Raw genomic sequence first — 72,089 nt, 5'->3', positions numbered from 1 at the left:
AGAATCTTTTCCTTCTTCAACTCTAATTTTTGAAAGATTTCGATAAGAATGTCGTTGAATAGTTTCAGTATTTCTTGTAGTAGCTTGAACCTCGTTGATGAGGTTCTGGTGGCGAACAACAGAAGGACGCAAGAGAGTGAACCTTGTTGGTCGATTTTTACCATGAGTATGACGACGTCGAGCGAGATTTAGATCAACAGCATCGAGAATGATCATTACATAATCACTTTCTATATTTATAGGACTTCTTATATTACGTGGCTGTTGCTCCATAACTCCTCTTAGAATTTTTTTTTTCACTGAAAATATAATAAAGAAATAGAAAATAAGATAAGAAGAACAAGTAATGAAATTTATTGATTTATGATAAGAAAAAGTAGAAACCTTGTGAAGTTTAGGTTTAGGGCACAAGAAAGAAACAGAACAAGGGTGGCGCAAGAACCTAAGTGCAAGAAGCAACACGGCAACCTTAGAGTGTTATTTGAGTGAATTTATCGGACAACCTAATTATCGAACAAACCTTGAGAGAGAGAGAGAGAGAGAGAGAGAGAGAGAGAGAGAGAGAGCCTTAGAGTTATTGAAAAATAAGCAAGAAAGTAAGACAGAGAGCGTGACAGAACGACCTAATTTATAGCTAGGTTATGAGGTTGCTTCTAGGTTATTGCTCTAACGGTAAAACATGAGTCGGTGTGCTTCATCCCAACGATAATAATAATATTTTGCCTTTATTATTTTTATGATTTATTAATTTTAGGATAAATATTAAGGTTTTTATAAATAGTTTGTATTTATTGAAAAAAAGTAATTATTAGAAGTTTGAGAAATCAATTGACACAATTTTAAAATATACATTATTTTCATCTTTGATGTCTTAACATGTGTCCTAAATAAATAATATTAGTCATCGTGAGCTTAGCTCAGTTGGCATGGACAATGCATATAAAATATGCAAGGTCCAAAGAATTATAATATATAGTATATATCTATACTATATATTATATATTATTAGGGTGGTGATTTCAATGATAAAATTAGTGTCATTCAAAGAATATAAAAGTACAAAATATTTATCTATCTATACTATATATTATATATTATTAGGGTGGTGATTTCAATGATAAAATTAGTGTCATTCAAAGATAAGTATAATTTCTTAAAATATAAAAGTACAAAATATTTATCTATCTATACTATATATAAAGTGAATACCTTGTTTTGGGATAACTTTTTCAATATATTATTAGGTACTCCCTCTATCTCAAAAAAATAGTCTCAAAAAAATAGTCGTTTAAGGGTGCACGTTTGTAAAGAAAAAGATTAATTGTGTTGATTTCAATGATAAAATTAGTGTCATTCAAAGATAAGTATAATTTCTTAAAATATAAAAGTACAAAATATTTATCTATCTATACTATATGTAAAGTGAATACCTTGTTTTGGGATAACTTTTTCACTATCAATTATACCCTTAGACAAAAAGAAAAAGATTAATTGTGTTGATTTCAATGATAAAATTAGTGTCATTCAAAGATAAGTATAATTTCTTAAAATATAAAAGTACAAAATATTTATCTATCTATACTATATATAAAGTGAATACCTTGTTTTGGGATAACTTTTTCACTATCAATTATACCCTTAGACAAATTTGCCTATAAGAATTCTATATTGTTAGTGTCATTCATAAAGATGAGAATTTATAAATTTATATTTATTTTATTTTCCGTGTCATTAAAAAAGATGAGTATAGTTTGTTAGAATATGAAAGAGTGAAATGTCTATACACATACTTTATTGAAAATTAAAATAATTTTAATCAAAATATAAATTTTACAAAAATTAATATTTGTAATTTATATGTATTAATGTAATAAAAAGAGTAGACAGACGGATACGGAGTGCCCGTCTGAACGCTAATTAATATAACATTTACTAGGTCATAATCTTTTATATTCATTTGTTACTATAATATTTTGTTCCCCTTTTTATAATTTTTTTATGATAAAATAATTAAGGATTAAATAAGTTTTTCGCACTTAAATAATTACTAATTTTGTTATTTGATCCCATGAAAAATGTGACATGTTTTCGTCACTACAAGATTTTCTTGATCGCAAAGTTAGTCTTGTTTTTTTTTTAAAAAAAACAAATTTAGTCTTGTTAAGTCCATATGTATTTTTGTATTATTTTTTTTCAATCATGTTAAAAACATTGTAAAAACTAAAAAGTTCCTCTGATAGAAAATGAGCTCGAAATTAGTTTTATATTTTAAGGAACATGTTTATAGCATTTTATTAGATAGTAATTTGAAAATATATGGTGGTTGTAACGCCCTAGGACGACGAGTGCTACGGAGTGATCGCGACATGCACAAGGCATGACCTTCTGAAAAGTTTTCCAGAAAGCGTGCGAGTGAGGCCAAAACACACTAAAAAGACTTGTGTTGGTTTGTTGGATCAATCGGCAATACTTAATGATAGGCCTTCAATAAGACAGTTTATGCAAAGAAGTATAATAGGAAGTGTTAACGTATTTTCTAAGCTCGTAGTAACCTTGCACACAGTTCTCTTTTGAACGTGGTATGGGTTCGGGTACACGGTACCACTTCGATAGGTTTGTGAAAATGGAGAGGACAGTCGTCAATAAGAGCAACGTATGACGAAGAAAGACAAGCAGCGTCCTCATCCACTGCATACTGGTTAGCAAGGTTGTCAAAATCGGAACTTTACTTCAGGTCGAAAGGGAATAGCAAAATCGGGAATCGTAAAATCGCAATCAAAATCGATGGACTTTACCAAAAAATAATAATACTAAATATATGTTATAAATGATATATAGTCATAAATGACTTAGTTTATAAGAAATCGTAAAATCGCAACCAAAATCGATGGATTTTGCCTATTTTAGGATTCTACTATGGATTTAGGTCGTTGAAAGTGAAGAAAATCTCAAAATCCTGAATTTTAGGATTTAAGTAGGGATTTTGACAACAATGCTGGTTAGTACTGTTATTTAGTGACTATCACTGTTCTTTTTTTACGCAGTCTTGAATTCCAGTTTTGTGCGTACCAATAAACAAATCTACCGTGAATTGGTTTGCGGTTCTCTCCCTTTGTAGAGAATTATGGGACTATGGCTAGTGGCTACGCATGCATTATTAGGAACTATAGGTTTCATGTTCTAAATCATCTAGGTATTCAAGTTGGATCTGTACATCATTGAGAATTATTATTTTTGGCAGGCTGAATTCAAGTAGAGAACTTATTTCATGGTTTAATACATGAGTTTGTTGAACGATTTCACAGTCTTGTCGGTCTATCAGCTACCGAAATCAATTCATTTTGTTTACAAGTAAAACTTTTCTCATTTGATTGTGTTCGCAACTCAACTAGTTAATGGACTGAGTATCTATTTAGAGTGACTAGGATCCACAAGAGTAAAAGTTTTGACAGATCAGAAATTGTTTTGAGAGTTATTTCCCTCTTTCCCTTCATAAGTCAGTTGGTATGGTGTTTTACTTTAATTATGTTATTAAAAGTCGATTTTATTTGCAAATTCATGCCATTAAATGCTTTTTACTTTCCATAAGTCGTAATAGAACTGAAGAATGTAATAGAGAAGCAATATCAGAAGATGCTGCCAATAAATCCAGTAAGTTTTGACATCTGTGACAATTTCTTTATAATTTCTTGCGCATGCTATGATCTGAAAGTGTCTGTATTCTACAGGTGACATCTGTGGCAGCTGTGTGCAGCATCTGTTTGCCTACGAAGCACTTCAGGCAATTATATGTCGTTCTTAAAAGGCAAATTATGTAAATCACAAATTGTTGGAACATTGGTGTGAAGATGGAAAGAAATTGGAAGGTTGGAAGATTAAACACAAGTAATTAAACTTTGATCTAGTGTTGTGTGAATTGAAAAAATAGAGTGTGAGGTCCCACAAAAAATAGAACACACATTAGTAGTGTTTAAATAGTGGTATTTAATTTTAAATACCTGATAATGATGAAAATAATTATTATTATTATTATTTATTCATGATATCACTTTCCATAATTTTAGATTATGTTTGTTGTGATAAGATTGAGAATCCAACTGAATTTCCAATCGTTCCTTCATTAGTTTGATTCAGCTAATCTTGTGCAAGGTATGATTTAGTGTGGTAAATGAATTTCAGTTTTTGCCATACCATGACACCAAGCACCAAACATTATACAACTTAAGTTGTTATGTCATTCATTTTTTATATATCAAACACACTCTTATCACATTTTTATTTTTTACGAAAAAATATTTTCATTAACGTAAACATATTAACTTTTATTATTTTTTGACATATTTAAATATTTTATAATATTATAAAATATAACATAAATAGGCTGACATATATAGTTATATTCTCTAAATTTTATATGTTGAATTGAAAATAAGTTACTGATATTAAATACGTTAAAATTTAAATATTTAAATAGACTAATCTTCATAGAAGTTATGCTTCGAGCTTTGCCTACTACTCCCTCCGTCCCAAATTAAATAACATTTTGGTCATTTTACACGTATTAAGAAATGTAATTAATTAGCTTTCTCATTCACATGGTAACTAACACTTCATTCTGCCATTCTTATTATTGATTAAGAAATCTAAACTATATTTTAAATCTAGGATAAAAATAAGGTGAACAGTCTGGTACATGAAGGTTTGTAACACCTTTTTTTTTTTAACCAAAAAGGTGGGAGCTAAAGGTTCTCACCAACTGGAGAATGCATTAATAAGGAAAAAATCAAAAATGGAGGGGACCAAAACTCCATTACATATTGGAAAATCTAAAATTAGGCCAACCTTTCATGTACCAGACTAACAACATTTAAGGAACCCTTCATTCACATGGTAACTAACACTTCTTCTGCCATTCTTATTATTCATTCACATTTTATTCATATTGTAGTTTAGATTTATATTTGTGATTACATAAGATTATTATATCATTTTGCTTTTCGATCTTAATATTTGGCTAGACCTTTTTGCATGTTTAATCGCAATTCTCAAAACAGCTGATTGTGTCACAATTGTTTTTTTGTTTGTTTGTTTATTTTTTTTTCTTTGTTTGCTATGAATGCATCAATCTTTTCATTAAGGGTTTTGTATTTTCATACTTGATACATTTAATGTAGTTTTCTTTTTGAGTAATGTAGGTTGTTTTTAATATGATTAAGTGCTTGTTTGAACTGGCTTATTTGAGCATATATACTTGGGAGAATTTATGAAAACAGCTTATGACAATTTTCAAAAGCTTTTTTAAGCTTATTTTCATATGTTCCCTTATATGGCTTATAAATAAACCTTATAGCATATACAAAAATATAATTTAACTTTATTTTTTTTTCTTTGCTATAGTAATAGCTTATGTAAGCTTAAACATAAGTCCTTGTGCTTTAAGCTGAAAATAAGTTGTGTATCCAAACAAACTTAAGTTTTGTTTTTGAGTTATATAGTTTGTGTTTTTTTCTTTCTTTCGAAGCAAACTTTGATTGCTCCATCTGCTCCGTTGAGACACAAGAATTAGGATATGGAGGAAGACAACAAGAAACCAAAACAATGGCGTGCTCCGAATCAGATGAAGAGCAGGACCGATTAAGCAATCTCACAGACGAATTGATTATTCATATTCTGTCTTTCCTAAAAACAAAAGAGTCTTACCAAACAAGTGTTCTATCTACAAGATGGGAGTCAATCTGCACCAAGATCCCGAACCTTGACTTTGAATTATCAAAGATTACAGACCCTATTTCGTCCAAAGCAATCCAATATGTATATGCAGCTCTCCTAAGACGCACCAAAAACTTAAGAAAACTAAGTCTCTATAGTGACAATGGTTGCACCCCATATGATATGCACTTGTGGGTTTCAAAAGCATTAGACCTCAAGGTTGAGGAACTTGAATTGGATTGTAGGTCCATCGAGAAATTATTGGTCCTCTCAAGAGTGATACACAACCTTGTAATTCCAGATGCTTAGAAATGCGAAGAGTGGCTAGATCAAGATTTGACAAGTTTGTAAATTCATATTTTCTTGGAGAAAATGAAGCATCAACAATATGAAGAACTTCAAGTGACGGGGCATTATCACCTCTTCTTCATCTTGAATATGATATGCACTCTTGAGAGGACTTTATAATGTTAAATCATAGACTATCAGTTCTGAAATTATTCATGTAAGTTTCATAATTTTTTTTTTCCTTTTTTTAATGATAAGTTCCATATTTAGTTACTCATATGCAATATTTTTTTTTGTTATGCAGTTTCTAAGCATGGAGGATAATCTTGACAATCTACATCTTCTTACTTTTCACAATTTATCAACTTTATGGGTTGAAATATCTGAAAATTGTTGTTGGAATGTTCTCGTTAGCATACTACAGAATGCTCCAAAACTTAGGGATATTGCCATCGAGGTGTGTATGAATATTCTTAACTACATTTGCACAATTTTTAAAAAAATGGTAAAATATATTAATAAGCTTAAAATCTATCACAAGACGTGCAAAGATTGAGCAAAAGATATTTGGAATTTGCAAATAAAACCGATAAACAAATAAACCTATATTTAACCTATACTTGTAGCAGTAATTAAAATTAATTTAGCCGTCATATAGACTATCTATGATCTTAAAGTGAATAGATGTTTGCATGCATGCTAGTTCTAATGAAATGTTATAGTAAATGGTTCAGTTATTATCAGTTATTTATGATAAGATGCATTCAATAATATCCATGTTTTTGTTAGCGTTTTTTTTTTTTTTGCCCATGTAGACAATACAAGAAGCAATCATGTGTCGTATATCAGTTGAGAAGTTCTAACCATAATATTTGGTATCATTTACATGCAGAAAAAATTTGAAACCAAAGAGGTTGAAAACATAGACTGGGTGGGGCCATCCGAAACTCCGACGTGTCTTTTAAACAATCTCATTACATTTGAATTTACAAGAATTCAAAACGTGCAAACTGAATTGGACTTTACACCATATATTATAAATCGCTCAAGTAATTTGAAGAAGGTAAAGATTTCACTCCAAATTGAAACAAACCAGTAGAAAGAAGCTTACTCGAGGGATCAAACAAATCTTCCGTCAGAGATTGGGTATGAAGTTTACACACTTTCTTTTCTTACTTGAATTTATATACTTTTTCTAAACGAGAAATGTTGGTATGTTAATATTTGTTAGTATGATGTTGTCGGATGGTAATAGAACTTCCACCCTCCCATATTGCTCTAGACATTAACTCTCTGGCCATCAACGCAATTTAATATCAAGTGAAATTGATAAAACTACATTCATGAGTCAACGGTTAATGTACACCCACTAAATTTGATGAGAGTTACAACTAAAAACAGTTAAATGTACCTTAATTTGCATGTTGTTAAAATACCCCTTTTAACAAATAAGTGACTTAAGTCAACCGTTTCCGTAGACATTTGTTAGAATACTCCACTCAATTTTAAAGAGTAAGTTAGCAAGTGATAAATAAAAATTTGTTAAATACACTTGTCTAAAAAAATTAAGTTATAAATTAGCAACTTACACGTGTTTGATTTCGACAAAAGCCGATTTTCACTATTTAAAGTCATTTGAAATTAAAGGATAGTTTTGTTAAATTACATGATTTTCTTTTTAAAAATTGCACAACTGTTTCTCAACGTGGATACATGTTTGTTGGTTGAGAAAGCTTTAGGTTAATCACACAAGCCTCTTTCTTCCAGCAACAATTATAAAACCAATACCCACTGTACCATAACTATGCATATCACCCTCTGATGCTTGAAACAACGGGAATAGTGTTTTTAGAAATTAATAAATATTATATAGAAATATGTCATATTTATTTTTATAATATTACGGTTTATTATTCAATATTTGTTACAGGATATTATTTCAATATGAAAATCATTTGATGTCTTCAAGGATTCAACGAAGACTACTCCAGGTCCATCTATCAAAACTTATACAATAAAATTGGTTTGTTGCAATGAACATGTTTTTTGTGCTTTATTAGTGTGTGTTTGGTTCAACTTTGGATAGAATTGATTTTGTCTGAATATATTTTGAGAGAATTGATTTATATTTGGATACAATAACATAGAATTGATTAAACAGAATGAATGTTGTTCGGATAGTTTTGATCAAAATTACTTTTGAATGTATAATTACTAAAATAGACATGGCTAAATAAAAAAAAACATAGTTAAATGTATGTGCAGATCAATACTAAATGTCACTACCAAAAAAAGATAAATACTAAATGTAGATTTATTATTTAATGTAAATAAATAATTTTTTCTATATATTAATTTAAAAAAAATAAATACGATCATTAAACGAATTTTTTTGACCAAATATTTGTTCGATGTATTTTATATTTTTTGATAAAATATATTAAGTTAAATAATAATAGAGATTTTTATTGAAAGAAAATAATAATAGAGATGGTTGGCAAAAATGATAAAATGTAGCGTAAAAGAAAAAAAATACAACAAATCTAAACGGAAAAACTGTAAAGAAAAATCCAAAATTTGGTAACTCATGTTCATAAATATTTTATTGGGTTAATTTGGTTCGCTATTTATTTTGATAAATTTGATTCCTCAAATTAAATACAAACAAAAAAAAAACGGAAAATTGATAAAGGACAATAAAGGAAAATAATGGGTTGTAATAATCTAAATATAAAATTTAATGAAGAATTGATTCTAGTTAACTCAAAAGCTAGGAATTGTAGCTTCATTCAGAATTGCTTTTGGTTGCTTTTGGAGGATAGAATCAATTCTAAAAAGCCAAACCAAACATAAATGAAAACTCAATTTTCACTTTTGGATGATACCATGGATATTTTTTTTATTTGAACTTATTTATTTAGAATACCCTAATTGCTTATTCGTTACATATTTAGAGTCTGGATTGGCAGTGCCTTATTTTTAGCTTATTTAATTAATTAATGGAAAATGCTACTTTTCAAGAAAAAAAGCTTCAAGAATTTTTTTTAAAACTCGTATGATTAGAGTTTTTTTTTTAAGAGATAATTTCAGTAGAGTTGTTTGGTATTTCTCTTATAATTCGATAGTAATTTGTTAAGAGATTATTACATTTTTTGAAATGCTACTCAAAGTAGTGTTTGAACTAACTTATGGCGTATCGTATTTTGTATCACCTTTACCGTCATTATCTTAATTGAAAGTTAAATATTGATATTTGTACTCAGTGTCATTAGGTCACGAGAACAGAAGATTACGAGAGGTCAATATGATAATATTTTGAAAACATGTAATTATTTTTAAAATATCAACTTTAATGTTGTGTTTTTCTCCAATATTTTATATTTTATTTTAGACTTAATTACAGTTTTGGCCTCTTAAGTATCAGAAAGTTGCGATTTTAGCCCCCTAAAAATAATAATAACAATCGAGCCTCCTATGTTTAGCCCCTATATATAAATTAACGAGATTAGAAGAGATGAGATTAAATTGTTTTCTTATATGTGTGTGTTTTTTTGTTGGTTGTTGAGGTTCAAACCTTGGACGTTTGTATATATTATGAATTGTCCATACCAATTGAGTTAAGCTCATAATGACTTTCTTATGTGTGTGTGGCAATAGAGACTAGAATGAAGGTTATTTATGAAACTTTAGAAGATTATGGTTTTTTTTTTTATTATGGATAGGTGACTATATACAAAGTTGTTCATGATGTGTGTTAGAAATGATAAAGCACACTTGAATAAATTTGGAAAAACGATATTTGTTCAATCATTTGGGATAATTTTATGATAATGTAGTTGTTACAATATAGTTGTACAAATATCATTACCCGTAAATTTGATTTGGCTTGTGGGTACATCAAACCTACAATTATTCTTGAGATTTAATGCATAGTTTTGTGACAGTTTTGTTTTCTTTTGAGTTTTAATATATAGTTTGTATTTTGAATTTTAATATGTAATTTAAATTTAATTTTATATTATATTATCCCGGTCGTATCGTATCTTGAATTTTGAAATTTTCCTGTATCGACATATCGGTGCCGTATTGTATCAAATATCCGAACTTCATAGGGGTACATCAAAGCTACAATCATTCTTGAGATTAAAGATGCAAAATCCTTTATAATTTAGGTATATTATTCTCATGTATACATGACCATTGCGTTGCAATACTCAAACTCAATTTGCAATTATCGGTGGATATAAAATGCATGTGCAATGACCTTTATCACACTTAGGATCAGCACCACCCCATATAATACAATCACAACAATGCATACAGGCTGCCTCACTGTCGCATGAGGTTGGACAATTCACGTGACATTTTGGTATAATCTTACCATTTCTTAGTCCTTCTACATATTCCATGCACATAACTACACACAAACAATACATGAACGTAAGAACATGTAAAATTTATATTTGATGGGAAATTTGAAGGATGTGGTAAAAAAACCACAACAAGATGTATAGAAAATCTGTTCAAACCTGATGCGATGATAAACACGGCAACCGATAATGTGAGCTTGAGAGAAGAATCTCTTGCAGTCTCCATCTTAGTTATAAGACACATGTTCTCCTACCAAATCTTTATATAGGCAAATTGCCGACCACCGACTTTTTATTTTATATTTTAAATTATTTAGTTAAAAAAGAATATTTTTTTAAGGAAGTAATATTAATATGCTTTTTTTGTTTTTTATTACTTAATGCATTATAGAGGAATATAATATAATATAATTGACTATATTTTAAATCTAGGATAAAAAATAAGGGGAACACTCTTGTAGGCATGGCAATGGGGCGGGGTGGGGACGGGTTTTACCTTCCCCGTCCCCATACCCGATTTGAATATACTTACCCGTTACCCTACCCATACCTGTTACCCTACCCATACCCATACTTACCCGCCTCATCCCCGTCCCCGCATTGAATATTTTTTTTAATAAAAAATAGAAGTTTTTTTTCATCTCCAAACGCAACGTTGTAATACATTATCCAACAATACACTCACTTTAACATTTGTTAGACAGATTAATTCAGTTGATCCTTTAAATATCATTGGTAGTTTTTATTAAAATGACAATTATCAAATAAAATAACATGACATATCATCATAAAGTAATTTTTTACATTTGGGACGGGTTTGGGTATGGGTTCGGGGTGGGTACCTATATACCCGTTACCCGTCCCAGACCCGTGTTTTGAAATCGGGGAAAACTCATACCCATACCCAAACCCAGTCAAAACGGGGAAAACCCGTCAAATTGGGTTTGGTTCAGGCGGGTAACCGCGGGTATGGGTTTTGTTGCCATGCCTACACTCTTGTACATGACGGTTTGTAACTCCTTTTTTTTTTTTTAACCAAAAAGGTGGGAGCTAAAGGTGCTCACCAACCAGAGAAGGCATTAATAAGGAAAACAAAAACAAAAATGGAGGGGTCCAAACCAAAACTCCATTGCATATTGGAAAATCTAAAATTATGTCAACCCAATTTGTTTTTAACTATATTTTCTCTAATCATAGGAGGAATATCAGACCCCAACGATATAAGAGAATCTAAGCCAAGACCTACATTAGCTAGAGTATCTACAACTTGATTCCCTTCTCTATAGATTTGAGTGACAAAGAAGTTCGTCCCTCTGAGTAAAACCTTAAATGTTGGCCCATCTGTTCCTTAGTCTCCAAGGAATCTGAGAAGAATTTGTAATAGCTTTGACCACCATGATTGAATCAGTTTCTAACCATAACTATTTCCAATTCAAATCATAGGCAATCTCAACAACTCTTATGGCTCCACAGAGTTCAGCATAATAAGAAGTTGCAAAGTCCAGAGGTTCTGCAAAGCAGGCTAAGAAATCAGCTTCATGATTTCTAAAAACCCCTCCACAAGAAGCCATACATGGGATTCCATTTTATGCCCCATCAATGTTGCATTTTGTCCAGTTGATCATGGGAGGTTTCTAGAATATTTCTTTGATATCTGGAGCTTTGGGGTAATTGATTTTAACTCTATAAGATCTCAGAATAGAGAAATCAGTGACAGAGTTGTAGGAGAGCAAGGCAGTGTGATTACCTGACATGGAGGCATTAGCTATTATTATTGAGATAACAGACTTCCAAGGGATCACCATATCATGATACCTGGATTGATTTCGCACAAACCATATGGTGTTGATTAGGTTGATCATATCAGACTTAATCATCACTTTACATTGAGGGGACCAATGTAAATCACAAATTTTCGGGTAAAGATCATCTCCATTTGTAATTTGTTCCATTTGTTGCAATTTGGAGAGAGATAGACACAAAAAAATTAATGATGGTGGGATCCACTTAGTTAGGACCCACCACTTATTTTTTTTGTGTCTATCTCTCTCCAAATTGCAACAAATGGAACAAATTACAAATGGAGAGGATCTTAACCCCAAATTTTCCATATATCATCAATTTGAGTGAACTTAAAGGCTTTGTTAATTGTATTAGTAAACCAGTACCAAAGCTTTCTTGCATAGGGTAGGTCAAAAAATAAATGAAAAGAAGTCTCTGCATGATTCAAGCAAAGACTGCACATGGAAGCAGGGGCGGACCTGGCCTCACGATACCACTGGGGCACAATTTTGTGGTCAAATAACTAAATTTCATTCAACTCACAAAGCAATATATCATTCAACTCAATTTCAATTTCAGTAGCCAAAACCTAATGATATTGTATAAAAGCTAAAATCAATTTCAATTTCAGTATAGTAACCAAAATTAAGCCATTATTTCAATTGGAAATTTCAGCACAGACAACTAATCATAATAAGCAAAATGAAGAAGAGAAGCTCACACACGATTTCAATTAAAAAGGGAAAAGAGAGATGAGAGCAGGGGACGAAAACTAACGTTAAACAGAGATGGTGGTGGTGCTGATCTGAGAGAGGAGACTGACAGCGGTTGGTCTTGGTTGGTGGAAGCCCAAATCCTGATCCCCAAGCCGCACCAAACACAAAACTGCCAGCCCAAAAAACCAGCTGATCAACGGATCAAAACGGCACCTATAGCTGCTGATCCCCAAATCCTGTTACTAAACCAGAACAAAACAACATGCAGCACCAGCTAGAAACCTCTCCACACAAACATGAATCCCATCCCTCCCTCAGTAGCTAAAACCGGGCAAAAAAGCAGAAAAAAGGACCTGACTATCCAGCAGATGCAGACAGAATTCTGCTAGCAGCAGCAAAAACCCCAATCAGCTTGCTTGTGACTGAAAAAATCAGCTTGGTTTGGTGTGGCACTTGCCACACCAGGACCTGTTCAGGTCCGCCCCTGCATGGAAGGTGAAGTGAAAGAAATAGTCATAAGAATAGGGGGTTTGAATTGTGACCTTTTAAAAATTATTCCTGAAACTTAAATAAGTTTATATACTCAAGAAAGTTCTTGGTAAGAGTTAAACAAATAAAATATTTATGTTGTTAATTAATAAATAAAAGGACCAGAGAAATCTGGATTGTATATTTAAAATAAAGTAAATAAAAAGACCAGAGAATTCTGGAATATATGACTAAAATAAATAAAGTATTAACAGGACCAGAATACTCTGGATTTATAGCTGAAGTAAATAAAGCGATAAATGGACCAGAAAGTTCTGGATATATAGCTGAAATAAATAAAGCGATAATGTGACCAGAGAACTCTGGAGATCTTAAGAATAAAGTAGTGATAAATAAATGGGACCAGAAAGTTGTGGATAAGTATTAATTAGTAGCTAAATATTAATTTTAGTTAAGGGACCAGAGAACTCTAGAAAATTAATATGGTTAGTTAGAAGTGATAGTGTGTGAAATGTGTTAAACAAAAATTAAGAGATGAGAGAAGAAAGATCACACAAGATATTTATCCTAATTCACCAAAACCGGCTACTTTCAGTCCCCACACTTCGTGTGAGATTATCCAATATAGTATCCAGCTATTAGAAACTTCTGAATAGCACTATAAGTTGTTGATCACACCAAATCAGTCTGATTACACTCTGTATCGTCAACCTCAGCAGGCTTCTACAATTCTTGATCACACAAGAAAGGTTGGAACAACTCTATCTCAAACTATTATGAAGGTGAGAAAAACACAAGAAGGGGGGTTGAATTGTGTTTTGAAAAATTCTTCGTTTCTCCTAAAAACTGAACACACTGATCAGAAGCTAAGTGAGACAGCTTCTGAAGTGATGATCAGAATCTAAATGCAGCGGAATAAAACAGAGAGAGAGAAGAAGAACGACACAAAGCAATTATACTGGTTCCTTCCACAATCCGGAAGTAGTCCAGTCCCCCTTGCACTTCCAAGGAGATTTCACTAAGAGTAATATCTGATTACAATTGCTCAAGCACACAAGCAAGAGACTTCCTTTGCTCAAGCACACAAGCTAGAGACTTCCTTTGCTCAAGAACACAATCAAGAGACTTCCTGCTCAAGCACAACTGCAAGAGACTTCCTAACTAAACAAAATTACACAGAAAATTGTTTAAGGTTGAACACTTGATATACAATCAGAGGTGCTCACAATACAAATCAGATACAGACTCAATGGACTTAAGAATTTCTAAGATATGACTTTGAGACACAGAAATTCTAAGTGAATGCAGAACAATTTCAGCAGAGGTTTGGCACTTGTAAAAATGTTATGAGTCTTTCGTTCAGCGTTCTTGCATTACCAAAACTCTAAGTCTTCACTCCTTTATATAGAGGTGTGAAAGAGACGTTGTGAAATTGCCAGCACACCAAAGAGTCGTTGTTGAAGCTTGATCTTTCACCAATGATCTTTTGCCTGATTTGGTTGTTGTCCTATGAAGAACCAATTTGAAATCCATTCCTTATCCAAAGGAACATATATGCAGGCGAGACCTTATTCTGGAGCTGTTTTCTTGTCTTGTAGCGTGGACACAAAACAGAGTAGTGGAGAACGTGGTTGTACAATTCGTACAAATTACAATGTCAACGCTTTCGTCCAAATTGCAAGCACATGCCTTCAAACACCTTTGAAATGACCGTTGCAATGTTCCACTGTTTTTTTGCTGTGTTTTCGAAACCAATAGACAGCTTTTGCAATGTAGATTCTTCAATCTTTGAATGTTTTGCAAATCCAGTTGATCTTCAGCTTCTGGTGAAATGGCTTCTGATGAGGCAGCTTCTGATGATGCAGCTTCTGCAGCTTCTGATGGTGCAGCTTCTTCAGCTTCTGATGATGTGGCTTCTGGACCTCTTGTCTTCAGAAACACTATTCTTCAGGAGCAGCTTTTCTTCAGGAGCGCTATTTCTTCAGGAGCAGCTTGACTTCAGGAGCGCTTTGCCTTCAGAATCATCTAAGCTTCATTTTCTTTTGCTCTTTATTTGTTCATTCAGAACCAATTAATGATGTAACTTTTTTAACTGTGGTCCTGTACACTTGAACAAATATTAGCTAGTCCAATTTACAATTTTTAATACCTTGTTATGATCAAAACTTTCTAAGGTTCATTGTTAAACACATTTTGTTCCAACAATCTCCCCCTTTTTGATGATGACAAACAATAGTATTTAAAAATTGATCAATTGTTGTTAATCTAATTAACAAGTTGACCTTGGGGTTCTGAGGTTTGTAAGCTCAGAGTCTGAGGTTTGTAAGCTCTAACTCCCCCTGAGTCTGATAGTCTTCAAGGTGAGGTTTGTAAGCTCCCCCTAAGTTCTATCCAGGTTAATTAAATTCATTTTTCGCACAATAATATCAGAGCTATAAAAAATTGAAAGAATTGACTTATAGATAAGAAGAACGGTTCAATTAATTGTTATTTGAAATTTGATACTCCCCCTTTTTGATACACCGATAAAAAGGATAGAAATTTTCAAAATTTTCAAACTTCAATTAATGGGGCTCAGAGCCTTTAAATACTATCACATATACTCCCCCTTTTGTCATTAGCAAAAAGACATAAACAAAAAGAAGAGATGAGAAAAACATAAGATTAAAGGTTCAGAGCATAATTCAAATAAATTTAAAAGCATTTAACCATCTTCAAAGATTAAATAAACAGGCATAGCAAGCATTATAATATCAGAAGGTATGAACAGTTAAAGATTTTCAGAAGCAGGAAGAATTCAGAAGCATATAATATCAGAAGCAAAAAGAACTAATTCAGAAGCAGAAATGAACAAAGAATATCAAAAGCCTAAAAAGACAGAAAAATAAGCTAAAAGTGTGCAACTATGGGTTTGGCTTATTTCTCTAGAATCTTCTTCAGAAGCTCTTGAACATCAGCATACTTCTTGTCCATAACTTTTCTGTAGTTGTCTTCTCTGATCTTGGCTTCTTGCATGTCAGCTTCCAACTGTGATATCTTCAGCTTCTGCTCTATTAGCTCTGTTTCAAGCATGTCATTTTCTTCTTTGAGCACCTTGTTCTCCTGAGCTAGAGCCAGGTTTGGTGCATCAATCTTCTCTAGGATCTCAGAAGGAATGATCAGATTCAGCTCCTTAGGCAGGAATTCATCAGGTTCTCTGCCTCTGATACTGAGTGGATTCTTCACCCAAGTACCAAGAACTTCTACATCTCCAGCATTCTCTTCAATGCCATTCAACCAATCTTCCAGCTTCTGCTTGGCTTGCTCTTGAGCCTCAATACAGGAATCATGCAGAGCTGAAATCAGGTTGATGACCCTTTCCTTGATCATTCTCCATTGCTTCTGATAGCTTATTGTATGACCCAGATCATTTCTACTTGCTATCAGTCTGAGAACTTCAGAAGCAATATCTTCCCACACATCTTTTAGTACTTGAGAATCCAGGTAAATGGTGGGAGGTGAAGGTTGTTTAGAGGGTTTTGGAGGGGCTAGGGGAACAATTGGTAGGTTTGATGATGATTGGTCATTTGTAGTTGATGATTGGCTGGTTGATGGTTAGTCAGGAGTGGGGTCAACTACCATATCAGAGGCATGATCATATTGATCATCCTCAGAGTCTGTGTCCATATCACATACACCAGTATGGTGGATGATCTTGATGACTTGAACTGGTGAAGAAGATATGGAAGCAGAGGTTAGCTCAGGAACAATGTGTTCAGGAGCGGTAGTTTCAGGTTCAGGTTCAGAAATGGGTTTAGTAACTGGTTGTTCAGGAACAGAATGTTCAGGAATGGTCTTTTGAGGAGAGACTTGTTCAGGAACAGATAGTTCAGGAACAATTGGGGGTGATGAAGTTGTAGGGGGTGAAGAGGCTTTTTCTGGTGAAGGTTTTTGTTGTGGGGGGTCTTCTGAAACAACTTTATCAGAAGCAGCTGCTTCTGGAGTTGTCTCAGAGGCTTTCTCTGAGGTTGTCTCAACATTTTCTGGTACAATCATGTTGAGGGGTTGAATGTTAAGAGGTTGAGGGTTAAGGCGAAAGATATTATTGATGACTCTATCTCTCTGCACAGCCAATTCAGTCAACTTCTCATTGATTATATGACCAACTGGTTCATAAGTGTTTGACTGAGATGGCTTTGTGTTAGTATTGGTTGATGTTGACTGGCGTTTTACTGGTTTTCTAACAAGTTGAGCTATGGGTATATCATCATCAGAATCTGAAGATGATGATGAGGATTTTGAAGAAGGTGAAGGAGAGTCACTGGATATCTCATGTACTATGGGTTCTGAGTGTGTGAAAATATTACCTGTAGTAGAAGGTTCTGAACAATCAGCTGTCTTCATTTGATCATCTTCAGCAGTGTCAGGAATTTTAAGAAGTTGTGATGCTTCTGTCATTACCCTCTCTTGAAGTTCAGAAGCAATCTCCATAGCTTTTCCAATAGCTTCTGAAACAATAGTAGGAGCTTCACTCTTCTTAGAAACATGAGGAAAGTCCTTGGTCCTCCTTAATGTTGGCTTCCTCTTCTTCTTTGGTACTGTAGGTTGATCAAGAGTAATGCCAACATCCATGATCAATCTAGAATCCATGTCTTCAATAGCTTCTTCAATTGAAGGTACTGATGAACCACCAATCTTGAGCTTGTCAGCAGCAACTTTTGCCTTCTTAGCAGATTTTTCAACCTCTAGGTATTGCTCTGCAGTCATCTTCCTTTTTGACTTTCTGCCTCTGGCTCGTGGCAGAGCACCACCATACATTTCTTCTGGAATATCTTCCAATCTGATTCTCTCATTGGTTGCCTCAAAATGTTCCTTGATATAGTACATCTGCACTTCAAGGGGATCCTTCTTGCAGATGGGTGGAAAGTCCTTCATAAGATCAGACTTAACAAGTGATTCACTCAAATATGTATGAAGCTTGGTGACAGCAGGGATCAACTTCATATTCTTGAGGGTTTGTGCATTAATGAACTTTCCAGTTTTAGTATCAAGCAGCTCATCTGTGAAGGCTTCAGCACTGCTTAGCTTGTCCAAGACTCCTCCTTGATAGAATATTTCTGACAAGAGTCTTCCATAAGGTACCCAGGTTCTATTCTGCAGCTGACTCTGTTTCAGACACTCTATCAAGTATTTGAACATATATTTTGGCACGTTCACTTTCTCCTTCTTAATGAAGTGCTGAAGAAAGACCTTCTGTGCCAAATTGGGTTTCTCACTTCCACCACATGGAAGTAAGTCCTCATTCTGAATCTTCAGAAGCAGCTTCTTATCCATGCTTAGATCAGCATACTTTCCTGCTTGCGTTGAGTTATACAGGGCCAAGTTTACTTTCTCTTTCCAGAAGCGTTCTTCAGCTGTACTTGAGAGATCAATTCCAGAGTATTTTCCAGAGGCCTCTCTACAGAGTACAGCTTCTATCTGCCATTCCGCAATTCTTACTGGAATACCACAAATACTTGACCTGATTTCAATACCTGCAAATGGCTCAAGTCCCATTTCTTCTCTGGTCTTCCCTTCCAGTTCGGGATAAATCAACACCATTTGACTTTCTTCAGTTATAGACGCAGCTTTGTCATAAACCTTAGCCCTCACCCAGAAGTGTCTTACCAATGCTTCGTATGTTGGTCCATTCAACATCTTGAAATAATGCATAAGTTCCTGCTTTACATAGTAGCTTCTGATCCAACACTCATGGAAGGCGAGTGATTCAAAATCCACCGGATTTTCTATTTGAACCTGTAGTTCCCATTCTTTCAATTTCATGCTTCTTCCTTTGTAGTCATATTCAGGGACCATCCGTGAAGTAGACACTGAAACTTCTCGTTGCGAGCTTGATGATGCCATTTGATGATGATTGAAGAAGATTTAGAGAATTTAGGGTTCTAAGGTTTTTGCGCTTACTTCGCAAGAGGTTTGAGAGCAAAATGTGTTTGTTGTGAGTGAGTAGTGTGTGAATTGACAAAGTGTTAAAAGTAAAACGATTGCAATTCAAAAGAGACAAACAAACATAACATTAATGACAAAATTGGGGGCGCGTGAAAAGTACTTTCAAAGCTATTAAATCATCATTGCCCTTTTAGTTATACACCAACACATACAGGCCACGTAAGAAGTTCACAGAGTAACTACCAAGTTAGTGGGCCAGAGGTTACTTTTAAAAAGTAACTCCCAACGTTTCCACTAATTCAACTATTCAGAAGCAATAAATCCAGCTTCTGGACTTCAGATGCTGACGTCATCATCAGAAGCGAGTTTTCCTCAGAACCTCAATAAAGAGCTTCTGATGAACTACTGCTTCTGAACTAACTTCAGAACCTAAAATCCTATTCAGGAGCAAGCAAACATCTAATCAGACACGTAGTGCATGTTCAAATTTTTCTTTATAAAATCAAATCGTTCAACAGTTAAAGGCTTAGTAAATATATCAGCCCATTGATTTTCAGTATCAATGAATTGTATATCTAAAATTCCTTTTTGAACATAATCTCTGATAAAATGGTGTTTGATTTCAATGTGCTTAGCTCTTGAATGCAAAATTGGATTTTTAGACAAACAAATAGCAGCAGTATTATCACAATAAATGGGAATACTGTTAGCAGTTATCTGATAATCTTCCAACTGATGTTTCATCCAAAGTAGTTGTGTACAACAACTTGCAGCTGAAATGTATTCTGCTTCTGCTGTAGACATAGCAATAGTTGTTTGTCTTTTGCTAGCCCAGGATATAAGATTATCACCCAGAAATTGACAATTGCCACTGGTTGACTTTCTTTCAATCCTATCACCAGCATAATCAGCATCACAGAATCCAATTAGCTTATAATCTAAGGATTTCCTATAAAGGAGTCCAAGATTAGTTGTTCCTTTCAAATACCTGAAGATTCTCTTGACAGCAGTCATATGAGATTCTCTAGGATCTGATTGGAATCTTGCACACAAGCATACACTGAATAAAATATCTGGTCTAGATGCAGTAAGGTATAACAAAGAACCAATCATACCTCTATACAGCTTCTGATCTACTTTAGCTCCTTCATCTTCTTTGCTCAAGGTGCACGTAGGGTGCATTGGAGTGTTCATCACTTTACAATCTTCAAGTTTGAACTTCTTCAGAAGCTCATTTGTGTACTTTGATTGATGAACATAGACTCCATCTTTGCATTGATTGATTTGAATGCCAAGGAAGAACTTCAGCTCTCCCATCATGCTCATTTCAAATTCATCCTGCATTAACTCAGAAAATTCCTTGCAAAGAGATGCATTAGTAGAACCAAATATTATATCATCAACATATATTTGCACAACAAGAATATCTTTCCCAAGGGTCCTTCTGAAGAGTGTAGTATCAACCTGTCCTCTTTTAAAATCATTCTTGATTAAGAAATTACTTAGTCTATCATACCAAGCTCTGGGAGCTTGTTTCAAGCCATATAGTGATTTCTTCAGTTTAAAAACATGGTCAGGATATTTAATATCCTCAAATCCAGGAGGTTGCTTGACATACACTTCTTCTTCTATGACACCATTTAGAAATGCACTCTTGACATCCATTTGATATAATATTATGCCATGATTAACTGCATAGGAAAGAAGTAACCTGATTGCTTCCAATCTAGCAACTGGAGCAAACGTTTCAGTGTAATCAATGCCTTCTTGTTGACTATACCCTTGTGCAACAAGCCTGGCTTTGTTTCTTGTTACTTCACCTTGCTCATTCAGCTTGTTTCTGAATACCCATTTTGTTCCAATAATGTTCTTGTGCTGAGGTTTGGGTACCAGATCCCACACATCATTTCTTTGAAATTGATTCAACTCTTCTTGCATAGCTAGGATCCATCCATCATCTGAAAGTGCTTCATCAACTGTTGTAGGTTCAATCATTGAGATTAGTCCAATCATTGACTCTACTTGTCTGAAATGTGATCTTGTTCTTCTTGGACTATCTTTGTTTCCAATGATTAGCTCCTTAGGATGTGAAGACTTGTGTTTGAATGTGTTTCTGGGAGGATCTTCTTGATGTGAGCCATCTTGTGCTTCATCAGAAGCAGTTTCATCTTGTGCTTCTGATGTGGGTTCAACTTCTGGACTATCTTCAGATTCAGCTATCTGATCAGGTTCTGGAGTAACTTCAGGAACCTGTATCTCTGCAAAACTTTCATCTTGCTTTGAAGTTTTATCTTCAAGCTCCTTGTCATCAAATTTAACGTGCATAGATTCTTCAACACAGAGTGTTTCTGAATTATACACTCTGTATGCCTTTGACCTTTCAGAGTAACCTAAGAAGATTCCTCTTTGGGCCTTGGCATCAAATTTCTTTAGGTAGAGCTTGTTGATCAGAATGTAACATGTACATCCAAATTGATGAAAGTAAGAGATATTGGGTTTTCTTCCTTTAAAGAGTTCATATGCTGTTTTCTCCAAAATAGGTCTGATAAAGATCCTGTTTTGAACATAGCATGCCGTATTCACCGCTTCTGCCCAAAAATGTTTTGGTAAATTGTTTTCATGAATCATGGTTCTGGCCATTTCTTGTAAATTTCTATTCTTTCTCTCTACAACCCCATTTTGTTGCGGTGTTCTAGGAGAAGAGAATTCATGGAAAATTCCATGTTTTTCACAAAAAGCTTCAAATGGCTCATTTTCAAATTCTCCACCATGATCACTTCTGACTTTCAAAATTTTTGATTCTTTTTCAGATTGAATTTGAGTGCAGAAGCTACTGAATACATCACACGCAACATCTTTACTCTTTATGAATTTTACCCAAGTCCATCTGCTGTAATCATCAACAATGACTAATCCATATTTACTTCCATATAAGGATGCAGTACTCACTGGTCCAAATAAATCAATATGGAGTAATTCTAAAGGTCTTGAGGTTGAAACAATGTCTTTGGTTTTAAAAGATGATTTCACAATTTTCCCTCTCTGACATGCACCACAGAGTGCATCTGAATGATAGTCAATGTCTGGTAGCCCTTTCACAAGTTGTAATTTACTAAGCTAAGAGATTAACCTCCAGTTAGCATGTCCCAACCTTCTGTGCCACATCCATTTCTTATCATTCACTGATAGTAGGCAAATCACCTTCTGATCAGCCAGTTCAGAAAAATTGATTTTATAGACATTGTCAACTCTCTTTCCTCTGAACACAATGGATTTGTCTTCCTTGTTGATTACTGTACAGTTGGGTTTTTCAAAAAGCACATCATAACCATTATCACAAAATTGACTAATGCTCAAAAGGTTATGTTCAAGACCATCTACCAACCATACATTATTAATTGAGGTAGAGGAATTACCAATAGTTCATGTACCTATGATCTTGCCTGACTGGTTGCCTCCAAATTTCACATTTCCTCCCTCTTTCATTGTTAGGCTGAGGAACATGGACTTGTCTCCTGTCATGTGTCTTGAGCAACCGCTGTCTAGGTACTATGATCTTTGCTTTGGCACTGCTCTTAGACATACCTGCATCATTGACATTTTTAGATTTAGGTACCCATTGTTCTATGGGTCCTGGAAGGTTAGTACTTAAGGCTTTACTCTTCACTTCTTGTACCTTGTGCTGTAAGTTGGGTTGCTTCTGATTAACCATCACCTTAGGTTTTGGTACTTCAGAAGCAGTAACTGTCTTCTTCTGAAACTTAGACTTCAGAACCCCAGATTTTGGTTTCACCAGACTCTGAGGAATAGGTTCTGATCTTTTCAGGATCCTAACCTTTGAAGTCTTGGAATCAGATTTGGTCATAGCCTTTGACTTAGAGTTCTTTGGCTTTGAAGTGATCTTAGCCTTAGAACTAGAAGCTTCAGGTTCTGATTGAACAACGGTTTCCAACTCAGCCCCTTCTGGTACAAAGAAGGTTTTCAGACCTTCCTTGATGCATTCACAACAAGATTTTAGATTGGTTTTCTCAAGTTTCACTTCTGGAAAACCAATTCCTCTGCCATTGTTCTTGTAAATGCTATAAATCATAGAAGCTACTCTGCTTCTGTCAATGCCAGATATAATAAAATCTTCAAGAGTAATTTCATGGTTACTTAAAGGTTTTTCATTACACTTTTCTTGTAGCTTCTGACATAAGAACCTGAGCTGATCTTCATATGTTTTACACATGAAGTCAAAGCCCCTAAGTCCTTGTTCAGAAGCTTTCAGATCCAATAGAGTTGATTTTTGCTGTTGTACCAACTCAGCATATTTTTCTTTTAAATCCTTCAACTCATTGGTTCTTACTTCAAAATGTGTAAGAAGTTCTTTAAGTGACTCAACAAGTTCATCTCTGGGAATTTTGGAATATACCTCATTTTCATCTTCTGAGTTTGAATCTGATCCAGCTTCTGAAGTTGCTGTTGCTACTAACCCAACAGCTACCTTTGCATCTTCATCAGCTTCCTCTTTATCAGATCCAGATTCACTACCCAAATCATCCCAGGTTGCCATTAAACTCTGCTTAATCTGCTTCTTGAATTTGCTTGGTTTGAATGTAGACCTCTTTGACTTGTCCTTTGACTTTTCTCTTTGAAGATCAGGGCATTCAGCAATGAAGTGTCCCGACTTCTTACAGTTGAAGCATCCCTTCTGATCTTCTTTCTTTGAGCTTCTGGAGTTACCCCTTCTGGAGAGAAACTTTCTGTTCTTCTTGGCCAGATATTGAAGTCTGTTTGAGAGCATGGCCATTTCAGCAGCATCTGGTTCAGAATCTGAACTTGACTGTTCTTCCTCTTCAGATTCAACCACTTTGAGAGCTTTTGATGACTTGCCTTTGAATGGAAGAGCTATTGATTTACTCTTCTTAGTAGACTCATGTTCATTAAGACTTAACTCATGAACTTTGAGAGAACTAACAAGATCTTCTACACTTAAAGTGTTTAAATCTTTAGCTTCCTCAATGGCAGTCACTTTTGGTCTCCATCTGGCAGGTAAGCTTCTGAGTATCTTGCTTACATGATCAGAAGCAACATAGCTCTTCTTTAGAATCTGTAGCCCAGAAACTAAGGTTTGAAACCTTGAGTACATCTCCTCAATAGTTTCATCATCCTTCATCTTGAATAACTCATACTCATGTACAAGCAGGAGAGCCTTTGCTTCTTTGACCTTCTTGCTCCCTTCATAATTTGAACAGAGAGAAGCAAACATAGCTTTAGCAGTGGATTTGTCACTCATCTTCATGTATTCTGCTTTGGGTATGGCAGTGACAAGGGCTCCTCTGATAATATGATGCTTCTTGTAGAGTTTCCTCAGTTCTGGAGTATGTTTCTTTCTATCCACAGCAGCTCCTTCTTCATCAAGGACTAAATCACCAACACCATCTTCCAGAATATCCCATAATTCTTCATCTAGGCTCATGATGTAACTGTAAAAGTTGGTCTTCCACCAAGAGAACTCTTCAGCATCTCCATTGAATTTTGGAATCTTTCCAACACTGGATTTCTTACTATCACTATAATCATGTGAGACATGTTTATAGCTAGTATCACCAGAACCAGTAGGAGGAGGAGTAGACATGTTTTTCTCATATCTTTGACTGTTGCACGGTTAAGTGTTACACAACAGACCCAGGCTCTAGATACCAATTGAAGGTGAGAAAAACACAAGAAGGGGGGTTGAATTGTGTTTTGAAAAATTCTTCGTTTCTCCTAAAAATTGAACACACTGATCAGAAGCTAAGTGAGACAGCTTCTGAAGTGATGATCAGAATCTAAATGCAGCGGAATAAAACAGAGAAAGAGAAGAAGAACGACACAAAGCAATTATACTGGTTCCTTCCACAATCCGGAAGTAGTCCAGTCCCCCTTGCACTTCCAAGGAGATTTCACTAAGAGTAATATCTGATTACAATTGCTCAAGCACACAAGCAAGAGACTTCCTTTGCTCAAGCACACAAGCTAGAGACTTCCTTTGCTCAAGAACACAATCAAGAGACTTCCTGCTCAAGCACAACTGCAAGAGACTTCCTAACTAAACAAAATTACACAGAAAATTGTTTAAGGTTGAACACTTGATATACAATCAGAGGTGCTCACAATACAAATCAGATACAGACTCAATGGACTTAAGAATTTCTAAGATATGACTTTGAGACACAGAAATTCTAAGTGAATGCAGAACAATTTCAGCAGAGGTTTGGCACTTGTAAAAATGTTATGAGTCTTTCGTTCAGCGTTCTTGCATTACCAAAACTCTAAGTCTTCACTCCTTTATATAGAGGTGTGAAAGAGACGTTGTGAAATTGCCAGCACACCAAAGAGTCGTTGTTGAAGCTTGATCTTTCACCAATGATCTTTTGCCTGATTTGGTTGTTGTCCTATGAAGAACCAATTTGAAATCCATTCCTTATCCAAAGGAACATATATGCAGGCGAGACCGTATTCTGGAGATGTTTTCTTGTCTTGTAGCGTGGACACAAAACAGAGTAGTGGAGAACGTGGTTGTACAATTCGTACAAAGTACAATGTCAACGCTTTCGTCCAAATTGCAAGCACATGCCTTCAAACACCTTTGAAATGACCGTTGCAATGTTCCACTGTTTTTCTGCTGTGTTTTCGAAACCAATAGACAGCTTTTGCAATGTAGATTCTTCAATCTTTGAATGTTTTGCAAATCCAGTTGATCTTCAGCTTCTGGTGAAATGGCTTCTGATGAGGCAGCTTCTGATGATGCAGCTTCTGCAGCTTCTGATGGTGCATTTTCTTCAGCTTCTGATGATGTGGCTTCTGGACCTCTTTTCTGCAGAAGCACTATTCTTCAGGAGCAGCTTTTCTTCAGGAGCGCTATTTCTTCAGGAGCAGCTTGACTTCAGGAGCGCTTTGCCTTCAGAATCATCTAAGCTTCATTTTCTTTTGCTCTTTATTTGCTCATTCAGAACCAATTAATGATGTAACTTTTTTAACTGTGGTCCTGTACACTTGAACAAATATTAGCTAGTCCAATTTACAATTTTTAATACCTTGTTATCATCAAAACTTTCTAAGGTTCATTGTTAAACACATTTTGTTCCAACATATTAAGCCCAATAGACTTGAGGCCTAGTTACACTTTTGTATGGTGGTTGGTGTTGGTAGAAAATGGAATCTCAACCAAAAGAGATTTTAAATGGTATCTCAAACAAAAGAGATATTACAAAAACAAACTCAAGAGAATAAGAGACAAATAAATATAGTGAGAGATTATTGAGTTTGCTTTGTTGTTGTTGAAGAGCTTTTGAATGTTGTGAAAAATATTCACTTTGAGAGAGAGATTTAATTCTTTGTATTAAAAGCTCTTGCAAATAACATAGAGATGTTCCTCTATTTATAGATGGCTGATGTCTTGAAGCTCACAGAAGAATACAGTTGTATAGCATCTTTTATTTGAAGCATGTGTGTGTGTTTTGTTGCTTGGTACGCAAGGAAGCTTCAAATTGTGAGTTATTTCAAGTGAAGAATGTTCTGAATAACATTCTTTTCTTTCCAAGCCTTTTGAGACAACAACACGTGATGTTGTAATCCAGCTGTAATATGGTTGTAAATGGATGGGACATTATGATGTCATTCTTATCTCTTTGTAGTTTCACTAGAATGTTATCAAGAACATTTTTTCTTTGTAAAACAATTTTTTTTCTTTCTTTAAGACATGTGCTTCTTCATTTTTTCTTTAAATGCAAAGCCTTACCTTATGTAATCATATGATATTCCTTCTATTTATGTCATGTATCAAAGGTATCTTCTTTTGGTGAGACATAAGAGAATAAAATTTATTCTTGATCTTAATTATGGAGATCTTTAGCATTGCTCAAAAGTCCATATTTATCCTTTTCTTTGTTCATTGTTTTGATGAAGATGTTTATGTTAACTTTGCAAGGTCAGAACGTTCTCAAGAACATTCTCACTGAAACATTCTCACAAAAAACGTTAGTAGATAACAAGATAATAATCATAATATGTATGTTATCTTTAGAACATCAAACGAGGATGTTCTCTTCACTTTGTATGACCAGAATAATCTTCGTAGGAACATGAGAAACTTTTCTCGAAGTAAAAATTCCTTTGATTGATGATTATATTCTTCCAAATCATATGTTGAATGGTGATGGAAGATTCTTCGACCATCCTAAGTGTTTTATGATAGAATCTTCATGCATATGATCATGAATTTTCTTCTTTGATATTTCTCCAATCAATATCATAAATGAATGACTTAATAAATAATTCACAGTACTTATTTCTCTTCATTGTCACGTTAATTTATCCTTATGTTTTAATTAATAATCAAAAATCATAAAAAAAAATATTTTCACAATAAACCTTGATTTTCAATCAAGTGATCGTTCTTTTTATTTTCTTTCTTAATCAAATTTCAAATCAATTTAAATTCTACTTTGAGTCCTTTTTCTTTCAATATTAAAAACACAAACAAATTCTTACTTTGCCACTTGGCTTTTTATTTTAAAACTTTTTCAAAACTAATAAAAAAACACAAAACCAATCAAACGGTAATTTCTACCCCGAACTACGAGGTTTTGATCCCTCACGGGTACGTAGGCAAATGACCATATCCTTCCAAATCAATAAAAAATGTAAACAAAAACAATCCTCTTCTTCTCTTAATCACTACTCTTTCTTTAAACTCCATTTTCAAAATCAAGTAAGTTTAAACACAAAAGGTTAAATAAAATCAAGAGGTTCTCGTAGAGTACTACGAACATAAAGGTGCTAATACCTTCTAACCCCCGAACCCTAATTTTCAAAAATGTGGTAATTAGAACTTTTTTCCACTTTCTTTAAAAAATAAAAAGTTCAGTCGTGAATAAAAATAGTTAGTCTATGCTAATCAAATAGCTTGACCTCCGAAAAATGACGCGACAACAATCACTCAACAACATTATTCATGTCTAAATAATGTCATGATTTCAATCATTATTTATGTCTAAATATCTTCATGAGTTCAATCATATAGTTTAATCGACGATTTCTCAATCTATTAAACAATCCAATAGTATTAAGTTCTTAATTACAAAGTGATTATCAAAACTTAAACCCAATGTCTAGAATAAAAACTTTGATAGGTTATTATTCTAACCCTAGCTCCAAAAGTATTTTTCATTAACATTTCAAATCTTAAATAAGCATTAAACACAAGATTAATAACATTATTGAATAAATAAGCTAGAACCTTATATTAAATGATCAAAGATAACATAATAGCTTGTTTGAATACCTCAAAACCCACAAGGATAGATATAGCTACATATGTCTATGAAAGATTTGCAAAAGATGGAAGAAAGATGAAAATTTCATGCTAAGATTCACGATGTCTCAACAAATCTTGGGAAGAATCTACTCCTAACACCCTTGCTTTGTGTTTCTCTCACTAGAAATCTTCACCTCACAAGTCGGTTTTGTAGGGCTGTGTTAGGCCCAACCACAATTTCTAAGATGTGATCTCTAAAGGAAAATCGATTACCAAAAACAGGCAGCGGAATAAAAATTTCTATTTCTTTTCCTTGCATCATTATGAATTTGACATGATCAGTGATTAGAATGTTACCTCTCGAAGTGCAGAAAGGAATCTCGATCATAGAAAAGCAAAAAGCAAAGCCTCTACTCATCCACATGAACGGTGCTCCTCTGGTTCCCAGTGTTAGCCAAGCAATCAGAGATTCAGAGAATTAGGGTTTTCAAAACGTGTAACCTCTGACTTCAGCACAAGGGTTCTATTTAAAGAACTGCAAGTGTGTTTTGCAAGTCAGAATTCACTATTGGGCTTTCGTAAGCCCATTAGCTCGTTTAACTTTCTTCTAACTAATTAGCGTTATTTGGTAAACACACCCATCATATAAGTTTTACTTATATTTCTCTTTTGACCATTCTTTTGCGTGTGACCCTATAGGTTCTAGTTACGTTATCAATAATATTAAATATAATATTTAATATTATAAACAATGAGCGGAATCTAGCAACACATCATTGCTACCCAAGTGACAAGAATGTCAAGTGATCTGGCGAAACCTTTTCCATGATAATATTCTTGTGTAAAATTAGTCATTTGTCCTTATATCTATATTGATCACAGACATAGATTTTGTCACCCTTGTATAGATCAATATTTATATTTCTTGATCCCGAAATATACTGAATAACGAATCAACTCAATATCTCATATTGACTTAATTCGGCATGGTCATGCAATTTTACAGTCATATTTTGTCAAGAGACCTCAAGATTTATCTCCTGTTATGAAGGAGGGACAAATCTCATCTAGGACACTCATGTCCCTCAGCATGATTGCTTAAATGCCCATTAACGAAGTTATGGTTATCCTGTTACAGACAATGTTTGAATTGCAATAAAACACTTGAATCCACATCTAGGGATCATAATGGTTTCAAGTCGAAGAGTGGTATACACCATTATTATTGTGAGAATATCTTATGACATTTTTAATAGAAAGGTGAGAGTTTTTCTTGCAAAAAAAAAAATATATATATTTATGATGAACATTATTTGTGTGAATCACATCAGGACATGAATCATGGAGTCGGAGAACAATAAAGCAATATTCATATATCATTTGATTTTATACATTTTAATTATAATTCTTGATTGCATAAATTAAAGATTAGGGGTTTTATAGCTATATCAATATCGACCTAATTTACATTTGAGTATTATTTGTTTTGGTTTGAAAATAAGTTTGATTTTTGCTTAAAAGCACTTCATCTTTGTATTTGTTGGTTCGTCTATATTCATTTGTCGTTGTATCATGACAGGTACACTATGAAGAATTTAGCTTATTTGACATTGTGCATTGTGATTTAATTTCTTGTGACGTGAATAACCATTCTTCCCGCCCTAACTCTTGTTCGATAGAGTTCGACAGCTCCAACTAATTGTTTTGTGGGTTTTCAGCTTCAACCAACTGTAACCAAAACATTGCAGAGATGGAATTGTGCTTGTTCTGATAACTTGGATTTCTCTCCTCGGACAATGACAAATCTTCCTTGCTGAAAGAATTTAAGCTGTAATGCTTCATTATCAGCCACATGAGTTCCCAAGTGGCTTCTACTCCTAGTATTAAGTCTGTCCTAGGTAGGTGTAAATCATGTCTTTGCACTGATGCTTCCAGATTTTAAATGAGTCTCTCAGTATTTAATGTTTGAACATATGAGCAGGTTCAATTGGTTGTTTAAGAATCGAGCAATTCTCAGTTGTAGGAAATTGTCTGAACTCCATCCATCAACTTGAATCTGTACTGAAGTAGAGCACCGCGCCACTAGATTTCTGCTATGCAGCCAGATCCAAGGCTCAAGAAAGAGCATTCCATGACTAAAGTTTCTATCTCCTGATCTAAGTGCACTGCTGCAATTGTGCGCCTAATCTCTCAATATCTATTTTTTTATTTTTTTTAACTGGTAACATCCAATGTTAGATCCACAACGGGAATGGACCAATGGTGATCTCCCTGCATGAGGTGAGTGCAAACGTTGATTATCCGGCCTTTAAAAGATGTCTAATTTCATGTTTTTTCCATCATCTTATCAAGACTGGTACCTAGACTCTCTCTTTTAATCTCTTTATCTTATGTCATTAATATCTTTTTCTTAACCTATATATTGTGTGGCTATGAAAAGAAGGAAGAAGAAGATGGTTTAAGGATTAAAGGAGATAGAAAATGACTTCACGTATTCCATGGTTGCTGGGCTTTACCTTTGTACACCAAGACCTTGTGATCCCTACGACATATGTATGAACAACCACATTTGAAACTGTCCATATGTTGCTGCTTCTCCGTGAAATGATATATCAGAAAGGTGATGATGGACTTGATTTTCTTTAGCCCTTTTTTCGAAAATCAAAGTTTCTAGTTTTTAAAGATATTGATGTGTAAATTGCTCGTCTTGCAATGTTCTTCCTTTGATGTTTAAGGAACTATTTCCTGTTGACAGTGTCGTAAGTTTTCAGAAATCTTATGATGCTGATTCTGGTTATGTCATTTACATTTAAGGTCTGAAATGATGGAAAAACGAGGAAATGGAAGCATTAATAAGCACATTGTAGGTATTGGTTATTGCCATGCTAACATTGCTTGTGAATTCGGTTCTGCTCTTTGTTGGGGTTGGATACTACATTAATAAGAAGTTACCAGAATCTCCGAGGGGAGAATTTCTAGTAAAATTTAACTGGTACGACAATATGTAATCGGTATAAAGATATTGAAGTTTTTACCTCATAACTTCTGTGTGAAGCTTGTTCAAGGAGATTTTGGCGTGGTTTTACATAATCACCATTTGTAGCTCCAACAAAGAACTACACTCTTGACGATTTTCTATCAATTAATGTATAACTTCTAGTCGATTGATTTGGTTAAAATGAAATCTAGTTGATAGTTTTTTCTACCATATTTAACATTAACGTGTTAATAATATAAGGTGATCCAATTAATTTGAACATATATGATATATATTGAAATGTTGCGGCTTAACTGATCAAAATAATGCCTAAATATTATGGGACAATTTGGAGAAGTGTTTTAAATGCAATACATTGCATATAGGAACATATAATGGACAAAATAGAAAGATATTAAAGAAATAGAATTTTTATATTCACCAACAAATACATGAAACAAAAATTGAAACATGTAAAGAAACTACATAAACTAAGTCACATATTAGGAACAATTTGACGACACAAAGGGCAAGTGTTTGATCTACCAAACCATTTCATGATACATTCTTCGTGGTACAAATGCGAACACGGCAACCGAGTTGCTTGCGTTCCAACCAAAAGCTCCGCCAAACAAATGGAACACATCATAGCTTCAGACTCCTTTCCTTCTTCAACTCTAATTTTTGAAAGATACCGATCAGAATTTCGTTGGATAGTTTCAGTATTTCTTGTAGTAGCTTGAATCTCGTTGATAAGGTTATGGTGGCGAACAACAGAAGGACGCGAGAGAGTGAACCTTGTCGATCGATTTGTACCATGAGTATGACGACGACGAGCAAGATTTAGATCAACAGCATCGAGAATCATTACATAATCACTTTCTACATTTATAGCACTTCTTATATTACGTGGTTGTTGCTCCATTACTCCACTTAGAATTTCTATTTTTCACTGAAAATATAATAAAGAAATAGAAAATAAGATAAGAAGAACAAGTAATGAAATTTATTGATTTATGATAAGAAAAAGTAGAAACCTTGTGAAGTTTAGGTTTAGGGCACAAGAAAGAAACAGAACAAGGGTGGCGCAAGAACCTCACTACCTCAGTGCAAGAAGCAATAAGGCAACCTTAAAGTGTTATTTGAGTGAATTTATCGGAAAACCTAATTATCGAACAAACCTTAATAAAGAAGCAAGAATATGAGAGAGAGAGAGAGAGAGAGAGAGAGAGAGAGAGAGAGATACGTAGATAGCAAAGGAACAGGACAATCTAATTCATAGATAGATTTTGAGGTTGCTTTTTTTGTTTAGTGCAATAGAGAGAAAGAGAACAAGGGTGGCGCAAGAACCTTTGAGTTATCGAAGAATAAGTAAGAATGTAAGACAGAGAGAGTGTAACAGATTAACCTAATTTATAGCTAGGTTTTGATGTTGCTTCTAGGTTATTGCTCTAACGGTAAAACATGAGTTGGTGAATTTTATCCAACGGTAAGTAATATTTTGCATTTATTATCTTTATGATTTATTAATTTTAGGGATAAATATTAAGGTTTTTATAAATAGTGTGTATTTATTGAAAAAAAGTAATTATTAGAAGTTTGAGAAATCAATTGAGACAATTTTAAAAAATACATTATTTTCATCTTTGATGTCTTAACATGTGTCCTAAATAAATATTATTAGGTACTCCCTCCGTCTCAAAACAATAGTCGTTTAAGGTACGTGTACGTTTGTTAAGAAAAAGATTAATTGTGTTGATTTCAATAATAAAATTAGTGTCTTAAAATATAAAAATACAAAATATTTATCTATCTATACTATATATAAAGTGAATGCATTGTTTTGAGATTACTTTTTCACTACCAATTATACCCTTAGACAAATTTTTCTATAAGAATGCTATGTTGTTAGTGTCATTCAAAAAGATGAGAATTTAATTTATATTTATTTTATTTTTTGTGTCATTAAAAAAGATGAGTATAGTTTGTTAGAATATAAAAGTGTGAAATGTCTATACACATACTTTATTGAAAATTAAAATAATTTTAATGAAAATCTAAATTTTACAAAAATTAATATTTGTAATTTATATGTATTAGTGTAATAAAAAGAGTAGACAGACGGATACGGAGGGTCCGTCCGATCGCTAATTATTAAAACATTTACTAGGTCATAATATTTTATATTCATTTGTTAATATAATATTTTGTTCCCCTTTTTATAATTTTTTATGATAAAATAATTAAGGAATAAATAAGTTTTTCGTACTTAAAAAATTACTAATTTTGTTATTTGATCCCATGAAAAATGTGACATGTTTTCATCACTACAAAATTTTCTTGATTGCAAAGTTAGTCTTGTTTTTTTTTTAAAGAACAAATTTAGTCTTGTTAAGTCCATATGTATTTTTGTATTATATTTTTTCAATCATGTTAAAAACATTGTAAAAACTAAAAAGTTCCTCCATAGAAAATGAGCTCGAAATTAGTTTTATTTTTTTAAGGAACATGTTTATAGCATTTTATTAGATATTAATTTGAAAATATACGGTGGTTGTAACGACCAAGGACGACGAGGGCCAGGGAGTGATTGCGACGTGCACAAGGCATGGCCTTCTGAAAAGTTTTCCATAAAGCGTGCGAGTGAGGCCAAAACACACTAAAAAGACTGGAGTTGGTTTGTTGGATCAATCGAAAATACTTAATGATAGGGATACCTTCAATAAGACAGTTTATGCAAAGAAATATAATAGGAAGTGTTAAGTTAAGTATTTGCTAAGCTCATAGTAACCTAATATGCAGTTCTCTTTTGAACGTTGTACGGGTTCGGGTACATGGTACCATTTCGATAGGTTTGTGAAAATGGAGAAGAAAGTGGTCAATAATAGCAACGTATGATGGAGAAAGACAAGCAGCGTTCTCATCCACTGCATACTGGTTAGTACTGTTATTTACTGGCTATTACCGGTTTTTTTTCTGCGATCTTGAATTCCAGTTCTGTTGGGTGATCTGGCATTCCAGTTATCCGAATTGCACTAGAATTTGTGCTGGCCAATACACAAATGTATCGTGAATTGGTTAGCGGTTCTCTCCCTTTGTAGAAAATTATGTGACTATGGCTACGCATTATTAGGAACTATAAATTTCATGTTCTAAATCATCTAGGGATTCAAGTTGGATCTGTACATCATTGAGAATTATTATTTTTGGCAGGCTGAATTCAAGTAGAGAACTTATTTCATGGTTTAATACATGAGTTTGTTGAACGATTTCACATTCTTATCAGTCTATCAGCTACCGAAATCAATTCATTTTATTTACAAGTAAATCTTTTCTCATTTGATTGTGTTCGCAACTCAACTAGTTAATGGACTGAGTATCTATTTAGAGTGACTAGGATCCACAAGAGTAAAAGTTTTGACAGATCAGAAATTGTTTTGAGAGTTATTTCCCTCTTTCCCTTCATAAGTCAGTTGGTATGGTGTTTTACTTTAATTATGCCATTAAATGCTTTTTACTTTCTCTAGGTCATAACAGAACTGAAGAATGCAATAGAGAAGCAATATCAGACGATGCTGCCAATAAATCCAGTAAGTTTTGACAACTGTGACAATCTCTTTATAATTTCTTGCACATGCTTTTCTAAGAGTAATTAAGCACCACAATTTTCTTTTTCTATAGGAGCTAGCAATGATCATTGCTGATTTCGTATTCTGCAGATAACATCTTTTGTGCAGCTAGCGCGGATTTTGTTAAATTATGAGTTAGTACAGGGTTCTCTGCATAAATCAGAATTCGTTTTTGGGCATATGGTTTGAAAGTGTTTAGTGTTACGCAGGTGACATCTTTTATGGCAGCGCTGTGTGCAGCATCTGTGTTTGCCTACGAAGCACGTTAGGCAATTATGTCATTTAAATAAGTCCCTGCACTCTCAAGAATTAACGATCGAATCTGTCTTAATGTTCTTAAAAGGAAAAGTGTAAATCACAAATGTCTAAAACCTAATACTATGACAAATACAGAAAGAGGACAGAAATAGAGCCTTCTTATCATTCAACACACTTCAAATGGTTCTCACAGTACAACATATAAAGCTAAGAGACATAATAGAGTTGCGTAAAAATAGGAATTGCAGTAACATAAAAAATAACAAGCAGTGGCTATAGTTATCTAGAATATTTCTTAAGATAACACACATAATCATCCATCCATGCTGGTTTCTTGGATGGACGCTTGCCTAAAGTTGTTCTTTGTTTTCGTTTCTTGGATGGACGCTTGCCTAGAGTTGGTCTCTCTTTACGTTTCTTGGATCGACACTTGCCTAGAGTTGATATTTCTTCTCCTTTCTTGGATAGTTGTTTGCCTATAGTTAGGTTTTCTTCGTCATTCGTATTGGTTCCCTCAACATGTACCATTAGGCCTTCATTAAGTGGGTCGGTGTCAAAAATATGGTGGTCATCATGAGCATAAACAGACAAGCCATCATGAGTAGTTACTCTAGGTTGCATGCAATTTGTTTCGAACATTCTTGAAGGATTTTGATTGCTGAAAAAGATGGGAGTGAAACCAAAAGCATCCATTATATCAAGAGCATCAAGAATTATTTCATTGACACCACCATCGTAATGAATACGATTCCAAGGTACAAGTCTGACTTCCAAAGGTATTAATCTTCCTTGTTGCGGCTGCATTGTTTTGTTGCACTGAAAATGATAATAGAGAAATAGAATGAATGAATTAAAAGGCATGTGAAGAAGAAAATAGGCAATCTTACCAAAAAAGTACAAACCCTAAAAGATGTGACTCCGATGAATCAAAAAGTGACTCCGATGAATCAGAACTGAAAGAAAGATGTGAACGAAGAAGACAAAGAACAATTCAACAACCTTATTATGGGAAGCAAAGAACAAGCAAGAATGTAATGGAAGCAGTAGAAAGGAATGAGTAACGATTGTTTGGAACACGTTCCAAATTTATAGCTGCGTTTAGGTTATTGGTTTTAGGGTTTGGTTCTAACGGTGACAAAAAAAAAAAAAAAGACAAAACAACCTGAATTCGCGCGACCTAGCGGGTGGATATAACAATATTTTGTGCATTTTTAATTTCTCTACTAAAAAGTCAGTATGGAACAGAAATGCACAAGACAATATAACCTAGGACAAAATTCTATGGTATTGAACAATTTTTTGTCTAAATACGATTTTTGGTAGATAAAAGTTTATTTTGATATTTTAACAATTTGTACTTAGACAAAAAATTGTGTTGTGATTTAAGGAGGACAAGAATTTCAGTTTTTAGACCAAGTTTGTCCTGTCATTGAAATATTACTAAAGTTATTACTCCCTCCGTCCCGGTTTAATTGACCTACTTTGGTTTTTCACACAAATTAAGAAAAGTGTATAAATAAAGGGGAAAGTGGAATATATTGTATTGGGAATGATAAAAGTAGTATTATTTAGTGTTATATTGTATTGAGAATGATGAAAGTTGTATTGAAAATTGAAATGAGTCAGTTATTTTGGGACACTTTTTTTTAGAAAATAGGTCGGTTATTCCGGGACGGAGGGAGTATATCCTTCCTTTTTTAGCATATATCAAACACACTTTTAAACATTTTCATTTACGTAAACATATTAACTTTTATTAATTTTTGACATATTTAAATATGTTATTATATTAGATTTGTTTTAGTTACACCCCTAAATCATCCGGTTACACCCAAATTCCATTAATATTTTATTATTATACCGAAATAGCCCTTAGCCTCATGCGTGTGAATTGTAACCTTAGTTAGTGTATGTATACGTGAAATCAATTGACGTGTGAATATGTAAATTGAATTAACGTGTGAATATGTAAATTGAATTAACGTGAAATCAAAATCTGCAATTAACAATTTCTTTTAAGAAAACATCACCTAAATTGAGTTTATGTTCATCTATATGCATCGGAAAAATGTGTACTGGATGATTGTGAAAATTATATTGGGTAGGAAACGAAGCAAAAATGTGTACTAGATGATTTTGTTTAGACATCGTAATCCTCTAATTTGCACACAATTTCTTTCTTTCATAACTTCTCCCAAATTCTACAAATGTTATGTCATTGAATTCGTCAAATTAAAAACACCCCTACTTATCATGATGATCACAGGATGCGATAGAGACCTAAACGACGCAAAGGGTTACCAAGTTACAGATCTATTTCCATGGCGCTTGTGGAGATAAGAGAAGACTACTGATAATATTTTATTTTATTTTAATTCAAAACTGGTTAGGGGTACTTTTGTCAATTTGGGGTGTAACTAAAAATAGTTGGGGTGTAACTAGAAACAATCATTATATTATCTATACAAATAAAATAACATGTTTTAGCTCTTTTGGGCTGGTTTTTTTTGTTTTCAAAATTACCCGCAACTTTTAATACAAATAACAACACATTTAACGAATATATAAGAGTAAATTCAAATATTGAAATAAGTGTAACAAACATGATATGTGTATATACATGTTTATTTTTTTTCCTTTATCATTTAAAAAGTGTAACTTGATGATTATATTTATACTTACTTTTTCATTATCCTAATTATACACTTAAACAACTTTTTTTGTAATAAAGATTGTTTGGTTTGTCGAAACGGGTATCGTTTGTTGAACACACTTTTGTCACTAAACCCGAAATCTTCTCTCTTTTTGGTCTCACCCTCTTCAATTAGGGATTACTTCTCTTTATATATTGACTATTATTTTTCCCACCCTATGAGTTTCTCACACGCTCTATTTTTTCTCAATATACCCTTTATTCAGATTATATGTTGAAATGATTTTATAACCCGAACAGGATTTCGGCTTATAATCTGAACGCTTTCATTTCCCAGATTTACAGAAAAACATTGATTTACATAAGAGCATTGACATATAATATTAAGAAACATAATTAAAAATGAGCAAAAATTGAAACAAAAATGTAAAGAGATAAAAATGAATAAAACTCTCATTTTATTAATAGATCATATCTTTCGTAGTACATTTACATTAACATTAAAGCTTATTACACAAAATTATTAAAAACCTAATGTTAAACAAGTGGTACAAGAAGATAGATGGGGAATGAGAGGACGGTGAAAGGGGAAGCAGGTTGGGGTAAGGTTTGTAATTTCCTCTCTAGTGCGAAAGACTTTATTGGTCAACCTTACACATAGACAGATCAACCTTGAACCCAAACAAATCATGCAAATTTGCAGAGTGGCACCATGTTCGTTAGCATTTCATACAACCCCTAAATTACTTGAGTAACTTTTTTGTATGAAACACCAACAGTGGAAGCACATTGTAGAAGAAAATCAAAGGAGAGATGTGAGATGATAGAATGAGGATTTGTGAATGATTAATTGGCGGGTATTTATAGGGGAGGTTTTTCTCCTTCCAATTGTACCCTTAAGCAAATTGACTATAAGAATTTTATTTTCATGGTGTCATTCAAAAAGATAAGAATTTATATTTTATTTGTTGTATTTTTTGAAAGATATTATATTTGCTTTATTGTTGGCATCAATGAAAAAAATTAGTATAATTTGTTACAATATGAAAGTGCAAAACATCCATTTTCTATACCTATAATTTAATCAAAATTTTATATAAACTATTGTTCGTAATTTATACGCATTAGAACAATATAATGAAAATTGATGTGTATTTTGTTTAAATGTTTATGCTACTTAAAACATCAAATGAAACATTTAGCGGATAATATTAATTAATATATGTATTTTGATGAGCTATTTATTCTAAATATAAAATAAATTTTGATAAATATAAAAAGTCAAAATAAAATTTACATGGGAGTGACACACATACATAAAACCAAAATAAATATATGATATTATTTAAATTGAGTTATTATTAAATATTTAAATTTATTAAAAAAATATGTTCAAATAAGATTAGAAAATTTTAGAATATAATAGATAGTTTGTTGAGATATTTGTGCTGCAAAAAATTTGAAAGTAAATAAAATGTTGAGTGGATAAGATTAAACTAATATATGAAGTTTGTTAATTTGTAAAAAAAAAAAATATGAAGTAAGTTGAAATATTTATGTCAAAAAAAATATTGGGAATAATTATGAATAAAATATTTATGTCAAATATAAAAATTAATAAAAGTATTGAGAATAAACATGGACTTAACATGTGGCATAAAAACCTTGAATTGCAAATTCATCCGTACCATCCTCCCCGTACTTTCTCTTCGTCAAGGCAAGGATGTCGAGTAAAACATGGCTGCTTTGATATGTTTGTTACCAGAAATTATGAGGCAATTTAATTTAATTTAATAAAAATCCAAAAGGAATGTCAACGAATGAATTGGGAAAGTGAGGGACGAGTTATGGGGTGGATGCAAATACATATTATAGCTTTAAATCTTTGCCGTTAAATTCAATTTGATGGTTATGATTAATAGTCCTCATTTCTCACAGTAGAATAAATTGTTTTCATATACTTATGTCATAACAAATTGTTTTTTTTTATTTGTTAAATGACCATTAGACCCATAAACTTTTGAAGATTATGAGTGTAACCGAAGTTATTTATGAAATTTTGCTCGAGATTGATTTTCTTATATTAAATTTTATTATGGATAGGTGACCATATACAAAGTTGTCCATGATGTGTGTTAGAAATGATAAAGCACACTTAAATAAATTTGGAGAAACGATATTTGTTCAATCATTTGAGATAATTAATTTTGTGATAATTATATCTCTCATACTCTATTGTTTTTGTCTAATAAGAAAAAAGAAAAAAAATTATTACCAAAGTTATTAGAAAATGATTTTACAAATATCATTACCCATAAATTTGATTTGATTTGTGAGTACATCAAAGCTACAATCATTCTTGAGATTAAAGATGCAAATCCTTTATTATTTAGGTATATTGTTCTCATGTATATAACTCGCGTTACAATACTCAAACTCAACTTGCAATTGTGGGTGGATATATGATGCATGTGCATTGATTTTCATCACAAGTAGGACTAGCACCCCCTAGAATACAATCACAACAATTCATACATGCTGCCTCACTGTCGCATGAGGTTGGACAATTCACGTCACATTGTGGTACAATCTTACCATTTCTTCGTCCTTCTACATATTCCATGCACATAACTACACACAAACAATACATGAACGTAAGAACAATATTTTGTGTGACATGTAAAATTTAGATTTGATGGGAAATTTGATGGATGTAGTAAAAAAAATAACAACATGACATGTATAAAAAATTTGCTCAAACCTGATGCAATGATTAATACCAATAATGTGACCTTGAGAGCAGAATGTCTTGCAGTCTTCATCTTAGTTATAATAACACACATGTTCTCCAACCAAATCTTTATATAGGCAAATTGTCTGACGACTAACTTTTTTATTTTATATTTTTAATTATTTAGTCAAAAAATAATATATTTTTTAGGGGAATATTTTTAAAAAGGTATATTTAATTTATAGAAACAGTTATATTAAAATTAATTTATACATCAATTAATTATACATTAGTGTCATTATCAAAAATAAAAAAAATTAATTAAGAATTAAACAATTAGAAATTATTAAAAATTTAAATTTAATATTAAGGGGATATGATCAAATTAAATATGTAATTTGAAGAGATACTTATGCAAAGTAGAAAGAAGGAAATTGAGAAATTGAAAAAATAATTATATATTTATGGAAAAAAAATGAGAAATTAATTAAAAAAACTAAATGAAATAATTAGTTGATAGGATCAAAGTAATAAATTTTGTTTTTTGAGTTATTTATTTTATGTATAAAAATATATGTTTTTTTTTTTTTTAACAAAGAAAAATATATGTTTTGAAAAATAGAAAAACAATATTAAGAATAAACGTAAAAGTGGGTAAACTTGAGAGGCTACAATCGAGCAGTTAAAAATTGTGGGGCCAAAATCAAACAATTTTGAAACTTGAAGGGAAGAAGAACTGTATTTAAGCCTAAAAATTATCATGTGCAAAGTAATATATTAAAAAAAAAAAAAATTAACCAAAATGAATGAGCCCAGTTTATAAGGAGTTTACTTAACCTCAAGATTATGAGTTCAACCCTTAGGTGAATCCCAGTAGACCTACTCACCAAAAAAATTTGTATAAAGAAAATAATATTTAGTATTTTTCATTTTTTTTGCTCGTATTAAATATCATAAATTGTATTTTTTTTTTCACTTTAATTGGGTTTTGATTTGGTCATTTCATTATTTTTAGATTTTTCCTTTCCTTTTATTTTACTAATAATAATGTGTGGTGTAAATGATTATTTGATAGATGTGATGTCAATATAGGCCACATATTTTATATTGAGGAAAAATAAATAAATGTATATTCATTGTGTGAGTGTGAGTTTAAGATGATATTTGTCACTCTATTATAGACCAAAATAAATAGAGCATGTTTGTCAACAAATAGTTGCAGCAACACACCAAATCATATACAATACAATACATCTATACCTAACAACTCAAAGACTATGAACATTGATTTTTCGTCCTCGTAACAAAAAGTAGCATATTTGCATCTTATAAAAATTTCCCGACACTGAGTTTTAGTCCTTTATATATTTAATTCTGCTTAATTATCCTTAAGCTCTTAAAGCTTTGCATGGAATTTTTCAATCATATTCAGAATAATATAAAAAGTTAACTTAAAAAAATTAGAATTTTATAACATGGAATGCATTAAACAAGAATTTTCAACATGCTTTAGTATCGTACAAGTTGTGGATACGATAACTCTAATTACATATTTTTTATGCCACTATAAAAGCAACTCATCAAAAACAATCTAGGAAAGTAAATTCATTGCATCAAAGGATTGAACAATTCGTCTTTAAATTCGTTAACCACTTGAGTTCAAACACGATTATATGCGCTTAAGAGTTAACTAGGATAATACATAACCATCTATTCTTGCAGATAGCCTCCCGGAGTTGTGAACCACGCTCAGAATTGAGATCATGGCAGGGGTTGTTGGTGGTGCATTTCTTTCGTCTGTCTTTCAAGTGATTCGAGAGAGGTTGGCTTCTCAAGCTTTCAGAGACTACTTCCATGAAAGGCTGGTGAAAAAACTTGAAATGACAATGGATTCTATCAATGAAGTACTGGATGATGCAGATATAAAGGAGTACCAACATCGAAACGTGAAGAATTGGCTTGATGATCTCAAACATGATGTATACGAATTAGAGCAACTATTCGATGTGATTGCTACTGATGCACGACCAAAGGGCAAGATGCGACGCTTTCTTTCGCTTTTTATTAAGCGAATATTTGAAGATAGGATTGAAGCATTGATACAGAACCTAGAGTTTCTTGCTGATCAAAAGGAAAGATTGGGACTTAACAAATTCACTAGTGGTGATTGTGAAATTGGAGTCTTGAAATTGTTAAGAGAATTTAGAGCTGCATCGAAAAGTTGTAATGTCATATTTGTTAGTAATGAAGGTAGAGTCACCCCGCGGATACTACCAACTGCACCTTTGGTGGATGAATCTGCGATATATGGTAGAGAGAACGAAAAGGAGAAAATAATTGAATTTTTACGTTCAGACAGTCATGGTGACAACCTTGTACGCATAATCAGTATAATAGGTGTGATTGGGATGGGTAAGACAACCCTTGCCCGGCTTGTTTACAATGACCACAAGATACATGAGCAATTTGAACTTAAAGCTTGGGTCTATGTTTCAAAATCTTTTGATCTTGTTCATCTCACCCGAGCAATTCTCAGGGAATTTCATTTTCAGAAGCGTATAGTGAAGACTTGGAAATACTCCAACGACAATTGCAACAGAGACTAGCTGGAAAGAAGTACTTGCTTGTTTTAGACGATATCTGTAACGGGAATGTGGAATGTTGGAAGAAGCTACTACTTCCGTTTAGCCATGGATCTTCTGGAAGTAAGATTATTGTGACAACGCATGACAAGGAAGTAGCATCAATCATAGGATCCACTCAGCTACTTCGTTTAAATCAATTGGAAGAGAGTGACTCTTGGAGTTTATTTGTGCATCATGCTTTTGTGGGCAAGAATATATTTGAATATCCAAATCTTGAGTTGATCGGCAAGAAAATTGTAGAAAAGTGTGGGGGGTTACCTTTAGCTCTAGAAACATTGGGCCAATTCTTGCAAAACAAATTCTGTGAAACTGAATGGATTAAAATATTGGAGACTGATATGTGGCGTTTATCAGACGGGGACAACATTAACCCCGTACTTAGATTGAGTTACCTTAACTTCCCTTCTAATCTGAAGCGTTGTTTTGCTTTTTGTTCTATGTTTCCGAAGGGCTATGAGTTTGAGAAGAGTGAGTTAATCAAGCTTTGGATGGCTGAAGGCTTGCTAAAGTATCGGGGAAGAGACAAAAGTGAAGAAGAGTTGGGTAATGAATTCTTCAATTATCTAGTGTCAATATCGTTTTTCCAACAATCAGTAACTATGCCATTATGGGATTGGTAAGTACTACTTCATCATGAATGATCTTGTCAATGATTTAGCAAAATCAGTGTCAGGAGAGTTCCGCTTACGAATAGAGGGTGGTAATGTGCAAGAAATCCCTAAACGGATGCGTCGCATTTGGTGCTGCCTTGATTTGGAAGATGGTGATAGAAAACTAGATCATATTCTTAAAATTAAGGGACTACACAGTCTGATGGTAGAAGCGCAGGGCTGTGGTGACCAACGCTTTAAGATAAGCCCAAGTGTACAGAAAAATTTGTTTTCAAGACTAAAATATTTGCAGGTGTTGTCCCTCTCTGGTTGCAATCTCGTAGAGCTAGACGACGAGATAAGAAATTTAAAGCTTCTGCGCTATCTAGACCTTTCTCACACTGAGATTGCAAGCTTACCCAATTCCATTTGTATGCTGTATAATTTGCAAACACTCTTATTGGAACAATGTTTCAAATTGGCTGAGCTCCCTTCAGATTTTTGCAAACTCATCAATTTACGTCATCTTAATCTGAAAGGCACTCATATTAAGAAGATGCCACCGAATATAAGTAGGTTAAAAAATCTTGAGATGCTGACTGATTTTGTTGTGGGAAAGCAGCGTGGATTTGACATTAAACAGTTGGCGGAACTCAATCATCTTCAAGGAAGGCTTCAAATTTCAGGGTTGGATAATGTTATTGATCCCGCTGATGCTGCGGCAGCAAATTTGGAAGAAAAAGAACATTTAGAAGAATTAAGCATGTCATATGATGAATGGAGAGAAATGGATGGATCAGTAACTGAAACACATCTCTCTGTCTTAGAGGCTCTTCAACCAAATAGAAACCTCGTGAGGCTAACCATCAAAGACTACCGAGGCAGGAGCTTTCCAAATTGGCTTGGGGATTGTAATTTAGTATCTCTAGAATTGTTAGGATGTAAACTTTGTTCCCAGTTACCACCACTTGGGCAGTTCCACTCTCTCAAGAAGCTTTCCATTTCAGGCTGCGATGGAATAGAGATTATAGGTACAATGATTTCTGGCTATAATTCATCAAATGTTCCATTTAGATCCCTTGAAACTTTGCGATTTGAGCACATGTCAGAATGGAAGGAATGGTTATGTCTTGAATGTTTCCCTTTGCTTCAAGAGCTTTGTATAAAACATTGTCCGAAGTTGAAAAGTTCCCTGCCTCAACACCTTCCTTCTTTGCAAAAATTGGAAATTATTGATTGCCAAGAATTGCAGGCTTCAATTCCCAAGGCTGATAATATCAGTGACCTAGAACTAAAGAGATGTGATGGCATTTTAATAAATGAATTGCCATCTAGCTTGAAAAGGGTCATCCTTTGTGGATCTCGGGTCATTGAATCCACCCTAGAGAAAATTCTATTTAACAGTGTCTTTCTTGAAAAGTTGGAAGTTGAAGACTTCTTTGGTCCAAATCTACAATGGTCCTCTTCGGATATGTGTAGCTGTAATTCTCTTCGCACTCTAACTATAACAGGTTGGCACTCTTCCTCCTTGCCTTTTGCACTGCACGTGTTCACCAATCTTCATTCTCTCATGTTGTACGATAGTCCATGGCTAGAATCTTTTTCCGGGAGGCAGTGGCCTTCCAATCTATGCAACCTCCGAATAGAAAGATGTCCTAAATTGATCGCTTCGAGAGAGGAATGGGGTTTGTTCCAACTCAATTATCTGAAACAATTCAGCGTTTGTGATGATTTTGAAATCTTGGAGTCTTTTCCGGAGGAGAGTCTGCTGCCATCAACTATTAAATCTCTTGAGTTAACAAATTGTTCCAACCTAAGAATAATAAACTACAAGGGTCTTCTCCACCTCACTTCACTTGAATCTCTATATATTGAAGACTGCCCTTGTCTCGACAGCTTGCCAGAAGAGGGCCTACCCAGCTCCCTTTCTACTTTGTCCATTCATGATTGTCCATTAATTAAGCAGCAGTACCAAAAGGAGGAAGGAGAGCGTTGGCATACAATTAGTCACATTCCCGATGTGACAATTTCCTGATTGGCGGCTGAGATGAGATGGGATGTTATTGTAGCGAGGTGCACCACATTCACTAATCTGTTTATACTTGTCAAATAGTATAATTAATGCATAAGATACTATGTTTCATGTTGAACAGTGCACGGTATTTGTTGCAATGGTTTTTCTGACCGCTTACATGTGACCAGAAACCATGCTCTTTTGTTGCCATCCATTCTCATTTGTGACCAGATGAATGGCACGACCACTGCTCTCACACACAACCAGCAGTATGTGGCTGTTTATTCCACTTCCACAAAGCTCATGCCTGGTCCAACTTTAGGCCCCACATTATTGTCTGTTTTCAATATGTGCTAGCCCAATGCCCAGAAAACATGAGACTGGAGAAAAGAGGCGGGAGAATAACTTGTGTCTACCAATTATAAGGTGAGGATATGGCCTTTAACTGTGATTTTTCGTTTTACTTTTTCATTGTTAGAAAGAAATGGTCGAAATTATTATAAGAAAGAAAAGAATTGAATCTCATGCCACTTTGTTATCAGTGAAATTTTGTGTTTTCTAATCATAGTTGGACCATGATAAAATCAAATTCCTTGTCGCTGTTAATATTCTGCACCGGCATATTAAAAATAAACTATACTTCTCATTTTGGCTCTCTATAGACATAGCATCAAATAGAAACAGTGGCTGCCTACAAGAATTTTCTCATTTTTCTTCGATGCATGCATCTTATATGCCAAATAGATCACATCATCATCATTGTCATCATAAGTTTTGCATAGCATACAACTTCATTTTCAATTTTTACTTATTCCACCTATTGATATAAAAGTGTTTTAATTGTTGAGATTTTTTCTCTTGCATGGACATTCAGATTTGTCATTGTTCATAAGTGAATTAGTTTCCTTCAAAAGAGAAGCAATTAATAGAAGTATATCTGAACGAGGATGTTTTCTGAAAACAATGATATTTTTTAGAAACTGATAGCTTTATGTATAAAAGTAGGACCATAAATAGGCAACAGAAATAGTAACAAGTAACATAATTGTTTAAAGAAACCAGAGAGTACTAACAGTGTCATAGAGCTAACAGAACACTCTATGTCTAGCAAGTTTGAACATTAACAGCATGCTGTTACATCTGATATGATTTTGTAGACAGCAATGTCTTGACAGAAATTAGATAGATTTTTTTTAACTGAAAACAGTATGGACAATATATTCGATATAAATAGCAAGTATGAGTACTCCTTGTATGCACCTTTTAATTAACCAATTCCAAACACGGCGTCTTCTTCAACTAGCATGCAATATATTTATGAAACTAAGAAGGATATGTTCTTTCACTTCTTTTAAACACTTCGAAAATCCAGAAAACAAAAACATAAATTCTTCTAATTGTGACTTTCATATTCCAGCATGTATATCAAGAATCATCTCCTAAATTTCCAGGCCAATACAGAAAACAGTAGTCTATCACTCCAGCAGACAAGCAAACAATCATTTTCTCCTAAATTTATGACTATATCGCTGCAATAGATTAGTTTCTTCTATCCCCCCATTGTAACTCAAAGGTACCTTCACAAATCCAGTCATTTCAAGCCTTTCCTTTCTATCGACTCCCTATCAAGTAATGATGTTCTTTATTATCTCTTCAAGAAGCATGCTCTTGAGTTTGTCTCTCCACTGATGTTATCGTAACAGTACAGTCCAAGCAGTCAAAAAAAGAACTGTAAAAGTACAATGCTCGATTGATTCTCTTCATTAACTTACATCCATTTAGATTTGATTCCTGTTCAGCAATCCCTTAAAGTTTTGGTTGTAGTTTACACATAGAGTTAAGAAAGATTCCCATCTTAGGTAAAACACCTAAAAAGAGAGGTGATAATGCCGAGTCGGGACTCAAGATATATGCATTGATCATATCTCTCTTGAGCCACTCTGCCAAAGTCCTCTAACCCGTGTGAACCGCTCTCTGCAGATTGATATATGCTGGTCATGCTGTCTTGACAGGCAAATTTTTGAAATCGACGTCTTCGAGTTTTCTGCCTATTGGATCGACATCTCCTGCTTCAGTTGTAAAATGAAAGCTCATTTGCTCCAATTCCTCTGTATTTTCATGAATGCCTGTAATTTTCAGATGGGGAGGTCCGCTCTGACGTTTTTTAAGGTTTTTCTAAGATTTCTCCATTAAGCTGGCTCGGAACAATGGACATCAATAATGTGAACCACCTTTTCAAATTCCATGGATTCAACAATTTTTTGATTTGTTACCAGGTATGAAAACCTCAAAAATGGACACAGTTCAGAGAAGTGTTTCTGAACAAGAATCTCATTTGAAGACAACAATGTTTTCGAGGAATTGAGAACTTTTTATACACCAGGGGGTGAAACGTTTGCCTTGGTCAAAGAATTTTGTGTATTCGAGTCCTATATCTGCATTTTATTCTTCCAGGCGGAACACAATTAGCGCACTCGCCACTCGATTAGAAGACTTATTGGATTTGAGTCAGTTAATGAGGTAAGTTTCAACCAATTTAGCAGGCTAGAAAATTTCTGCACACTTTTATCGAATATGGTTCACTTATAGTTGTTTCATTCATTTTGTCAGCGTCCTGATTGTAAATGTCTATCGAAACTATTTTACAAAGTTGTTTGTAACAAGTTTTCATAGAGAATATGAAACTTCTATATTTGTTTATATTTTTTAAGAAATATGACTTCATTTAAGTATAGTTGTTTATAAATCACTTTTACTGAAACTGTTGCTTTCTTTAATGTACAATTGAGATTAGGAGATATAACTCCTGACTTATTTTTTAGGCTTATTTGATCTATTGGTCTCTTAAATAATTTCAAGATTTCATTTTGGTCCCACATTTAATAAAACGTATGTTTTAGTCCCTCACTTTTTACTCCGTTTGCCAAATAAATCTCATCCGTCAAAACAATTGGTTTTCCGTTACTATGAGTCCACGTGGCAAAAACTTCATCTTCTTAATCAATCATGTTCATAAATTCATAAAAAACTTCATTCCAATCCAGAAAAATAAATTAAAACTAAAAAAAAAAATTGGATCTATTTCTTCATTCCTCACCACAACAACACAGCAACACAAAACCCAATTGAGTTTATCTCCTTCCCTATGCTTTCCATTCTTCTTCTTTCTTCTTCGTTTCCATCTTTTTTCCCCCCTTCTTTTTATGTTTTTTCTTATTCTTGGTTTGTTCCTAATTGAGTTCTAATTAAAACATAAAAACCTTTTACTTCCTCCCTTATTCTCCTTTCGATTGACCCAGAGAGTGTTAAATCTCAAAGAAATCCAAAGGAAGTGGATTCATACCCATTTTTCATACGAAATAGGTTTGAATGTTTCAATTTATGCAACTTCAAGTTTTAATTCCAGTTTATGAACATTTGCTTTTGTTCATAAACGATTTTGTTTTCAAGTTTTTGATACCCATTTTCCAGATTATGGATTTGTTGGTTTAATTTTTGTATTCAAGTTTGCAATTCCAGTTTGTTTAATTTTTGTTTTCAAGTTTGCGATGCCAAGTTTTTTTCTTTCAAGCTTATGCATTTGTTGATGAATAAATGAATGAAAGAAAGGAAATAAAAATTCTTCTTTGTGAGAATGAATGAATGAAAGAATAAGAAATTTAGAGATGGATCCATGGCAGTGTGTTTGTTGAGTAGAATGAATGTTGTTTGTGTTTGTTGTTTGTTGAGTTGATGGCCGTGACGGAGGAATATTGTTTTTTTGATGAATTTTGATTTTTCTGGGTTTTTCTTTATGAATCATGTGAAGATGATGAAGAACACAAGAACACAAGGGAAGAAGCCAATTTTCTGGGTTTTTTTTTGCCACGTGGACTCATACTAACGGAAAACCAATTGTTTTGACGGATGGGATTTATTTGGCAAACGGAGCAAAAAGTGAGGGACTAAAACGTACGTTTTATTAATTGTGGGACTAAAATGAAAACTTGAAATTATTTAAGGGACTAATGGATCAAATAAGCCTATTTTTTACTTTATTAATGACATGCCACTTTGTTGTCAAAGGGAATTTTGGCATTAGAGAATTGATGGACGATTTAGAGTAAGAGAATGAGGGAGAATTATGTTGTTAATGCAACAAAATTCTGTCCAAAATTGTGTGTTGTTGTTCTTTCTGTGTCAAACTAATGCCCAAATGCCAAGCATTTATAGTGCATTATATGACCCTTCACATGAGAGAAAGCACCCTTTTGACTTGAATCAATGTTATGGTTCATTAAGCACCCTTTTGTGAAAGGTTATGATCATACACACTTGAATCAATGCTAAGGTTCATTAAGCACCACTTTGCCAAAGGTCATAATCATATACACTTGAATCAATGCAAATGTTCATTAAGCTCCTCTTTGCGAAAAGTTCCAATGTATATGAATGATTCCCATGAAGAGTTACAACTTTTGGTTCTAAAGTGATTTCATTATTTTGGAAATCACCAACACTAAATCTGTTAACAACTGAAGACTATTTTATTGTTTCAATTTGTTTTTCATGCTATCTGATGGAAAACTTTTTTCCTAAAAGAGAATAATAAGCAGAAAGCAATGGAAACTGTAGTAGTTTTAAAACAATGAAACAAAGATGTGTTAGGCTACTGTGACAGTAGAACCTGTGATAATATTTTACATAATTTTTTATAATGAACCTGTGACAATAGAACAATGAAACTGTAGTACTTTTTTTCTTTGCATAATTTACATAATATTTGATGTAATTAGATGTGTTAGGATACTGTGACAGTAGAACCTGTGATAATATTTTGTTAATTTCTTTTGTTAATTTCATTCGGAAAGCGTAAAGTGCATCTATAGGTATGTTAGTTTATATATTATGTAGTTTAAATTTTGAACGATCGGTTTTTGGTTTATTACTACTTAAATGTATTGTATGCAATATGATTTATATATTTTGGTTTATTTTGATGGCGGGATGCCCGCCACCCCAAACTTTTTTGTCTGGCGCCGCCACTGTCAATAATATAACCCTTAATTTTCAAGATCAATCTCAGTTTTTATACAAATTCTTCATCATTTTTTTTGTTTGATGATCAGTAAAATTGCAACCCTATAATCCTTAATTTTCAACATCAATCTTTGATTTGCTTTGAGGGAAACTCAATCTCTCTTTCAACACTAATGGTCATCGAAACAAAAATAGGAAGGTTGATTAATCGGAAGGGTCTGAACCAAAAAGGGAGGAATATCATTCCAGTCCTTGTTGTTTGATGAGCATGAAATTTTTTTTTTTGAGCAAAAGCATGAAGTTATGAAACGCAATTAATTAAAAGAGTAATGACGTGGACTTTGTAATCTATTTGTCATGTTATTAGTGGGCAACACAATGAACAGTACATAGGGAGTATCAAATCAACCCCTAAGTTTACCCTTTTTGCACTTTTGGCTTCTTAAATCAATTTTGACCAAGTCAATGCATATATGTCACCCACATCACTTCACTCCATCCATCCCATATTATGTGACTTAGTTGACTCTGTCACATATGCCAATGCACAATTTTGAATTTAAATATCTTTAATAGTCTATTAGAAAAAGTTATGAAAATTTGTTATTTTGAAAATATTCGTTGAGACGAATCCAATAACTTCTTACATGCTATATTTTGCATTTATATATTAGTAGAAAAATAAGGTCATAGCATGATATATGAACAGTACAGTTTTTTAAATTAGGTCATTTAAAATGGGATGGAGGGAGTATTTATTAGGCATAATTATAGTTTTGACCCCTAGGAAAATAAAAAGTCACACGTGGCACCTCACTTTAAGTGATGTGAGTGCCACGTATGCATTGATTTAGTCAAAATTGGTTTTGGGGCATGCAAAAAGGAGTAAATTTAGGGGGCTGATTTGTTATTGTTTTTTATAAGGGGGCAAAATCATAAGATAGTGATACTTAGGGTGTCAAAACTGCAACTAAGCCTTTTTAAAATGGTGAGATTTATGTGTTTCAATATAAAAATAGAGTTAGAAAAAATGTGTTAAAATGTCCTAGTCTTGATACATGTGGTATAACATTGACAATAAAGAAACGTCATGGTAATTATTGGATTTATGTCATAGTCTGGATACGTGTGGTAGAAGATTAATATTTCATTTTTATGCTTGCTTATCTTCTACAAGCTCCTTCTTCCTTCATTCATTCTATATTCTCTCTTTTTAGTGATCGATATCAGTCTCAATCAGTTCAAAAACAAACTCAGGTATTTCTCTCTCCCATGTGGTATATCAGTCTCTAATCCTTATTATAAGATTTTTTTTTTAAATTCATTGAATAATATATATATATATATATATATATATATATATATATATATATATATATAAAGTAAATATATCAATTACTTAGTAATTAGATAAACATAAAGAGTGAATTGTTTGTTATAATAAGGATCAGAGGGATTAATAATGATGTTGTCTGAGTAACCTTCTTATATAATCTTTGCCTATCAAGAGGCATTTGATTAAGGATTGTATTAAATTATGAGTTGTTAGAGAAGTTAGTATGTTATTTATATATTAGTTATTATTAGTATGTGTCTAAATAGAAGAACACAAATTTTAGAGAGTATTTTTAAATATTTATAATTGTGAATTGTGAATTGACTTTCAGTGTTGCGAAGGGGAAACTTGGAGGAGAGATTCTTAGTAAAAAAATTTATAATTCAACTTCTCGGATTCCTAAACTTGAACGATTCGTCTTTAAACTCATTAACCACTTGAGTTCAACCACGATTATACACTTTTAACAGTTAACCATCTATTATTGCAGATAGCCTTCGAGAATTGTGAACGACGCTCAGATTTGAGATCATGGCAGGAGTTGTTGGTGGGGCATTTCTTTCGTCTGTCTTTCAAATGATTCGTGAGAGGTTGGCTTCTCAAGATTTCAGAGACTACTTCCACGAAAGGCTGGTGAAAAAACTTGAAACCACACTGGATTCTATCAATGAAGTACTGGATGATGCAGATATAAAGGAATACCAACAACGTAACTTGAAGAATTGGCTTGATGATCTCAAACATGATGTATACGAATTAGAGCAACTATTCGATGTGATTGCTACTGATGCACGACCAAAGGGCAAGATGCGACGCTTTCTTTCGCCTTTTATTAAGCGAGGATTTGAGGATAGGATTGAAGCATTGATACAGAACCTAGAGTTTCTTGCTGATCAGAAGGATAGATTGGGACTTAACAAATTAACTAGTGGTGATTGTGAAATTGGAGTCTTGAAATTGTTAAGAGAATTTAGAGCTGTATCGAAAAGTTGTAATGTCATATTTGTTAGTAATGAAGGTAGAGTCACCCCCCGGATACTACCAACTGCACCTTTGGTGGATGAATCTGCGATATATGGTAGAGGGAGCGAAAAGGAGAAAATAATTGAATTTTTACGTTCAGACAGTCATGGTGACAACCTTGTACGCATAATCAGTATAATTGGTGTTATTGGGATGGGTAAGACAACCCTTGCTCGGCTTGTTTACAATGACCACAAGATACATGAGCAATTTGAACTTAAAGCTTGGGTCTATGTTTCAAAATCTTTTGATCTTGTTCATCTCACCCGAGCAATTCTCAGGGAATTTCATTCTTCAGAAGCGTATGGTGAAGACTTGGAAATACTCCAACGTCAATTGCAACATAGACTAGCTGGCAAGAAGTACTTGCTTGTTTTAGACGATATCTGGAACGGGAATGCGGAATGTTGGAAGAAGCTACTACTTCCGTTTAGCCATGGATCTTCTGGAAGTAAGATTATTGTGACAACGCATGACAAGGAAGTAGCATCAATCATAGGATCCACTCAGCTACTTCGTTTAAATCAATTGGAAGAGAGTGACTCTTGGAGTTTATTTGTGCATCATGCTTTTGTGGGCAAGAATATATTTGAATATCCAAATCTTGAGTTGATCGGCAAGAAAATTGTAGAAAAGTGTGGGGGGTTACCTTTAGCTCTAGAAACATTGGGCCAATTCTTGCAAAACAAATTCTGTGAAACTGAATGGATTAAAATATTGGAGACTGATATGTGGCGTTTATCAGACGGGGACAACATTAACCCCGTACTTAGATTGAGTTATCTTAACTTCCCTTCTAATCTGAAGCGTTGTTTTGCTTTTTGTTCTATGTTTCCGAAGGGCTATGAGTTTGAGAAGAGTGAGTTAATCAAGCTTTGGATGGCTGAAGGCTTGCTAAAGTATCGGGGAAGAGACAAAAGTGAAGAAGAGTTGGGTAATGAATTCTTCAATTATCTAGTGTCAATATCGTTTTTCCAACAATCAGTAACTATGCCATTATGGGATGGTAAGTACTACTTCATCATGAATGATCTTGTCGATGATTTAGCAAAATCAGTGTCAGGAGAGTTCCTCTTACGAATAGAGGGTGGTAATGTGCAAGAAATCCCTAAACGGACGCGTCGCATTTGGTGCTGCCTTGATTTGGAAGATGGTGATAGAAAACTAGATCATATTCTTAAAATTAAGGGACTACACAGTCTGATGGTAGAAGCGCAGGGCTGTGGTGACCAACGCTTTAAGATAAGCCCAAGTGTACAGAAAAATTTGTTTTCAAGACTAAAATATTTGCAGGTGTTGTCCCTCTCTGGTTGCAATCTCGTAGAGCTAGACGACGAGATAAGAAATTTAAAGCTTCTGCGCTATCTAGACCTTTCTCACACTGAGATTGCAAGCTTACCCAATTCCATTTGTATGCTGTATAATTTGCAAACACTCTTATTGGAACAATGTTTCAAATTGGCTGATCTCCCTTCAGATTTTTGCAAACTCATCAATTTACTTCATCTTAATCTGAAAGGCACTCATATTAAGAAGATGCCACCGAATATAAGTAGGTTAAAAAATCTTGAGATGCTGACTGATTTTGTTGTGGGAAAGCAGCGTGGATTTGACATTAAACAGTTGGCGGAACTCAATCATCTTCAAGGAAGGCTTCAAATTTCAGGGTTGAATAATGTAATTGATCCCGCTGATGCTGTGGCAGCAAATTTGGAAGAAAAAGAACATTTAGAAGAATTAAGCATGTCATATGATGAATGGAGACAAATGAATGGATCAGTAACTGAAGCACATCTCTCTGTCTTAGAGGCTCTTCAACCAAATAGAAACCTCGTGAGGCTAACCATCAAAGAATACCGAGGCAGGAGCTTTCCAAATTGGCTTGGGGATTGTAATTTAGTATCTCTAGAATTGTTAGGATGTAAACTTTGTTCCCAGTTACCACCACTTGGGCAGTTCCACTCTCTCAAGAAGCTTTCCATTTCAGGCTGCGATGGAGTAGAGATTATTGGTACAATGATTTCTGGCTATAATTCATCAACTGTTCCATTTAGATCCCTTGAAACTTTGCGATTTAAACACATTGTCCGAAGTTGAAAAGTTCCCTGCCTCAACACCTTTGTTCTTTGCAAAAATTGGAAATTATTGATTGCCAGGAGTTGCAGGCTTCAATTCCAAAGGCTGATAATATCCGTGACCTAGAACTAAAGAGATGTGATCGCATTTTAATAAATGAATTTCCTTCTAGCTTGAAAAGGGTCATCCTTTGTGGATCTCGGGTCATTGAATCCACCCTAGAGAAAATTCTATTTAACAGTGTCTTTCTTGAAAAGTTGGAAGTTGAAGACTTCTTTGGTCCAAATCTACAATGGTCCTCTTCGGATATGTGATGTGTAGCTGTAATTCTCTTCGCACTCTAACTATAACAGGTTGGCACTCTTCCTCCTTGCCTTTTGCACTGCACGTGTTCACCAATCTTCATTCTCTAATGTTGTACGATAGTCCATGGCTAGAATCGTTTTTCGGGACACAGTTGCCTTCCGATCTATGCAGCATCCGAATAGAAAGATGTCCTAAATTGATGGCTTCAAGAGAAGAGTGGGGTTTGTTCCAACTCAATTCTCTGAAACAATTCAGCATTAGTGATGATTTTGAAATCTTGGAGTCCTTTCCGGAGGAGAGTCTGCTGCCATCAACTATTAAATCTCTTGAGTTAACAAATTGTTCCAACATAAGAAAAATCAACTTGAATCTCTATATATTGAAGACTGCCCTTGTCTTGACAGTTTGCCACAGGAGGGTCTACCCAGCTCCCTTTCTACTTTGTCCATTCATGATTGTCCATTACTTAAGCAGCAGTACCAAAAGGAGGAAGGAGAGCGTTGGCATACAATTAGTCACATTCCCGATGTGACAATTTCCTGATTGGCGGCTGAGATGAGATGGGATGTTATTGTAGCGAGGTGCACCACATTCACTAATCTGTTTATACTTGTCAAATAGTATAATTAATGCATAAGATACTATGTTTCATGTTGAACAGTGCACGGTATTTGTTGCAATGGTTTTTCTGACCGCTTACATGTGACCAGAAACCATGCTCTTTTGTTGCCATCCATTCTCATTTGTGAGTAGATGAATGGCACGAGCACGACCACTGCTCTCACGCACAACTAGCAGCATATGGCTGTTTATTCCACTTCCACAAAGCTCATGCCTGGTCCAACTGTAGGCCCCACATTAGTTGTGTGTTTTCAATTTGTGCTAGCCCAGTGCCCAGAAAACATGAGACTCGACAAAAGAGACGGGAGAATAACTTGTGTCTACCAATTATAAGGTGAGGATATGGCCTTTAACTGTGATTTTCGTTTTACTTTTTTATTGTTAGAAAGAAATGATCGAAATTATTATAAAAAAGAAAAGAATTGAATCTCATGCCACTTTGTTATCAGTGAAATTTGGTGTTTTCTAATCATAGTTGGACCATGATTTAATCAAATTCCTTGTGGCTGTTATTATTCTGCACAGGCATATTAAAAATAAACTATACTGGCTCTCTATTGACATAGCATCAAATAGAAACAGTGGCTGCCTACAAGAATTTTCTCATTTTTCTTCGATGTATGCATCTTATATGCCAAATAGATCACATCATCATCATCGTCATCATAAGTTTTGCATAGCGTACAACTTCATTTTCAATTTTTACTTATTCCACCTATTGATATAGAAGTGTTTTAATTGTTGAGATTTTTTCTCTTACATGGACATTCAGATTTGTCATTGTTCATAAGTGAATTAGTTTCCTTCAAAAGAGAAGCAATTAATAGAAGTATATCTGAACGAGGATGTTTTCTGAAAACAATGATATTTTTTAGAAACTGATAGCTTTATGTATAAAAGTAGGACCATAAATAGGCAACAGAAATAGTAACAAGTAACATAATTGTTTAAAGAAACCAGAGAGTACTAACAGTGTCATAGAGCTAACAGAACACTCTATGTCTAGCAAGTTTGAACATTAACAGCATGCTGTTACATCTGATATGATTTTGTAGACAGCAATGTCTTGACAGAAATTAGATAGATTTTTTTTAACTGAAAACAGTATGGACAATATATTCGATATAAATAGCAAGTATGAGTACTCCTTGTATGCACCTTTTAATTAACCAATTCCAAACACGGCGTCTTCTTCAACTAGCATGCAATATATTTATGAAACTAAGAAGGATATGTTCTTTCACTTCTTTTAAACACTTCGAAAATCCAGAAAACAAAAACATAAATTCTTCTAATTGTGACTTTCATATTCCAGCATGTATATCAAGAATCATCTCCTAAATTTCCAGGCCAATACAGAAAACAGTAGTCTATCACTCCAGCAGACAAGCAAACAATCATTTTCTCCTAAATTTATGACTATATCGCTGCAATAGATTAGTTTCTTCTATCCCCCCATTGTAACTCAAAGGTACCTTCACAAATCCAGTCATTTCAAGCCTTTCCTTTCTATCGACTCCCTATCAAGTAATGATGTTCTTTATTATCTCTTCAAGAAGCATGCTCTTGAGTTTGTCTCTCCACTGATGTTATCGTAACAGTAGAGTCCAAGCAGTCAAAAAAAGAACTGTAAAAGTACAATGCTCGATTGATTCTCTTCATTAACTTACATCCATTTAGATTTGATTCCTGTTCAGCAATCCCTTAAAGTTTTGGTTGTAGTTTACACATAGAGTTAAGAAAGATTCCCATCTTAGGTAAAACACCTAAAAAGAGAGGTGATAATGCCGAGTCGGGACTCAAGATATATGCATTGATCATATCTCTCTTGAGCCACTCTGCCAAAGTCCTCTAACCCGTGTGAACCGCTCTCTGCAGATTGATATATGCTGGTCATGCTGTCTTGACAGGCAAGTTTTCGAAATCGACATCTTCAAGTTTGCTACCTATTGGATCAACATCTCCTGCTTCAGTTGTCAAAATGAAAGCTCATTTTCTCCAATACCTCTTTCTTTTCATGAATGCCTGTAATTTTCAGATGGGGCGGGCCGCCCTGACATTTTTTAAGGTTTTTCTAAGATTTGTCTATTGAGCTAGCTCGTAACAATGGCCATCAACAATGTGAACCACCTTTTCAAATTCCATGGATTCAACAATTGCTTGATTTGTTATCAGGTATGAAAACCACAAAAATGGACACAGTTTAGAGAAGGATTATTGAACAAGAATGTCATCTGAAGACAACGATGTTTTCGAGGAATTGAGAGCTTTTTATACACCAGGGGATGAAACATTTGCCTTGGTCAGAGAATTTTGTGTATTCGAGTCCTATATCTGCATTTTTTTACTCTTCCAGACGGAACACATTTAGCACACTCGTCACTCAATTAGAAGGCTTATTGGATAGAGTGAGTTAATGAGGTAAGTTTCAACCAATTTAGTAGGCTAGAAAATTTCTGTTGGAACTTGTGTTGGGGGTCTGCTGCAATAACTTGACCAAGAAGATGATGAAGATGACTATGATGAAGTGTGCACATAAATTCCAAAGATTTATTGTATATCTTGATTGTTGGGAAGATGCTGTTGTACTTAAAACCTGAAAAGATTAATGGTTATGCATGCAAACTCAAAGCGTATGGGGTTGCCATACTACCTTTAGGTTCGATTCGCCCCCACCAATAACTGTATATTGGATGCAATAAGGAATGACCGGTGAATCCCCTTCAGGATACTATGAGTTCCTTGACGTGTATTGCACAACCACACCAAGCGTATCTCCTAACAGTATTTTACAGATTTATGGTTCCAGCAATTCACTCATGCATTAGAGAATTGATGGATGATTTAGAGTAAGAGAATGATGGAGAATTATGTTATTGTTCTTTTTTTGTGTGTCCAACTAATGCCCAAATGCCAAGCATTTATAGTGCATTATATGACCGTTCATATGAGAGAAAACACCCCTTTGATTTGAAACAATGTTATGGTTCATTAAACATCCCTTTGTCAAAGGTTATAATCATATACACTTGAATCAATGCAAAGGTTCATTAAGCACCCTTTTGCCAAAGGTTATAATCATATACATTTGAATCAATGCAAATGTTCATTAAGCATCTCTTTGCGAAAAGTTCCAATGTATATGAATGATTCCCATGAAGAGTTACAACTTTTGATTTAAAGTGATTCCATTATTTTGGAAATCATCAACAATCCCCCACCATTTTCAAAATACTAAATCACATAAATCCGGAAATTCCATGCCTTCAGATAATGGTATCTCGCGATTTGAACCATTACTTAGTAAGTTAAGTTTTCGCTCATTCCCAAATAGTATGGTAGGCAAGCTTTGAACCAACTATTCATTAGAACAAGTGTGCATAACTTACACATAGAATCTCGGTACTATTGATAAAGAGACTTGTAAGATGACACATTAAGAAGGCCTTGTGTCATATATCCCTTTTCATGAGAATTTAAGAGCAAACCCTTGAACTCCGTGAAGCGGCCAAACTTCATTCTCACATAGGTAGACTATATCGGAAATGCCCCATAAGTATGCATTCCAGCAAATATATGCTATATGTCCATTAAGAGGAAAACCTCATCCTACCCTTTTTCTTCTTATGGTCCAAGTACTTTTTCCCCTTGGGATGTATCCAAGGTAGACAAAATCGAGATCCTATGCAGGATCGGGGAAGGGTTACAAGATCGTGAATCGGAGGATCGTAACACGGATCGTAAGATCCTACCAATCTTACAACTTCATGTATATTTGTATATATATGCATATAAAAACAACATAATTAAGTGTAAAAAAACTCAAATCACAATCAAAATAATATAGATTCACAAATTCATGACACATAAAAATTAAAAATAAATTATATAAGTGGAAAAACACTTCAAAATACCACAATTACTTTTTTTTTAAACAATACCACAATTACTTAATCAATAAACAAATAAATTGTATTGTCAAAAAATTATTATTATATACTTATTAATTTTTTAAATCACATGAACAATTATTAATTAGCGAAAAAAAATAACTTGTACAAGAGTAGAAATCAAAACGACATAGAACTTTGAAGTATAGAAAAAGCAAACCCAAAACAACCAAGAAAAAAGAAGCAAAACGACATATTAATAAAATGGCAATTAATTTAATAAAAAAAAAAAACTTGACAATTAATGAGATTAGTGGGTGTATTGGGAAAGTTTTCGGCAATTAATTAAAATAATTATTGAGCAAAAACGTTACAAAAAGTCAGCAATACAAATATTAAAGAAAACGTTTTTTTTTTTTGTTTTTTAAGTAACCGGGTCGCGAACCCGACCCGCGAACCCGGAATTTTGAAGAAGCGCACAGCCGCACAGAATCGGCCGAAACACTCGATTCCACCGCTTCCACGCATTTTCGCGGCGATTCCGGCCGCTCCCATCAGATTACGATTCCGGCGGCGTTCCGGCACGGTGGGGGGTTGCGAGATCGCAAACTCGTACGATCCTACGAGTTGGATCGCGATTCTGTCTACCATGGATGTATCTATTGTCAAGTACTTCAATTACTCTAATAGTGTACTTTCACCATTGAACCCAAGACTTGATGCTACTCAAGTGTGGGTTGAGTTTCCACCATTGGTAATCAATTAGATTTGGGTTTGTACCACATCCCTAATAATGTCTTCAATGCATTCAACATCATTTTCCAAAGACATCATTCCTTGTCAATCATTTCGTCAAATAATTGCAAGATTTTCTTTTAACTTTTATAAACTTTGAATATTCAATTCTTCACATAGATTTTGTATTCATATAACTATGTCTATGGATCAACTTATATACTCTTGATAGTATTCACCAACTATCATCAAACCATGACACACTTTTGTCAATTGAGTATATTGTAATAATGCACAAACTTTTATGTCATTACACATTTGCTATAACAATATTTAACATGCATTTCAATTTGAACTTCAACTTTTCTTTTATATCTAGCCAAGATATATCATACATTGAATGCATTAAACATACATAGCAAAATAAAAATTGATCATAAAAGAATGTCATAACCAAACTTCATAAGATGGGATTAAACATGTAAGTCATATACTCCACATAAAATTAAATATAACACAATCATTTTGATCTTAGTTATCATATAACTAATACATATATCATAAATTCATTGTGTTAAATTCAAGTTTATGTTTAAATATGTTCAATACTAAATTTCAATAAACAATGACATAGAAGAATAAACAATGAACCAAAATCATTAATATTTTCTATGACTTTCTTCCATGAACATATATCAACTTACAATAATTCAAAACATACCCAAATTATTTTAATATCATGATAAACAAGAAATTAACCATTACTTTTCATATTATCATGTACATATAATATCAACACAATACTAATAATAATAATCTCTTACACAAAGTAAATAATATCATTAAAGCAACCACTTGATATTTTGGCAATTTATCTACACTACTTTCATAAATAAAATAGTGTTTAAACATTCATAACGTATTACAATACTCATCAAAATTCATATACTTGAACAATTTCTAAATCATGTATATATATGTCACCACATGTTAAATCTAACATATTTATATTTACTTAGATACTATATACATGCATTTAGAACGCCAAATATTTCATAATAGGTAATGTAATCACTTATATGCACATTATCTCATGTTCAAATTAACATTAAACAGATTTCAAACGATAAATTTTATACATATCAAAATTTATCATGCATATATTATCTACAACCACATGTAAATTTATCACAAACACATCATATATGAAATATTTATCCATAAATTTTCATAACATATATTCATAAAAGGAATTTGTTTACCGTTCACCGTAGTTATGGGTGAAAATATAAGCTTTCATCTCTTCCAAAAATTGCAACCATTAATCACAAGTAAATCATAAATCGAACCTAAAGATTGTTGGAAATTGTGTTGGGGGTCTGCTGCAATAACTTGACCAAGAAGATGATGAAGATGACTATGATGAAGTGTGCACATAAATTCCAAAGATTTATTGTATATCTTGATTGTTGGGAAGATGCTGTTGTACTTAAAACCTGAAAAGATTAATGGTTATGCATGCAAACTCAAAGCGTATGGGGTTGCCATACTACCTTTAGGTTCGATTCGCCCCCACCAATAACTGTATATTGGATGCAATAAGGAATGACCGGCGAATCCCCTTCAGGATACTATGAGTTCCTTGACGTGTATTGCACAACCACACCAAGCGTATCTCCTAACAGTATTTTACAGATTTATGGTTCCAGCAATTCACTCATGCATTAGAGAATTGATGGATGATTTAGAGTAAGAGAATGATGGAGAATTATGTTATTGTTCTTTTTTTGTGTGTCCAACTAATGCCCAAATGCCAAGCATTTATAGTGCATTATATGACCGTTCATATGAGAGAAAACACCCCTTTGATTTGAAACAATGTTATGGTTCATTAAACATCCCTTTGTCAAAGGTTATAATCATATACACTTGAATCAATGCAAAGGTTCATTAAGCACCCTTTTGCCAAAGGTTATAATCATATACATTTGAATCAATGCAAATGTTCATTAAGCATCTCTTTGCGAAAAGTTCCAATGTATATGAATGATTCCCATGAAGAGTTACAACTTTTGATTTAAAGTGATTCCATTATTTTGGAAATCATCAACAATTTCTACACAATTTTGTCGAATATGGTTTACTTATAACTGTTTCATTCATTTTGTCAGCATCACGATTGTAAATGTCTTTCGAAACTATTCTACAAAGTTGTCTGCAACAAATTTTCAGAGCATATGAAACTTCTATATTTGTTTATATTTTTTAAGAAATATGATTTCATTTAAGTATAGTTGTTTATAAATCAATTTTACTGAAACTGATGCTTTCTTTAATGCACAATTGAGATTAGGAGATATAACTCCTGACTTATTCTTTACTTTATTAATGACATGCCACTTTGTTGTCAAAGGGAATTTTGGCGGACAAAAAATTACTGTTCAAAAGGTGGATGGAAGTTTCCATGGTGTTTGGATCACAATCTTACAATGATTCTTACAATTGTTGCGCGGATTTTATGACTAAGATAGGAGTAGCTCAGGAAGAGAAGATGAAGATTTATGTGTCTCTCCCAAATGGTATAAGTAACTTCATTTTGGGATGATTTTTGTGTCTCTCTCAAATGGTTTAAGTAACTTCAAATGGAAAAATATGGGGACATCTGATGCTATACTTTAGAAGACAAGAGGGAGTTTTCTAAGAAGCTATTCCTAATTTGAACCTTTAAAACCAAATGATGGAATATGCCTTAGCAATGTTTGGTCGGTAGAAATTGATCAGAAGTTTGTTACTGATTGTGGGAATCAAGGAAACTACGAGCAGCAGGACAAAGTTATCATACTCCAAGCAGAAGAAATATATGTGTTAGAGAGAGAGATAGAGAGAGAGGTAAGCAATGTGTTTCATTATAATTCCAGTCTCTTTTCAGTTTACTGTTTGTATGTTCTTCTCTAGTTCATACGCTCGAAGATGACTGGTAATCTTTGATTGGATTCAATACAGCTGCTCATTGCTAGTAATCTTTGATTTCACAGTTTGTGAATGGATTTATCTATGTGCATCACTAAGTATATGTATCTCTATTGAGGAGTTGAACTTTTTCTTGGAAATAATATTTTTAGCAGTGCGATCATTTTGTCCTTTTTCTCAAGGTGGTCTATTCATTCTTGGCTTGATAAAGTACGCCAAATTCTTGTTTCCTTGATCATCATGAGGAAAAAAGGAAATGGTGATGCAGATTTAGTTCGTAAAGATTTATAGTGGCTTAAAAGCATGAAGTTTTTCTCCTATGCACTTGTTCTGTTTTATGTTTTAACATTTGAGTACTTTAATGTAAATTTCTTTTGTAAATTATCTATGAATACATATCTTGAGCATTTGTGCTTTCCTTCTCTGAATATGATACTAAATGACCGTTCATCAGAAAATCACGATTTCTCTTGATTGTTAAGATTTGCTACTTTCTATTATTACCCTCAAGCTGTAAAACACCTCACTGAGACGGACACAACATTAACGCCGACACATAGATACCACCAGTAATGATTTGGAAATTGGAAGTATTGATTACAACCACATGTGTAGTTATTGAACACCAACACGTGTCGTATACCAGATACACATTCGATCATCTAGTACTGAAGTAGAAGCTCAGGTTCATCTGTATTGCACATTATTACTGAACATGACCCATTAAAAAGGATGTTTCATTGGTATTTCCATACATGTTACTGCTGTTCAAGGAATAGCAAAATATGAGAATCTGTTTTGTTTCTTTTCACCATGGTTGTGCAGTTTGATCATAAACTTAGCGCTTTTACATATTCAAAATGTGTATTAAAAAACTTACTATACATTCGTCACTACAATTTCCTTTGAATCATTCTCATGCAGATTACCTTGATTGGTCTATTTGGATCAAGTTAAAACCAGTTGCTTCGATATCAAGTTATGAACCCTTCTGTTATTTTCACCATTATTCTCTCGTGTGCGCTGTAGTCCTCGCAATTTTGAATGAGGAGAAGGAATTATATACTATAGAATAAGATGATAATAGGTACATTGAGAATATGTATGCAATTTGTATCCCAATTTTATACTCTTCTGGCTCTAGTTTCATGAAATGCTTGATCACGCATGAAATCTAAGAGACGCCAACTCGAATACGACGGGGGATTGTTGTTAGATACATGCACCATTTTACTGTTATTTGCAACTTAAGGTCTAAGGAAAAAAAAATTAACATTTAGCCCTTATGCATGCCTTGAACTTGGTCATTGACAGTCACCGAGTAACTTCATAATAATCAAATATATGTACATATATATTTCCAAGTCCTTGAGCAGCTAGAATAATCTTTACGCCTAACCAAACTAACCACATGCACATGCTCCTTAATTCTATACTCTTCAATTGATACGACTTATCAACATCAATATACATCATCAAGTGTCAAGAATTTATTATCTTGCAATTAACAGATACTAGCAACTTGTTCTTTCACATTTCAATAACCCTTTTTTTGAGTTTGGTGATGATGATAATGATAATGCTCTAGTGAGGTTGAATATTGGATATGCTATGTATAATTGTGACCTTGACGATGTATTTAATATTTATATTTGTTATGTGTAACTTTGCAATTCTCTAGGATATGTGGTTGAACAAGACATCAAAGTTTTTGTTTCTTTTCTTAACTCACATTTACAACGAACATTAATTCACTTTCATTTGGAGTATTTTCGGTAGTTTGAGACTCTTCTGAGCAATTACTAGGTGCCTAAAGAGCAACTTCCGAAAGTAAGTCACACAATGCAATGGGTTGGTCTAAAGCCCAAGTCATCAAGGCAAGGACAGTACATAACTCTCAAACCAAAAAAGAATGGCTATTACGTTTTTCACCCTATGAGTTTCTTGTGCGTCCTATTCGGATTTTAATCTGAAATGTTTTAACGTGTTTTGGATATTTTTATGGGATGTTTATGTCGTTCGAATTCTATAATCCGAACTGCATAGAGCGCGCGAGAAATCAATTGCATGGAAAAAGAAGGAGTAAAAATGAGTAGTCTTACAAAATACCCCACATCTAAGTTTAATTGTCGATAGTTACAAAGAGCATTCTCCTAAATTTAGATCTTCATGTTTATAAATGGTTTGCGACGGGATATTCATATGATTGTTGGGTTTTTGTTATATATATATATATATATATATATATATATATATGGGGTTTGCTAGGATACACCCACTAGTTTTTATTAAGGTGTGTTTTAGCAAAGATATAACTAAAAAGTTGTTAAATACACCTTAAGGTGAATGTTGCTAAAACACACCTTCTAAAAAATAAGTGGGTGTATATTAGCAACTCCTATAGGCAATTGCTAGGATACACCCACTTATTTTTTTAGAAGGTGTGTTTTAGCAAGTTATAACTAAAAAGTAGTTAAATACACCTTAAGGTGTAGCTTGCTAAAACACTAGTGGGTGTGTTCTAGCAAATATATATATATATATATATATATATATATATATATATATATATATATATATATATATAATTTAGCGGTAAAATGGGCATACATTAGATGCGAAGAAATTGGAAATTGCGAGTTTCAATTCGAGCCCTCCCTCAAAAAAAAAAAAAAAAAAAAAAAAATTCGAGCCTCAACATACCAAATATTTATACGTTAAACATAGTTGAGTCATTTATATATTTTGTAATAGGTTTAAAATGGTTTATTGATACTTTTTTCAAATTATGTTAGGCTTGCAAGATTTTATCTCAAACATTGTATGGTACCAATATGCCTTCTTTTTTTTAAAAGGTTTATTGATACTTTTTTTTTTTTGAAGGAAGGTTTATTGATACTTTTTAAAATGGTTTCTCACGAGGTTTGTGCATTGGTAATTTTACATGTTTATTTTCTCTAAAACAAATATAAAAAATGTTTGGGTCTTTAACCCTCTTTGCAATAAAAAATATATAAAATGTAATCAAACAACTGAGCTCAAGTGATTAATAAATTTCAGCTAGGATAAATTGTTCGGGATAACCGAGTTTGATTTATAAATGAATTTTTTTTTATCAGACTATTATTACATCATGGTCGAATTCCAAACTATCAGAGTTCCTTTTTCCTAATGTAAATAACTCCAATTTGTTTGTTCTTCGGTGCTCATAAAATGATTTTAACATAAACTAATTTATACTTAAATACACTCACTCAGTCACCTAAAAATGTCTTCTTCAATCGGAGATATTATGCAATTCACCAAAATGAACGAATCTTCGCACAACACCAAAAAATGTTCAGTCAACACTCAACAAAAAGGGACAAACAAACATAGTTCATATACAGTGGAAGTTGACTTTCCATAGTTGAGACTCAATTTATCACTATGAATAAAGTCTCTTTTCAATTTACTGTTTGTATGTTGCTTCATAAGTTCATATACAGTGGAAGTTGACTTTCCATTGTAATACCTTCCGAATTAATTATGAGTTCTCTAGAAATAGAGCCAAGCATAGTCTTTATTGAGTTTACTAAGTTAACAAATTAATCAATCAATAATTTTAAATTGTTATGAATAAAATAAAATAATTTGGCATCAATGAGTTTGTACCATACCAAAAGCTAAGTGGCTTCTCTGGTGTTAATATAGAAATATGAAAGCAACTTTTCAACATGAACATTTTATTACGGTGTCAGTAAATAAGTTTTTTTGTCCTAACATGCAGTCTGAACACTAGCTTTCTTTATAATTATTGATATCATATTTCTACTGCACAAGTTTGCAGTTCCAACTCATTTATACCTGTAATGCAAGCTTTGGTCCCTTTGGATTAAGAAAACAGTTTTTTGGATTAAAAAATGGTACCTCATTTATACCTGATTTAAGAAAACAGTTTGGACTCTTTGGATTAAAAAACAAATGTGTTTTTGAAGGGAAATTATGTAAGAAATAATCGAAAATACACTAATATAACATATTGGAATAAATTGCACATCATGAGGATAGCGGAAATTCATATATCTATATCATGTCATGATCAATTAGCCTTGAATCTAGTTGCAGGAATTTAGGACATCATATATAAAGATGAGAAGAGGTAAGAAAACTTATCTCTTGTAGACATCTTTTTTAATGTTGATTTGATATTTTTGCGTGTCTCTCTTGAATCTTGAATGATTATAGGATAGGATCTTCCTCTCCTTCGTACCCAGGCTTCAATGGGTAGGCATACAATGACATCAAACCTCTCATTAGAGACATGTCATAAAGTCACTCTAATCAAGTCATCCAAGTCATACTTTATATGTCCCAAGACATATATTTATACAGAAAGTGGAGAGAAGACTTACCCTTTCATGTAGGGTTGCAATGGTTCTATCAATTCTTTTATGGATAATCATAAGGTATTAAACCATACCCTTTCATGAAGAGTTGAATGGTTTACCCATCATGAATCCATTCAACTATAGGCTACACTATTTAAGCACATTCATGATATGATGTCCAATATTCATTGATCACAAGATGAATATTCCAAGACCCGTCAAAATATTATTCAACAATGTTTAATAAATCAATAGAAGACCAACACTTAGAAATAAAATTTCTAACAATTTATTTGTCTATTCTATTTAAGAATATATTTTTATAATTAATTAATTGAATTCAAATAGTTAATGACTTTTATCAAAGATAAATTATTCTGAAATATCTGAGCTCGTGAAACAATTAGTTAGCGAAAACCATTTTTCGTGGTTAGCACAAACAAATATTTCTAATCAAATACCTACTAATGTTGTTTATTTTCATTTTTTATAATATATTTTGATAATATTTTATTTAGATTATTCTATCATATTTATTTATTCTAAAAGGTGATATCCATTTTTTCAGAAAGGGTACCCACTACACACATATCTCCATTAAAAAAAGGTACAGATCCAAATACAAAGTTTCCCAAAATGGCAAAAAATATAGCTGTATCATCTCCTGCATTCCTGCTGAGCTCTTTTTCTTCAGATGAAAGCGACGTCTTATGCTCTTTTTCTGTCATTTTCTTTGCATTAATTTTTCTCCTTTTTTTGTCTTTTTCTGCCAAAACCTTAAACTTTTTGTTGTTGAGTTGGTTTCACACAAACACAGTCCTACGTACACAATAAATTAAAGATGTAAATGTATTACTTTTTCACTTCTTTTGGAATCCTTACAAGGCCTCTCCATGCTCATTTCTCACCTACACTCACATATAAACAGACATCGCTGCTTCTAATTTCATATTTTGAAGGGTAGAAATAAAAAAAAAACAATGTTATTTGAACAATTATTTTTTCTCACAATTTATAAGTCAACCAAAATATACACAGAAATATAGATATTGACTCAAAAACTAAAGCAATAAAGAGAAAAATTAAAAACAGTATGAGTATAAAAGATAAAGTTGTTATAAAAGTAGTCACAAATTGGTTGTTTAAATATTATTCCTCTAAAAAAATAAGGTCATTTGCATATGTTTTAGTCATAGCATCTATAGTGATAGTAAATTTAAAATAATTTTTAAATAGATTCACACGTACATATAATTTATTTATAATTTTTTAAAGAAAGTACTGGTTAAGGATTAAATGATTTATTATGGTAGTATTTTAATATGTGTATTTAAAAAATAAATAATTTTTTAAAGGAAAAAAAATCACATGAATTTGACATGTTGAGACTGACTATTTGTAGTTCGTCCAAATAGTTGAAATAGTTAGTTCAAATATTTATAATGTCCCGGATTCGTGCATGGACCTTCCATTTATGTGTATGAGTTTCATGTGCTACTTTTACACTTTGTATAAAAAAATACAATATATTGTAAAATATTGTAAAAAAAAGTACTAATATATTGTAAAATAAACGAATTAATAATTAAATATAATGATTTGGTTTGAATTTCGAGTGATCGGTTTTGAATTCCATACAATTGATACGTGAAGTGACAAGAGTCAAATTTGATTGATTTTGTTTGGTTGTTATATGAACATCGAAAAAAATGGAACCAAATTAGTTCCTTTGAGTTGAATCTTTGGATTCATCACTTTAGAAGAAAAATAGAAGAATTTGTTTACCAGTGCCTCTAGCACACCGGTTAAGCAAGGGTTTTAGACTTCAAGATTTTAACTAGTGTCTCTAGGGCATTAGTTAACATTTACCATAATATATTTTTATAATATATAATATTTCTTTTTTCAAAAGACAATATAGAATATTTCTAATTGGATATCTACTATAGAGTGGTGTTAACGACACTCTTTTTTCAACATCCTCTCAAACATTCATATTTTTATTGGTTTAAATCAAGATGAGTCTCACACTTTAGAAATGGGTTTCACTTAAAATAAAATAGTGGAACATACATTAATTTTCTCCAATAAGAGAGTGGGTATTAGAGAGAGTGTCCCTAACATTTATCTTTACTATATTATTTATTTTCATTTTTTATAATATATTTTGATAATATTTTATTTTGATTATTCTATTATCTATCTATCTTCTAACTATCTATCTATACATCTAGTTCCTATCTATCTATCTTCTATCCAAGACCGATCCAACATGTCAAGAGGACTAAAGAAAATTTTAGGCTTAATTACACCACAGGTCCTTTAAGTTTGACGTTTGTAACATATAGGTCCTTTAAGTTTGTTTTGTAACAGATAGGTCCTTTAAGTTTGACGTTTGTAACATACAGGTCCTTTAAGTTTGTTTTGTAACAGATAGGTCCTTTAACTTTGTAACAGTGTGCAACTAAGTCATTCTGTTAACTCACCGTAAAAAAAACACTGACGTGGCTGTGAAGTCTGTCAATTTCGTCTCCTTTACCCTTACATTTCCCCAATTCTCAAACCCTGATTCCATTTTTATTCATACCAAAGCTTGAATTCGTCAAATCAATGGCTTCCAAGTGTAATACCAGCATTATTGCAGGGGAAGAACGCAGGATAGATGATAACAATTTCTTATATAGAGAGTTGAGTATATTTATCATCGGTTTCATCATCTCAGTTATTGCCTTTGCAATGTACTTGGTAATCTTGGACAAGAACTTATAAAGTCCAACAATTAGATTTCGTGTGGTAGAACTGTTGTCTTCTTTCCTTCGGTTATCTTCTCCTGATTCTTCAAAAAAAACTGGGTGTAGTAAAGGAGATGAAATTGACAGACTTCACAGTCACGTCAGCGTTTTCTTACGGTGAGTTAACAGAAGGACTTAGTTGCACACTGTTACAGAGTTAAAGGACCTATCTGTTACAAAACAAACTTAAAGGACCTATATGTTACAAACATCAAACTTAAAGGACATATCTGTTACAAAATGAACTTAAAGGACCTATATGTTACAAACGTCAAACTTAAAGGACCTGTGGTGTAATTAAGCCAAAATTTTATAATGAAGCATTTTGAAATTAAAAAAATAAAAAAAAAACACAAATCTTATCAAATCTTATTAAAGCCATAATAAATCAAGTTTTGTTGAATCTAAGATTTGAACTTAGGACCAAAAGGATTTGAGGCCTTAAAATTGACCAACTAAGCTAGATAAATATTGATTATTAGTATGTCATATTATATATTTATCGCTAAATTGACTTATTTTGAGTCCTTTTTTTTAACCCAAAATCTTGATATGTAAAGCCCTTGCTTGAGTAGCTTGGCCCTTGGACCGGCCCTACTTCTATCTATCTATCTATATCTATCTATCTATATTGTAAACTAAGCTTGAGCTAATCTTAGGCTTGGATTGTGCCTATGTGACACCTCTTTAAAACCTTCTCACATTTTCTTTAAAATTTGTGAGTAATATAACCTCCACTCCACCTCTATGAATTTCAACTATATATTCTTCCTTCTTTTAAAAAAACTATATTTTTTTTATTCCTTCAATTAATAGTCACCACTAACTCTTCAAATATTATTTACATTGCTTTATTTACTTTTCTGTCAAGCTTACATTGCTTTATTTATTT

General features: G+C 33.3%; 1 protein-coding gene, 1 long non-coding RNA gene and 4 pseudogenes across 4 annotated transcripts; 2 read left to right on the top strand and 4 right to left on the bottom strand.

Annotated features, from left to right (window-relative positions):
* Nucleotides 1–10,083: 10,083 nt before the first annotated feature.
* Nucleotides 10,084–10,586, bottom strand: LOC146936247 (uncharacterized). Its single transcript, XR_015033144.1, has 2 exons — nt 10,527–10,586; nt 10,084–10,414 (listed from the first exon to the last, which is right to left on the bottom strand). It is a non-coding gene; the product is annotated as an uncharacterized LOC146936247 (long non-coding RNA).
* Nucleotides 10,587–32,035: 21,449 nt separating this feature from the next.
* Nucleotides 32,036–32,464, bottom strand: LOC146936246 (uncharacterized). Its single transcript, XM_085749172.1, has one exon. It carries the CDS (start codon nt 32,462–32,464, stop codon nt 32,036–32,038), a length of 429 nt encoding a protein of 142 aa, XP_085605298.1.
* Nucleotides 32,465–42,467: 10,003 nt separating this feature from the next.
* Nucleotides 42,468–64,442, top strand: LOC146936242 (putative disease resistance RPP13-like protein 1; annotated as a pseudogene). Its single transcript, XR_015030521.1, has 3 exons — nt 42,468–46,118; nt 46,248–48,579; nt 63,479–64,442. The product of XR_015030521.1 is annotated as a putative disease resistance RPP13-like protein 1 (transcript).
* Nucleotides 47,000–49,215, bottom strand: LOC146936245 (GRAS family protein TF80 pseudogene; annotated as a pseudogene).
* Nucleotides 52,249–56,862, top strand: LOC146936244 (putative disease resistance RPP13-like protein 1; annotated as a pseudogene). Its single transcript, XR_015030522.1, has 2 exons — nt 52,249–52,335; nt 52,905–56,862. The product of XR_015030522.1 is annotated as a putative disease resistance RPP13-like protein 1 (transcript).
* LOC146936243 (GRAS family protein TF80 pseudogene) lies at nt 57,241–60,981 on the bottom strand (annotated as a pseudogene).
* Nucleotides 64,443–72,089: the final 7,647 nt, after the last annotated feature.

The sequence above is a fragment of the Medicago sativa genome, chromosome 3 (genome assembly GCF_051527215.1).
Source record: "Medicago sativa cultivar Bolivia chromosome 3, Bolivia_mono, whole genome shotgun sequence".
Lineage (NCBI taxonomy): Eukaryota > Viridiplantae > Streptophyta > Magnoliopsida > Fabales > Fabaceae > Medicago > Medicago sativa.
Note: the sequence above shows the minus strand (reverse complement) of the source record. Positions and strands in the feature narration are given on the sequence as shown.

Bases quoted from the DNA above. Each gene is read 5' to 3' on its own strand.
- LOC146936246 (XM_085749172.1), bottom strand. From the start codon at position 32,464: ATGGAGCAACAACCACGTAATATAAGAAGTGCTATAAATGTAGAAAGT.